General features: G+C 40.2%; 1 protein-coding gene across 1 annotated transcript; it reads right to left on the minus strand.

Annotated features, from left to right (window-relative positions):
- Window positions 1-327: 327 nt before the first annotated feature.
- On the minus strand, window positions 328-35,889 carry LOC128664658 (complement C3-like). The gene is made up of 4 exons (XM_053719469.1): window positions 35,822-35,889; window positions 35,094-35,233; window positions 34,820-34,955; window positions 328-469 (listed from the first exon to the last, which is right to left on the minus strand). The coding sequence occupies exons 1-4, from the start codon at window positions 35,887-35,889 to the stop codon at window positions 328-330; spliced, it is 486 nt and encodes a 161-aa protein (XP_053575444.1).
- Between the last annotated feature and the right edge of the window lie 36,200 nt (window positions 35,890-72,089).

The following is a 72,089-nucleotide window of genomic DNA, read 5'->3' on the forward strand; positions in this document are numbered from 1 at the left end:
TGGCTCACATTCTGATCAACTACCATAATTTAGAAGATATAAACTCTGTAAGTTCAGTTTATTATTTTATTTGAACAATGTAATAACTTCCAGTTTATTACATAAACATTATACAGATCGTATAAAAAACATTCCTAAAAATAATTTCACTTTTTAAGAAAAAAATAATACTAATCCCCCACAATGCATTTTGAGATTATGCCGCTTTGTCTTTCTCTCCTTTTCATTCCTTCCCCTCTTCTAATACTGACGAAAGGAACATAGAGGTTGAAGGGCATATTGCATTTACTAGTGTATAAAACAGGACTACCATTCACAGTATAAGATTCAGTTAGGACAGCCCCCAAGCTCTAGGTTTTCAGCTACAACTGTAATGTCCTCACAAGCCTGTTGGTACTCAGCAGTCTGACATTCTTTCTCATTTGGCCACCGCTCAATCCATGTCTCTTTACCAATGATGTAGGAGTAGCTGTAAAAGGGCAGAAATAAAACATTAACATAACATTAAAGGGCCAGTCTGCTCCAGAATAGTTATTGCTTAAAAAGATAGATAATCCCTTTATTACCCATTCCCCAATTTTGCATAACCAACACGGTTATATTAATATACTTTTTACCTCTGTGATTACCTTGTATCTAAGTCTCTGCAGACTGCCCCTTATTTTAGTTCTTTTGACAGACATGCATTTTAGCCAATCAGTGCAGATTCCTATGTAACTCCACGTGTGTGAGCACAATGTTATCTATATGGCACACATGAACTAACACCCTCAAGCTGTGAAAAACTGTCAAAATGCCCAGGGATAAGAGGCGGCCTTCAAAGCCTTAGACATTAGCATATGAACCTACCAAGGCTTTCAACAAAGAATACCATTGAGAATAAAGCAAATTTAATAATAAAAGTAAATTGGAAAGTTGTTTAAAACTGCATGCCCTATTTGAATCATGAATGTTTAATTTTGACTAGACTGTCCCTTTAACTATATAAAAAGTTTCACAAAAACACAATTTGTGCTTACCTGATAAATTTATTTCTCTTGTGGTGTATCCAGTCCACGATCATCCATTACTTGTGGGATATTCTCATTCCCAACAGGAAGTTGCAAGAGGACACCCACAGCAGAGCTGTTATATAGCTCCTCCCCTAACTGCCATATCCAGTCATTCGACCGAAAACAAGCCGAGAAAGGAGAAACCATAGGGTGCAGTGGTGACTGTAGTTTAAATTTAAAAATTACCTGCCTTAAAATGACAGGGCGGGCCGTGGACTGGATACACCACAAGAGAAATAAATTTATCAGGTAAGAATAAATTGTGTTTTCTCTTGTAAGGTGTATCCAGTCCACGGATCATCCATTACTTGTGGGATACCAATACCAAAGCTAAAGTACACGGATGAAGGGAGGGACAAGGCAGGTACTTAAATGGAAGGCACCACTGCCTGCAACACCTTTCTCCCAAAAATAGCCTCCGAAGAAGTAAAAGTATCAAATTTGTAGAATTTTGAAAAGGTATGAAGCGAAGACCAAGTTGCCGCCTTGCAAATCTGTTCAACAGAAGCCTCATTTTTAAAGGCCCAAGTGGAAGCCACAGCTCTAGTAGAATGAGCTGTAATCCTTTCAGGAGGCTGCTGTCCAGCAGTCTCATAGGCTAAGCGGATTATGCTTCTTAGCCAAAAAGAAAGAGAGGTTGCGGAAGCCTTTTGACCTCTCCTCTGACCAGAGTAGACCACAAACAAAGCAGATGTTTGACGAAAATCCTTAGTAGCTTGTAAGTAAAACTTTAAAGCATGAACCACGTCCAGATTGTGTAATAGACGTTCCTTCTTTGAAGAAGGATTAGGACACAAGGATGGAACAACAATCTCTTGATTGATAATCTTGTTAGATACCACCTTAGGTAAAAACCCAGGTTTGGTACGCAGGACTACCTTATCCGAATTGAAAATCAGATAAGGAGAATCACATTGTAAGGCAGATAACTCGGAGACCCTACGAGCCGAGGAAATAGATACCAAAAAAAGAACTTTCCAAGATAAAAGTTTGATATCTATGGAATGAAGAGGTTCAAACGGAACTCCTTGAAGAACCTTAAGAACCAAATTTAAGCTCCATGGCGGAGCAACAGGTTTAAACACAGGCTTGATTTTAACTAAAGCCTGACAAAATGCCTGAACGTCTGGAACATCTGCCAGACGCTTGTGCAAAGGAATATACAGAGCAGAAATCTGTCCCTTTAAGGAACTAGCTGACAATCCTTTTTCCAAACCTTCTTGGAGAAAGGATAATATCCTGGGAATCCTGACCTTACTCTATGAGTAACCCTTGGATTCACATCAATAAAGATATTTACACCATATCTTATGATAAATTTTCCTGGTGACAGGCTTTCGTGCCTGTATTAAGGTATCAATGACTGACTCGGAGAAGCCACGCTTTGATAAAATCAAGCGTTCAATCTCTATGCAGTCAGTCTCAGAGAAATTAGATTTGGATGGTGGAAAGGACCCTGAAGTAGAAGGTCCTGTCTCAGAGGCAGAGTCCATGGGGGAAAGGATGACATGTCCACTAGATCTGCATACCAGGTCCTGCGTGGCTACACAGGCGCTATCAAAATCACTGATGCTCTCTCCTGCTTGATCTTGGCAATCAGTTGAGGGAGCAGAGGAAACGGTGGAAACACAAAAGCCAGGTTGAAAGACCAGGGCTCTGCTAGAGCATCTATCAGCGTCGCCTTGGGATCCCTGGACCTGGATCCGTAACAAGGAAGCTTGGCGTTCTGGCGAGACGCCATGAGATCCAGTTCTGGTTTGCCCCAACGATGAATCAATTGTGCAAACACCTCCGGATGGAGTTCCCACTCCCCCGGATGAAAAGTCTGACGACTTAGAAAATCCGCCTCCCAGTTCTCTACACCTGGGATATGGATAGCTGATAGGTGGCCAGAGTGAATCTCTGCCCAGCGAATTATCTTTGAGACTTCTAACATCGCTAGGGAACTCCTTGTTCCCCCTTGATGGTTGATGTAAGCCACAGTCGTGATGTTGTCCGACTGAAATCTGATGAACCTCATTGTTGCTAGCTGAGGCCAAGCCTGAAGAGTATTGAATATCGCTCTCAGTTCCAGAATATTTATTGGAAGGAGTGTCTCCTCCTGAGTCCACGATTTACAATTTTTTCTAGAATTGGAAATGCTAGAAAATGCTGCTGATACCGGATTAATGTAAGTTAAGCCTGAATACAGTGATTTAATAGCGACTGGTATCATGCTTACTCTCAGGGGTAATACCCTTATAAAAATGCAATATAAAACATTTGCTGGCATGTTTAATCGTTTTTATATATGCTTTGGTGATAAAACTTTATTGGGGCCTAGTTTTTTCCACATGGCTGGCTTTATTTTTGCCTAGAAACAGTTTCCTGAGGCTTTCCACTGTTGTAGTATGAGTGGGAGGGGCCTATTTTAGCGCTTTTTTGCACAGTTAAAATTACAGACTGAGACATCCAGCTTTCCCCAGAAGTCCCCTGAATGCTATAGGACATCTCTAAAGGGCTCAGTGTCGTTTATTGGGGAAGGTAGGGCCACAGCAGAGCTGTGGCAGTTTGTTGTGACTGTTAAAAAACGTCTATATCGTTTTTTTTATCCGTTTTTTGAACTAAGGGGTTAATCATCCATTTGCAAGTGGGTGCAATGCTCTGTTAGCTTATTACATACACTGTAAAAATTTCGTTTGATTTACTGACTTTTTTCACAGTTTTTCAAAAAAAAAATTTTTTTTTTTTTTTTAAATCAAAGTTTTTTTATTAAGGTATTTGGTGATACATAGCGTAAAAGTCAGCAATAATAATAAAAAAAATAAAATTAAAAAAAAAGGGGCAGCATGGTTATGTTTGAAGAGATGAGACTCCATAGACCTGATAGCTCTCCTCCTGTAATTGTGACCGAACCCTTAGGCAAGCTAGGAGATCTAATCAGGTACAAGAGAGCATGGTAATCATTACCAAACGTCCAGAACTATCCCACACCTACTCTTGCATGACAATTAAGAAATGGGTAGCACACATCTCGTGATTGTATACTTCTGGCTGTATAGTCCCCGGTGTTAGACATGGCGGACCTAAACCGCAGCTGCTCATTCAGCAGATCCTCCAAGCTGTCGCTCCCCCGTGTGCTGCTAGCCTTGATCTTCCACACTTCTGAGTGCCTGGTAAGTGTGAAGCCCTCCCGACCCCGGCGGGGACCGGCCGCATCCCCTCCCGGGAGTCCCAAGGACGACAGTGATAGATTTGCGTGCTGCTCAGCAGGTACTTGAAACTGAGGCTTTAAGTGAGGGTCTTGCGACACTGCATATAGAGACGGTCCAGTCCGTGGATCCAATCCGCAGATTCCTCAATCCAAGCTGTGTCCTCCTTCATAATGTCTCTATGTATAGTAAGAGGTGAGGTTACCGGATTTAACTCTTGGCAAAGGATTTTCAGATCTGTAAATCTGTATTCAATTAGCCGATCCAAGGCTTGCAGTTTAACTTGTAATACAGCATGAAAGTCCTCCATGTTGTCAGCTTTGTGTGATATTCTGGCTTGTGAAATCGTAGCAGATTACTACTGCTTTACTCGAGTGATTTAAGAACTCGAGGGGGGTAGTGAATGTATGTAATGAAGTTGCGGCCTACCATCCAGATTCTATCTGTGCAATCCCAACAGAAAATAACGGATACATTGAGGTATCATTCAGCTCTCTTTCTTCTCCTAAACCGACTTAACAACTTATAGTGCGAAATGTCAGAATTGAGAGGAGATATTTGATATAAATGGTAATTCACTGAAGGAGCCCCATGAAATGCTGCTGATCATCAGTTTTTCAAATTTTGACAAAAACATAATTTATGCTTACCTGATAAATTCCTTTCTTCTGTTGTGTGATCAGTCCACGGGTCATCATTACTTCTGGGATATAACTCCTCCCCAACAGGAAATGCAAGAGGATTCACCCAGCAGAGCTGCATATAGCTCCTCCCCTCTACGTCACTCCCAGTCATTCGACCAAGAATCAACGAGAAAGGAAAAACCAAGGGTGAAGTGGTGACTGGAGTATAATTTAGAAGATATTTACCTGCCTTAAAACAGGGCGGGCCGTGGACTGATCACACAACAGAAGAAAGGAATTTATCAGGTAAGCATAAATTATGTTTTCTTCTGTTATGTGTGATCAGTCCACGGGTCATCATTACTTCTGGGATACCAATACCAAAGCAAAAGTACACGGATGACGGGAGGGATAGGCAGGCTCATTATACAGAAGGAACCACTGCCTGAAGAACCTTTCTCCCAAAAATAGCCTCCGAAGAAGCAAAAGTGTCAAATTTGTAAAATTTGGAAAAAGTATGAAGCGAAGACCAAGTTGCAGCCTTGCAAATCTGTTCAACAGAGGCCTCATTCTTAAAGGCCCAAGTGGAAGCCACAGCTCTAGTGGAATGAGCTGTAATTCTTTCAGGAGGCTGCTGTCCAGCAGTCTCATAGGCTAAACGTATTATGCTACGAAGCCAAAAAGAGAGACAGGTAGCAGAAGCTTTTTGACCTCTCCTCTGTCCAGAATAAACGACAAACAGGGAAGAAGTTTGGCGAAAATCTTTAGTTGCCTGCAAGTAGAACTTGAGGGCACGAACTACATCCAGATTGTGTAGAAGACGTTCCTTCTTTGAAGAAGGATTTGGACACAAGGATGGAACAACAATCTCTTGATTGATATTCCTGTTAGTGACTACCTTAGGTAAGAACCCAGGTTTAGTACGCAGAACTACCTTGTCTGAGTGAAAAATCAGATAAGGAGAATCACAATGTAAGGCTGATAACTCAGAGACTCTTCGAGCCGAGGAAATAGCCATTAAAAACAGAACTTTCCAAGATAACAATTTTATATCAATGGAATGAAGGGGTTCAAACGGAACTCCCTGTAAAACATTAAGAACTAAGTTTAAACTCCATGGTGGAGCAACAGTTTTAAACACAGGCTTGATCCTAGCTAAAGCCTGACAAAAGGCCTGGACGTCTGGATTTTCTGACAGACGCCTGTGTAACAAGATGGACAGAGCTGAAATCTGTCCCTTTAATGAGCTAGCCGATAAACCCTTTTCTAAACCTTCTTGTAGAAAGGACAGTATCCTAGGAATCCTAACCTTACTCCAGGAGTAACCTTTGGATTCGCACCAATATAGGTATTTACGCCATATCTTATGGTAAATCCTTCTGGTAACAGGTTTCCTAGCCTGTATCAGGGTATTAATAACCGACTCAGAAAAACCACGTTTTGATAAGATCAAGCGTTCAATTTCCAAGCAGTCAGCTTCAGAGAAGTTAGATTTTGATGTTTGAATGGACCCTGTATCAGAAGGTCCTGTCTTAGAGGTAGAGACCAAGGCGGACAGGATGACATGTCCACTAGATCTGCATACCAAGTCCTGCGCGGCCACGCAGGCGCTATTAGAATCACTGATGCTCTTTCCTGTTTGATTTTGGCAATCAATCGAGGAAGCAGCGGGAAGGGTGGAAACACATAAGCCATCCCGAAGTTCCAAGGTGCTGTCAAAGCATCTATCAGAACCGCTCCCGGATCCCTGGATCTGGACCCGTAGCGAGGAAGTTTGGCATTCTGGCGAGACGCCATGAGATCTACCTCTGGTTTGCCCCAACGTCGAAGTATTTGGGCAAAGACCTCCGGATGAAGTTCCCACTCCCCCGGATGAAAAGTCTGGCGACTCAAGAAATCCGCCTCCCAGTTCTCCACTCCCGGGATGTGGATTGCTGACAGGTGGCAAGAGTGAGACTCTGCCCAGCGAATTATTTTTGATACTTCCATCATTGCTAGGGAGCTTCTTGTCCCTCCTTGATGGTTGATGTAAGCTACAGTCGTGATGTTGTCCGACTGAAACCTGATGAACCCCCGAGTTTTTAACTGGGGCCAAGCCAGAAGGGCATGGAGAACTGCTCTCAATTCCAGAATGTTTATTGGCAGGAGACTTTCCTCCTGATTCCATTGTCCCTGAGCCTTCAGAGAATTCCAGACAGCGCCCCAACCTAGAAGGCTGGCGTCTGTTGTTACAATTGTCCAGTCCGGCCTGCTGAACGGCATCCCCCTGGACAGATGTGGCCGAGAAAGCCACCATAGAAGAGAGTTTCTGGTCTCTTGATCCAGATTCAGAGTAGGGGACAAGTCTGAGTAATCCCCATTCCACTGACTCAGCATGCACAATTGCAGCGGTCTGAGATGTAGGCGTGCAAAGGGAACTATGTCCATTGCTGCTACCATTAAGCCGATCACCTCCATGCATTGAGCTACTGACGGGAGTTGAATGGAATGGAGGACACGGCATGCATTTAGAAGCTTTGTTAACCTGTTTTCTGTCAGGTAAATCTTCATTTCTACAGAATCTATAAGAGTCCCCAAGAATGGAACTCTTGTGAGAGGAAAAAGAGAACTCTTCTTTTCGTTCACTTTCCATCCATGCGACCTTAGAAATGCCAGAACTAACTCTGTATGAGACTTGGCAGTTTGAAAGCTTGAAGCTTGTATCAGAATGTCGTCTAGGTACGGAGCTACCGAAATTCCTCGCGGTCTTAGTACCGACAGAAGGGCACCCAGAACCTTTGTGAAGATTCTTGGAGCCGTAGCCAGTCCGAATGGAAGAGCTACAAACTGGTAATGCCTGTCTAAGAAGGCAAACCTTAGATACCGGTAATGATCTTTGTGAATCGGTATGTGAAGGTAAGCATCCTTTAAATCCACTGTGGTCATGTACTGACCCTTTTGGATCATGGGTAAGATTGTCCGAATAGTTTCCATTTTGAACGATGGAACTCTTAGGAATTTGTTTAGGATCTTTAAATCCAAGATTGGCCTGAAAGTTCCCTCTTTTTTGGGAACCACAAACAGGTTTGAGTAAAACCCTTGTCCTTGTTCCGACCGCGGAACCGGATGGATCACTCCCATTAATAACAGATCTTGTACACAGCGTAGAAACGCGTCTTTCTTTATCTGGTTGGTTGATAACCTTGACAGATGAAATCTCCCTCTTGGGGGAGAGAATTTGAAGTCTAGAAGGTATCCCTGAGATATGATCTCTAGCGCCCAGGGATCCTGGACATCTCTTGCCCAAGCCTGGGCGAAGAGAGAGAGTCTGCCCCCCACTAGATCCGGTCCCGGATCGGGGGCCCTCGGTTCATGCTGTCTTTGGGGCAGCAGCAGGTTTCCTGGCCTGCTTGCCCTTGTTCCAGGACTGGTTAGGTTTCCAGCCTTGTCTGTAACGAGCAACAGCTCCTTCCTGTTTTGGTGCAGTGGAAGTTGATGCTGCTCCTGCTTTGAAATTCCGAAAGGCTCCCCTCGCTGTTTGGTGAAATTTGTTCAATTTGTACAGATTGGCTTTTATTTAAAGTAGCATCAATACAGTTAGTACATAAATTTCTATTGGGCTCCACCTTGGCATTGGAACAAATGACACAGGTATCTTCCTCTGAATCAGACATGTTTAACACACTAGCAATAAACATGCAACTTGGTTACAATCTTATTAACAAAAACGTACTGTGCCTCAAAGAAGCACTAAACGATTAAATGACAGTTGAAATAATGAACTGAAAAACAGTTATAGCATCAATCTTTAAAACAACACAACTTTTAGCAAAGGTTTGTTCCCATTAGTAAAGTAACACTAATTAAATTTGAAACACAAAAATTACAGAGCAACGTTTTTAATCACAGTCACTATATAAGTCTCACAGCTCTGCTGAGAGAATCTACCTCCCTCCAAAGAAGTTTGAAGACCCCTGAGTTCTGTTAGAGATGAACCGGATCATGCAGAAAATACAAGAGTAACTGACTGGAAATTTTTGATGCGTAGCAAAGAGCGCCAAAAACGGCCCCTCCCCCTCACACACAGCAGTGAGAGAGAAACGAAACTGTCATAATTAAAACAAGCAACTGCCAAGTGGAAAAATAATGCCCAAATATTTATTCACTCAGTACCTCAGAAATGCAAACGATTCTACATTCCAGCAAAAACGTTTAACATGAAAAATACCTATTAAAAGGTTTAATGTACTTTTAAAAGAGTAATTCCGGTGAAATACCATCCCCAGAATACTGAAGTGTAGAGTATACATACATGTCATTATAACGGTATGGCAGGATTTTCTCATCAATTCCATTCAGAAAATAAAAACTGCTACATACCTCAATGCAGATTCAACTGCCCGCTGTCCCCTGATCTGAAGCTTTTACCTCCCTCAGATGGCCGAGAAACAGCAATATGATCTTAACTACTCCGGTTAAAATCATAGTAAAAACTCTGGTAGATTCTTCTTCAAACTCTGCCAGAGAGGTAATAACACGCTCCGGTGCTATTGTAAAATAACAAACTTTTGATTGAAGTTATAAAAACTAAGTATAATCACCATAGTCCTCTCACACATCCTATCTAGTTGTTGGGTGCAAGAGAATGACTGGGAGTGACGTAGAGGGGAGGAGCTATATGCAGCTCTGCTGGGTGAATCCTCTTGCATTTCCTGTTGGGGAGGAGTTATATCCCAGAAGTAATGATGACCCGTGGACTGATCACACATAACAGAAGAAATTTGTTTCACTTAAAGGCACAGTATCGTTTTTTATATTTGCTTGTTAACTTGATTTAAAGTGTTTTCCAAGCATACTAGTCTCATTGCTAGTCTGTACAAACATGTCTGACATAGAGGAAACTCCTTGTTCATTATGTTTAAAAGCCATGGTGGAACCCCCTCTTAGAATGTGTACCAAATGTACTGATTTCACTTTAAGCAATAAAGATCATATTCTGTCTTTAAAAAATTTATCACCAGAGGAATCTGACGAGGGGGAAGTTATGCCGACTAACTCTCCCCATGTGTCAGATCCTTTGACTCCCGCTCAAGGGACTCAAGTACATTTAGGGCGCCCATAGTGATTACTTTACAAGACATGGCGGCAGTCATGGATAATACACTGTCAGCGATATTAGCCAGACTACCTGAATTTAGAGGTAAGCGAGATAGCTCTGGGGTTAGACGAAATACAGAGCATACTGATGCTTTAAGAACCATGTATGATACTGCCTCACAATATGCAGAAGCTGAGGAAGGCGAGCTTCAGTCTGTGGGTGATGTTTCTGACTCAGGAAAGATACCTGATTCTGATATTTCTACATTTAAATTTAAGCTTGAACACCTCCGCGTATTGCTCAGGGAGGTTTTAGCTGCTCTGAATGACTGTGATACAATTGCAGTGCCAGAGAAATTGTGTAGACTGGATAAATACTATGCAGTGCCGGTGTGTACTGATGTTTTTCCAATACCTAAAAGGTTTACAGAAATTATTACTAAGGAATGGGATAGACCAGGTGTGCCGTTCTCTCCCCCTCCTATTTTTAGAAAAATGTTTCCAATAGACGCCACCACACGGGACTTATGGCAGACAGTCCCTAAGGTGGAGGGAGCAGTTTCTACTCTAGCAAAGCGTACTACTATCCCTGTCGAGGACAGTTGTGCTTTTTCAGATCCAATGGATAAAAAATTAGAAGGTTACCTTAAGAAAATGTTTATTCAACAAGGTTTTATCCTACAGCCCCTTGCATGCATTGCTCCTGTCACTGCTGCTGCGGCGTTCTGGTTTGAGTCTCTGGAAGAGGCTTTACAGGTAGAGACTCCATTGGATGACATACTTGGCAAACTTAGAGCACTTAAGCTAGCCAATTCTTTTGTTTCTGATGCCATTGTTCATTTGACTAAACTAACGGCTAAGAATTCTGGTTTTGCTATACAGGTGCGCAGGGCGCTATGGCTTAAATCATGGTCAGCTGACGTGACTTCAAAATCTAAGCTGCTTAACATTCCGTTCAATGGGCAGACCCTATTCGGGCCTGGTTTGAAGGAGATTATTGCTGATATCACTGGAGGAAAAGGTCATGCCCTTCCTCAGGACAGGTCCAAATCAAGGGCCAAACAGTCTAATTTTCGTGCCTTTCGAAACTTCAAGGCAGGTGCGGCATCAACTTCCTCTAATGCAAAACAAGAGGGAACTTTTGCTCAGTCCAAGACGGTCTGGAGACCAAACCAGACCTGGAACAAAGGTAAGCAGGCCAAAAAGCCTGCTGCTGCCTCTAAGACAGCATGAAGGAATGGCCCCCTATCCAGTAACGGATCTAGTAGGGGGCAGACTTTCACTCTTCGCCCAGGCGTGGGCAAGAGATGTCCAGGATCCCTGGGCATTGGAAATTATATCCCAGGGATATCTTCTGGACTTCAAAGCTTCCCCCTCAAAAGGGAGATTTCACCTTTCACAATTATCTGCAAACCAGATAAAGAGAGAGGCATTCTTACACTGTGTACGAGACCTCCTAGTTATGGGAGTGATCCATCCAGTTCCAAAGGAGGAACAGGGACAGGGTTTTTACTCAAATCTGTTTGTGGTTCCCAAAAAAGAGGGAACCTTCAGACCAATTTTGGATCTAAAGATCTTAAACAAATTCCTCAGAGTTCCATCATTCAAGATGGAAACTATTCGTACCATCCTACCTATGATCCAGGAAGGTCAATATATGACTACAGTGGATCTAAAGGATGCTTATCTTCACATTCCGATACACAAAGATCATCATCGGTTTCTCAGGTTTGCCTTTCTAGACAGGCATTACCACTTTGTAGCTCTTCCCTTTGGATTAGCTACAGCCCCAAGAATCTTTACTAAGGTTCTAGGGTCGCTTCTGGCGGTCCTAAGGCCGCGGGGCATAGCAGTGGCCCCTTATTTAGACGACATCCTGATATAGGCGTCAAACTTCCAAATTGCCAAGTCTCATACGGACATAGTTCTGGCATTTCTGAGGTCGCATGGGTGGAAAGTGAACGAGGAAAAGAGTTCTCTATCCCCACTCACAAGAGTTTCCTAACTAGGGACTCTGATAGATTCTGTAGAAATGAAAATTTACCTGACGGAGTCCAGGTTATCAAAGCTATAAAATTCCTGCCGTGTTCTTCATTCCATTCCGCGCCCTTCGGTGGCTCAGTGTATGGAAGTAATCGGCTTAATGGTAGCGGCAATGGACATAGTGTCGTTTGCACGCTTACATCTCAGACCGCTGCAACTATGCATGCTCAGTCAGTGGAACGGGGATTACACAGACTTGTCCCCTCTACTAAATCTGGATCAAGAGACCAGGGATTCTCTTCTCTGGTGGCTATCTCGGGTCTATCTGTCCAAAGGTATGACCTTTCGCAGGCCAGATTGGACAATTGTAACAACAGATGCCAGCCTTCTAGGTTGGGGTGCAGTCTGGAACTCCCTGAAGGCTCAGGTACCTCATAGCAGAGTAAACTGCACGCCATTCTCCCGCTGAAGTTACCTCTCTCCTCAGACATATGTGAGAACAGCAATGGATCTTAGTTACAACCTGCTAAGATCATAGAAAACTCAGGCAGATTCTTCTTCTATTTACTGCCTGGGATAAAATAGTACAACTCCGGTACCATTTAAAAATAACAATCTTTTGATTGAAGAAAATAAACTAACTATATTTCACCACTCTCTCTTACTACCTCCATGCTTGTTGAGAGTTGCAAGAGAATGACTGGATATGGCAGTTAGGGGAGGAGCTATATAACAGCTCTGCTGTGGGTGTCCTCTTGCAACTTCCTGTTGGGAATGAGAATATCCCACAAGTAATGGATGATCCGTGGACTTGATTCACCTTACAAGAGAAATATCATTTTACTGTATATCTGAATACAATTCTAAAGTTGTGGGAAATGCTCTAACATCCTGCTGCTGGAAGAAAGCTGAATGTTTTATTTTATAAAAGAAAATACCATCAAACAGTGGAGGCCACGCTCTTTGTTTTAAATGTTTTTCCATCCCATATTTTTTATATATTTTAATACAAATTAATCATTTAAAAGACTTCATGAAACAGCACTAACACTTGTTTATGTAACCTCCTGTTATAGCTAGGGTGGGAAATCCCACTTTTACTGGGGAATTCTGGGAATTATAGTCATTCTAACACATGATGTCCCACAGTGCTATTTTTTCTTTAAGTAGGCAGTGCTAGCAGGAGATAGGGTTGCCAGTGTTCAGTATTCAACCAGACTTCTAATATTTTAGAAGGCTGTCCAGCAAAACCTTCATAAAAATACTGAACACTTACATTTTCATTCTTTTTTTTAATGTCTATGGGGTATATTTAACATAGCGCGAGTGGACATGATACGATCTAGCGTATCATGTCCGCTGCACATCGATAAATGCCAACAGCATACGCCGTTGACATTTATCATTGCACCAGCAGTTCTGGTGAACTGCTGGTGCAATGCCGCCCTCTGCAGATTCACGGCCAATCGGCCGCTAGCAGGGGGTGTCAATCAACCCAAACGTATTCGATCGGGTTGATTTCTGTCAGTGGCCTCAGAGCAGGCGGACAAGTTATGGAGCAACGGTCTTTAGACTGCTGCTTCATAACTTCTGTTTCTGGCAAGTCTGAAGGCTCGCACAGAAACAGGGGCATCAAGCTCCATACAGAGCTTGATAAATTGGCACCAAAGAGTGTTAGCTAAATGCAAAAGGTGTCCTATGCCTCAACATATTATAATTATGGAGCAGAAAGATGCGAGGGATAGTCAAGGGGGTCAAATCACTTATGTTTACTTGTTACTCTCAGCGAAAACAGCTACAATTATTTGTATTTTACTGACAGCCAAGTGGTAAAATGACTGCTCAGTTGTGAAAAAACAGAATTTATGCTTACCTGATAAATTACTTTCTTTTACGGTGTATCCAGTCCACGAATTCATCCTTACTTGTGGGATATTCTCAATCCCTACAGGAAGTGGCAAAGAGAGCACACAGCAAAGCTGTCCATATAGCTCCCCTCAGGCTCCGCCCCCCCCAGTCATTCGACCGACGGTTAGGAGAAAAAGGAGAACCATAGGGTGCAGTGGTGACTGTAGTTTCTTTAAAAAATTTAATTTGAACCTGACTTAATTGTCAGGGCGGGCCGTGGACTGGATACACCGTAAGAGAAAGTAATTTATCAGGTAAGCATAAATTCTGTTTTCTCTTACCTGGTGTATCCAGTCCACGGATTCATCCTTACTTGTGGGATACCAATACCAAAGCTTTAGGACACGGATGAAGGGAGGGAACAAGTCAGGTAACCTAAACGGAAGGCACCACTGCTTGCAAAACCTTTCTCCCAAAAATAGCCTCCGAAGAAGCAAAAGTATCGAATTTGTAAAATTTGGCAAATGTATGCAGTGAAGACCAAGTCGCCGCCCTACAAATCTGTTCAACAGAAGCCTCATTCTTGAAAGCCCATGTGGAAGCCACAGCTCTAGTGGAATGAGCTGTAATACGTTCAGGAGGCTGCTGTCCAGCAGTCTCGTAAGCCAATTGGATGATGCTTTTCAGCCAGAAGGAAAGAGAGGTAGCAGTCGCTTTCTGACCTCTCCTTTTACCAGAATAGACAACAAACAAGGATGATGTTTGTCTGAAATCTTTAGTTGCTTTTAAGTAGAATTTTAAAGCACGAACCACATCAAGATTGTGTAATAGTCGTTCCTTCTTAGAAACTGGATTAGGACACAGAGAAGGAACAATGATTTCCTGGTTAATATTCTTATTAGAAACCACTTTTGGAAGAAAACCAGGTTTGGTACGTAAAACAACCTTATCTGCATGGAACACCAGATAGGGTGAATTACACTGCAAAGCAGACAATTTAGAAACTCTTTGAGCAGAAGAAATAGCTACTAAAAACAAAACTTTCCAAGATAACAACTTAATATCTATGGAATGCAAAGGTTCAAATGGAACCCCTTGAAGAACTGAAAGAACTAAATTTAGACTCCATGGAGGAGCCACAGGTTTGTAAACAGGCTTAATTCTAACTAGGGCCTGTGCAAACACCTGAACGTCTGGTACAGCTGCCAGAAGCTTATGCAACAGGATAGACAGAGCAGATATCTGTCCCTTTAAGGAACTAGCTGACAAACCTTTCTCCAATCCTTCTTGGAGAAAAGACAATATCCTTGGAATCCTAACCTTACTCCACGAGTAACCCTTGGATTCACCCCTTGGATTCACACCAACTAAGATATTTCCGCCATATCTTATGGTAAATTTTCCTGGTGACAGGCTTTCTGGCCTGTATCAGAGTATCTATAACTGATTCCGAGAACCCATGCTTAGCTAGAATTAAGCGTTCAATGTCCAAGCAGTCAGTTGCAGAGAAACTAGATTTGGATGCTTGAAAGGACCTTGAATTAGAAGATCCTGCCTTGATGGCAGTTTCCATGGTGGGTCCGATGACATGTCCACTAGGTCTGCATACCAAGTCCTGCGTGGCCACGCAGGCGCTATCAGAATTACCGAAGCCTTCTCCTGTTTGATTCTGGCTACTAGCCGAGGGAGAAGAGGAAACGGTGGAAAGACATAAGCTAGACTGAATGACCAAGGCGCTACTAAGGCATCTATCAAAGCCGCCTTGGGATCCCTGGACCTTGATCCGTAAAGGGGAAGTTTGGTGTTCTGACGGGACGCCACCAGATCCAACTCTGGAATGCCCCATAGCTGGGTCTGCTGAGCAAAAACCTCCGGGTGGAGTTCCCACTCCCCCGGATGGAAAGTCTGACGACTCAGAAAATCCGCCTCCCAGTTGTCTACCCCTGAGATGTGAATAGCAGATAGATGGCAGGAGTGATTCTCCGCCCATTTGATGATCTTGGATACCTCCTTCATCGCTAGGGAACTCTTTGTTCCTCCCTGATGATTGATGTACGCTACAGTCGTGATGTTGCCCGACTGAAATCTGATGAACTTTGCCTCCGCTAGTTGAGGCCATGCCTGGAGCGTATTGAATATCGCTCTCAGTTCCAAAATGTTTATCGGGAGAAGGGATTCTTCCCGAGACCATAGACCCTGAGCTTTCAGGGAGTTCCAGACCGCACCCGAGCCTAACAGACTGGCGTCGGTCGTGACAATGATCCACTCCGGTCTGCGGAAACTCATTCCCTGAGACAGGTGATCCTGAGACAACCACCAGAGAAGAGAGCCTTTGGTGCCCTGGTCCATTTGTATTTGAGGAGATAAATCTGCATAATCCCCATTCCACTGTTTGAGCATGCACAGTTGCAGTGGTCTTAGATGAATTCGGGCAAAAGGGACCACGTCCATTGCCACGACCATCAAACCTATTACCTCCATGCACTGAGTGACGGAAGGCCACGGAATGGAATGAAGAACTCGGCAAGTATTCAACAGTTTTGACTTCCTGACCTCTGTCAGAAAGATTTTCATTTCTACCGAGTCTATTAGTGTTCCCAGGAAGGGAACCCTTGTGAGCGGGGACAGAGAACTTTTTTCTACGTTCACCTTCCAACCGTGAGCCCTTAGAAAGGCCAGAACAATGTCCGTATGAGCCTTGGCTCTGTGAAAAGACGACACCTGTATTAAGATGTCGTCTAGGTAAGGTGCTACTGGAATGCCCCGCGGTCTTAGTACCGCTAGAAGGGACCCTAGTACCTTTGTGAAAATTCTGGGAGCGGTGGCCAACCCGAAAGGAAGGGAAACAAACTGGTAATGTTTGTCCAGAAAGGCGATCCTTAGGAACTGATGGTGATCTTTGTGGATAGGAATATGTAGGTACGCATCCTTTAGATCCACGGTAGTCATATATTGACCTTCCTGGATCATCGGCAAGATTGTCCGAATGGTTTCTATTTTGAAAGATGGAACTCTGAGGAATTTGTTTAGAATTTTTAGATCCAGGATTGGCCTGAAAGTTCCTTCCTTTTTGGGAACTACGGACAGGTTTGAGTAAAAGCCCAGTCCTTGTTCTACAATTGGAACTGGGTGTATCACTCCCATTTTTAGAAGATCTTCTACACAGCGTAAGAACGCCTGTTTCTTTGTTTGGTCTGAAGACAAACGAGAAATGTGGAACCTTCCCCTTGGGGGAGAGTCCTTGAATTCTAGAAGATACCCCTGAGGAACCATTTCTAATGCCCAGGGATCTGGAACATCTCTTGCCCAAGCCTGAGCAAAGAGAGAGAGTCTACCCCCTACTAGATCCGATCCCGGATCGGGGGCTACCCCTTCATGCTGTCTTGGTAGCAGGAGCAGGCTTCTTGGCCTGTTTACCCTTATTCCAGCCCTGCAAGGGTTTCCATGTTGCTTTGGGCTGTGAAGCGTTATCTTGCTTTGCGGCAGCAGAGGTTGCAGCAGGTCCGCTCCTGAAGTTGCGAAAGGAACGAAAATTAGCCTTGTTTTTGGCCTTAAACGGCCTATCTTGTGGAAGGGCATCGCCCTTTCCCCCAGTGATATCCGAAATAATTTCTTTCAGCTCTGGGCTGAATAGGGTTTTCCCCTTGAAAGGAATATTTAACAGTTTCATTTTGGACGACACATCCGCCGACCACGATTTGAGCCAAAGTACTCTTCGCGCCATGATGGCAAAACCTGAGTTTTTCGCCGCTAACTTAGCTAATTGGAAAGCGGCATCAGTGATAAAAGAATTAGCCAGCTTTAAAGCATTAATTCTATCCATGACCTCGTCGTATGAAGTCTCCCTCTGGAGCGACTCCTCCAGAGCCTCAAACCAAAAAGCCGCTGCAGTAGTTACCGGAATAATGAAGGCAATTGGTTGAAGAAGAAAACCTTGCTGAACAAAAATTTTCTTCAGCAAACCTTCCAATGTTTTATCCATAGGATCTTTGAAAGCACAACTGTCCTCTATTGGTATAGTTGTACGCTTAGCAAGTGTTGAAACAGCTCCCTCTACCTTAGGGACCGTCTGCCACGCGTCCCGCCTGGGGTCGTTTATGGGGAACATTTTCTTAAAGATAGGAGGGGGAACAAAGGGTACACCTGGTCTCTCCCACTCCCTAGTCACAATATCCGCCACCCTCTTTGGGATCGGAAATGCCTCAGTGTATACAGGGACCTCTAAAAACCTGTCCATTTTACAAAAATTTTCTGGGACCACCATGGGGTCACAATCATCCAGTGTAGCTAAAACCTCCTTAAGCAAGACGCGGAGGTGTTCCAGCTTAAATTTAAACGCTAAGGAATCTGACTCTGCCCGCTGAGAAACTTTTCCTGTGTCAGAAATTTCTCCCTCAGACAGTCCGCCCCTCACTGCCACATCAGAGTGTTGTGAGGGTACTACAGATAAATCATCCAAAGCTTCTGATTGCTCATCCTCTGTATTTAAAACTGAGCTATCGCGCTTTTTTGGAAAAACTGGCAGTTTGGATAAAAATGCTGCAAGGGAATTATCCATTACTGCTGCTAATTGTTGTACGGTATTAGGGGCCAATGCGCTAGAGGTACTAGGCATCGCTTGCGCGGGCGTAACTGGTGTCGACACATGGGGAGAGGAAGAAGGACTATCCTCGTTACCTTCCGTTAAAGAATCATCTTGGGCTACATTTTTAAGTGTCACTGCATGGTCTTTAAAATGCTTAGATGTTTTAGCACACTTCAAACACAAATGCAATGGGGGTACCGCCATGGCTTTTAAACATAAAGAACAAGGTCTATCTGAAGACTCAGACATGTTTGACAGACTTAGATAGCACTACAATACAGTAAAAAAATACTTTTTGAAAAAACGTTACTGTGCCTTTAAATAATAAAAAGCACACACTTTTTTACCAAATCACCAAAAAACATCCGATCTTTATGAAATTTTCACCACATGATCCTAATGCTTTGAAATGATTGCACACAAATTTTCAAATCAATTAACCCCTTATTGCCCAAACCGGAGCAAATTGAAGCAGGCTACCGGTTTAACACACTACAGCACGGTGCCACAGTCTTTGCTGTGGCCCTACCTTCCTTTGGGATTATTTGTAGACGAAAATAAGCCTCCCTGGAGTCCTCACTCTCTGGACTCTACACATGAAGCTGCATGAAGCTGCCTTGCAAAACAACTGCGCAACTGAGGCGCGAAAATGAGGCCCCCTCCCTCTTCATTCCGGAGTTGTGGGGCCTTCCTGAGACAGATAGGTGTCTTACAATATGCCAGGCGTAATAAAACCCCATAAAGTGTTCCAAACTTCTAAAACACTTGAACAAATATGAGATTACACTAATAAAGTAATCGATTTAGCCCATAACAGTGTCTACCAGTATTTAAGCCCTTAACCAAAGCTATCCTTCTATACTGAGTCTCAGAAAATGGCTTACCTTCCCACATGGGGATTTCTGTCAGTCTTCTAGCATTACCAGGTCTTGTTAGAAAAAAATGACTGAGCATACCTTAAGCAGTTAAGCCTGCAAACTGTTCTCCCCAACTGAAGTTCTCCGGTACTCAACAGTCCTGCGTGGGAACAGCAATGGATTTTAGTTACAACATGCTAAAATCTTTTTCCTCTCAGCAGAAATCTTCATCACTTTCTGCCTCAGAGTAAATAGTACAAACCGGCACTATTTTAAAATAAACTCTTGATTGAAGAAATAAAAACTACAAATCTAACACCACATACTCTTTACCCTCCCGTGGAGATGCTACTTGTTAGAGCGGCAAAGAGAATGACTGGGGGGGCGGAGCCTGAGGGGAGCTATATGGACAGCTTTGCTGTGTGCTCTCTTTGCCACTTCCTGTAGGGATTGAGAATATCCCACAAGTAAGGATGAATCCGTGGACTGGATACACCAAGTAAGAGAAATATGCATTGTAGGATTAAGGGTATTATGTGACCACCACAGATCACCATGCTCAGTCACAGATTGCCCAGTATTTTTGTGGAGGACAGATGGAACAGTATCAGGAGACCATGTGAAACAACTAGTAAACATGCTGGGTAGCAGTGAGAAAAGGAAGCAGTTAGTAAACATACAGGGAAGTGCTAGTTTTCCTATTTTTTTTACAAAATTTATGATCAGTTTTTGAGAAAGACCTCCCTGCATTGTACATTGTCAGAATATGTACAGCTATAAAAGCATGGATTGTGAGATGATAGAGATTGCAAGATAGGAAAGGACAGTGAGAGACAAATGGGGATTATAGAGAAATAAAAGGGGGAGGAAAGAGTGAGAGAAACGAACATTGATGTTTAATAGTTACTCCCCTGTGAATAAATGCTACATTATAAGAGGTCTTGTTTATTGTACACTCTCTCCCACCCTCTCTTTTTGTCTGGCTAAGGGCCAAAGGGGTGGAGTTTATAGAGTTTTAGAACATAGGTGCTCAGCATCAGCAATGCCCCATATCAAGTGCAAGCTGTAGGGCTCTGTAAGCCACCTTCTCCTATAATCATCCAACAGAAGGCAGCAGCACTTGCTCTTTAAATTGGATGCATTACATCCTATAGGCATGAGTAAAGAAATTAATTGGTCTCCATACTTCTGATTGCTTTGCATTTAACTGGGACAATTTTTGTTATTATATATTCTTACATATATTCATGAGTTTGCACTATGTCTATTTAGGAATAGAGAGATATATGCATATGTTTGTTGTTTTTATTTTGCATAAACATCAGGGGTGCTGTTTATGGATATGTGATGTAAGATAAAGAGTTAACTACCTGTGCAATTAAGTAAACCCCTCCTCTAAGGTGTATAAAAGGTGCATAATGCACTTGTGTAACATACAACATGATTAAGATCGGGTTGACAGAAACGGTTTTTCATTTCATTTTCAGTTCTAATAAAGGAGTTTATAGAGTTATCAGGGGGGAGGTTTTATGCCCCGCTAAACTTGAAAATCACCAGCCGTCACTACAATTTTGTGCTAGTTATAATTGACCTAATTTAATTCAACATTTCAATTCAGTCTGTGGGTGTTTAAATACATTATACAACACAACACATCATCAATACAGGAATATCCATTATATAAAAAGAAAAAAGAAAACAAATACAACATTTTAACAAAACACTCTTTTAGATGTAACAAAAAATATTTTTTCTCTGTGGGACTGTAGTTTATATGTTATTTATTTTATTAAGAGTTCCTGTTCTCTAATCTTTATAGGAGAAATAACAGGAAAGACAGGAAAAAGGTTAATGAGCACAAAAAAAATGTGTGGGACAAGCTCCGGTTTCGTGTCATTTCATTGAGGTAGGCATAATGCGCGCAAGCTAAGATGGCAGATAATAGATCAGGTAGGAGGTGAGGATAGATTTAAGTCCAATAGGACTATTTTTGCTTTAACATAATGTCCTAGGACCTCTGCAGCCTAATTTTTCTTTTATGATTCAGATAGAGCATGCAATTTGAAACAACTTTCTGATTGACTTCTATTATCAATTTTTCTTCCTTTTCTTGGTATCTTTTGTTGAAAGTTGGCATGTAAGTTTAGGAGCTGGCCCATTTTTTGAGCACTATATGGCAGCAGTTATACATTTGCACTAGATGCCAGGACTATTTCTTGTCATGCAGTGCTCCAGATGCCTACTTAGGTATCTCTTCACACAAAATATCATCAGAATTAATAAAAAATTGATAATTGGAGTGAATTAGAATTTTATTTAAATCTTATGCTGTCCAAATCACAAAACGCATGTTTGGGGTTTCTTATCCCTTTAAATATAAAATTAAAAATGTCAGTTTTCTTATAAAAATCTTTACAATGATTTCATATTCTTGAAATTGGACTTCTGTATTGATGTTATTTTAATATGGAGAGGTTAAAACTAATCTGTAGAAAAATTGAGGAATAACATTCTCTAATCATGGGAGAGCACAGGTAAAAAGAAATGAAAAGAAAAAAAGAAGGATGTAATTGGTTTGTGTCCACTAGGTGGCAGTATAATGTTTTTAAAAATTGTTTTGCAATTTTACATCTCTGGGGGGTAGTTATCAAGCCGTCTACTTTTCTGGCTTCGCCGGCCCAATACGTCCGCCTAAGCTCGCCTACCTTCGCCGCCGCGGACCTTAAAAAATACGCCTAAGTTATCAAATAAAGCTGTCAAAAAGCCGCGGGGCGATGAGAAGCGGACTGTGAGAGTTATCACTCATCCGATCTCGCTGCCCTTTGGCTTTTTCCCAGCTTTATTGCTAGCCTGTCACTAAGCACTCACACTAAACTGCACTGTTCTACCCCCTATACCGGCGCCCCGGAGCCTCCCGCAACTAAATAAAGTTACTAACCCCTAAACCGCCGCTCCTAGACCCCGCCGCAACTCTTATAAATGTATTAACCCCTAAACCGCCGCTCCTAGACCCTGCCGCAACTCTTATAAATGTATTAACCCCTAAACCGCCGCTCCTAGACCCTGCCGCAAGTCTTATAAATGTATTAACCCCTAAACCGCCGCTCCCGGACACCGCTGCCACCTACATTATACCTAGTAACCCCTATCCTGCCCCCCCTATACCGTCGCCCTCTATTATAAAATTATTAACCCCTATCCTGCTGATCCCGCACCTCTCCGCAACTAAATAAATAGTTTAACCCCTAAACCGCCGCTCCATGAACCCGCCGCAACCTATATTAAACCTATTAACCCCTATCCTGCCCCCCCTACACCGTCGCCACCTATAATAAATTTATTAACCCCTAATCTGCCCCCCTACACCGTCGCCACCTATAATAAATTTATTAACCCCTATCCTGCCCCCCACTACGCCGCCGCCACTGTAATAAAATGATTAACCTCTAAACCTAAGTCTAACCCTAACCCTAACGCCCCCCTAACTTAAATATTAATTAAATAAATCTAAATAAATTAACTCTTATTAACTAAAGGAATCCTATTTAAAACTAAATACTTACCTTTAAAATAAACCCTAAGATAGCTACAATATAATTAATAATTATATTATAGCTATCTTAGGATTTATATTTATTTTACAGGTAACTTTCAATTTATTTTAACCATGTACAATAACTATTAAATAGTTATTAACTATTTAATAGCTTACCTAGCTAAAATAAAGAGAAATGTACCTGTGAAATAAATCCTAACCTAAGTTACAATTACACCTAACACTACACTATACTTTAATAAATTATTCCTATTTAAAAATAAATACTTACCTGTAAAATAAACCCTAAGATAGCTACAATATAATTAATAATTATATTATAGCTATCTTAGGATTTATATTTATTTTACAGGTAACTTTGTATTTATTTTAGCTAGTTAGAATAGTTATTAAATAGTTATTAACTATTTAATAACTACCTAGCTAAAAGAAATACAAAATTACCTGTAAAATAAATCCTAACCTAAGTTACAATTAAACCTAATACTACACTATCATTAAATTAACTAAATAAACTACCTACAAATAACTACAATTAAATACAATTACATAAACTAACTAAAGTACAAAAAATAAAAAAAGCTAAGTTACAAAAAATAAAAAAGTAAGTTACAAACATGTTAAAAATATTACAACAATTTTAAGCTACTTACACCTAATCTAAGCCCCCTAATAAAATAACAAACACCCCCAAAATAAAAAAAATCCCTACCCTATTCTAAATTAAATAAATTTCAAAGCTCTTTTACCTTACCAGCCCTTAAAAGGGCCATTTGTGGGGGCATGCCCCAAAAAGTTCAGCTCTTTTGCCTGTAAAAGAAAAATACAACCCCCCCAACATTAAAACCCACCACCCACATACCCCTAATCTAACCCAAACCCCCCTTACAAAAACCTAACACTAATCCCCTGAAGATCATCCTACCTTGAGTCGTCTTCACTCAGCCGAGCCACCAATGGAACTGAAGAGGACATCCGGAGCGGAAGAAGTTAATCCTCCAAGCGGCGCTGAAGAAATCTTCCATCCGATGAAGTCATCATCCAGGCGGCGCTGAAGAAGTCTTCGATCCGGCCGATGTCATCTTCAAAGAGGCGCTGAAGAGGTCTTCTATCCGGGCGAAGTCATCTTCCAAGCCGGGTCTTGAATCTTCCTTCCGCCGACGCGGAACCACCTTCTTCACCGACGGACTACGACGAATGACGGCTCCTTTAAGGGACGTCATCCAAGATGGCGTCCCCTCAATTCCGATTGGCTGATAGGATTCTATCAGCCAATCGGAATTAAGGTAGGAAAATCTGATTGGCTGATGGAATCAGCCAATCAGATTCAAGTTCAATCCGATTGGCTGATCCAATCAGCCAATCAGATTGAGCTCGCATTCTATTGGCTGATCGGAACATTTTTCCTACCTTAATTCCGATTGGCTGATAGAATCCTATCAGCCAATCGGAATTGAGGGGACGCCATCTTGGATGACGTCCCTTAAAGGAGCCGTCATTCGTCATAGTCCGTCGGTGAAGAAGGTGGTTCCGCGTCGGCGGAAGGAAGATTCAAGACCCGGCTTGGAAGATGACTTCGCCCGGATAGAAGACCTCTTCAGCGCCTCTTTGAAGATGACATCGGCCGGATCGAAGACTTCTTCAGCGCCGCCTGGATGATGACTTCATCGGATGGAAGATTTCTTCAGCGCCGCTTGGAGGATTAACTTCTTCCGCTCCGGATGTCCTCTTCAGTTCCATCGGTGGCTCGGCTGAGTGAAGACGACTCAAGGTAGGATGATCTTCAGGGGATTAGTGTTAGGTTTTTGTGAAGGGGGTTTGGGTTAGATTAGGGGTATGTGGGTGGTGGGTTTTAATGTTGGGGGGGGTTGTATTTTTCTTTTACAGGCAAAAGAGCTGAACTTTTTGGGGCATGCCCCCACAAATGGCCCTTTTAAGGGCTGGTAAGGTAAAAGAGCTTTGAAATTTATTTAATTTAGAATAGGGTAGGGATTTTTTTTATTTTGGGGGGGTTTGTTATTTTATTAGGGGGCTTAGATTAGGTGTAAGTAGCTTAAAATTGTTGTAATATTTTTAACATGTTTGTAACTTACTTTTTTATTTTTTGTAACTTAGCTTTTTTTATTTTTTGTACTTTAGTTAGTTTATGTAATTGTATTTAATTGTAGTTATTTGTAGGTAGTTTATTTAGTTAATTTAATGATAGTGTAGTATTAGGTTTAATTGTAACTTAGGTTAGGATTTATTTTACAGGTAATTTTGTATTTCTTTTAGCTAGGTAGTTATTAAATAGTTAATAACTATTTAATAACTATTCTAACTAGCTAAAATAAATACAAAGTTACCTGTAAAATAAATATAAATCCTAAGATAGCTGGAGGCGGGGCTGACTGCTGAGCTGTGAGGACGTGTGTGTGCAGAGCTCCCGAACTTAAGCATATATTTCTTGTAAATACTTTAGTTTATTTTTATTTTTTTATCATATAGAACAACTTAAGTAGCTGGCTAAAAGCTGATTAATCTCGGGAGCAACTTCTCCTGCACTTTTCATCAAAGCTAACGGCTCCGATAACAAGCACTGTCACAGCGGCTTGCGACTAGAGGAGGTTTTGGCAAGCCCTAAAACGGACCACATACTCCCTTCCAGCACCACTGCCACACCACTCCGGAGGGTCGGGGCTCCGCTCCGGAGGGCTACACAGGCCGGCAACAGACTGAAGGAAAGAGGAGACAAGCGACTCAGCTCACTGCATGTACCCGCAGGTACTGAGCTGCACAGACCCGTTCGCTGACATCGGGGGAAACCCCTTACCACAACCCCTTGTCGTGAGACTTTCTGAGGACCCGACCACGCCGAACATCAGAGTGGACACCCCAAGCAACAGGGACAGATCGTTTCCCATAGAGAACCAGCTAAGTGCAGTGGCGCGAAACTCCGCCATCTTGGCCGCAGCACTTTTAGGCCTACGGGCCTTCCAGATCCTACACACCTAAGAGACTAACAACCGAAGAAAACAGGGTAAGCAATATACACAAGCTATACACACAAGAACCCTGCCTACCATTCTGGGCCTCCGATGGGTGAAATATAGGCCAGACCCTTATAGAAATTTACTACTATACTAACCAGGCCTCAATAACCACGTGGCTGGTCGGACCCCCATCCACTAAAACGGCTTATGGCCGAACAACAAGGGGGATAGTTGTTTCCTACATAACCTACATACATTAGCAGAGAAAAGATTAATCACTCTACAGACTTTCTAACTACACCAAAGGTGTCTTTTTCGTTTTGGTCGCTGACTGCTATGCACACCATCTAGATCTATATCAATGTGCTGAGGCACCTACTGAGCCGGTCAGTTCCTTACTAAATTATCCCTGCAAGAAACAACACAAATACCTCCTAAGCCTAAGGGGGCAGAACTAGAGACTGCACTTTGGGATCCACTTTAGGAGTGTTTTCAGGGACGGACAAGTAGTCACCAGACTAAGGAACTACAACGGGCCTATTACTACTAGACCATACACACCCTGCCTCGCAAGTTTTATGATTCACCCACAACTGTTACAATGCATACACAGTGATTGAAATGAGGTGAGGGTGAAGGGGTTCAACTTGCTCTTTCCTTCCTTTAGCAAGCACAGACCTAGAGTCATGCTTTAAACTTTGACACAGTAACATCTCCCACATCATTTAACCCCTGAGTCGAATACTAAACCAAAGTGTCACTACTTACTTACATACTCTTTTTGTTTTCCCTTCCTCTGGACCCCTACTGCATCACATGATGAAGAATAAAACACAAACAGTTAAAGAATGCCTATTAAAGTCCCAACTGAAACACAAACAGGGGAATAAAAGCCCCCCTACCCAAGGAGACTCATTGAATACCAGCCTAGTAGAAATGGCAGCACCTCTCCCATCAGAAATTCAGAACAAAGAGTTGCTTTCTCAAATTAAATCCGTGTTCCAGGAAGAGCTTAAATCAGCTTTGTCGGATCTCAGACAGGATATCAAGGAAATTGGTACCCGCACTGCTGAACTGGAGGAAAAAACAGATGCAATAGCAGATGAAATACCTCACATACAAAAATCTATTTCAGAACATGCAGAATATATAAATAAACTAGAGGATCAAATAGAAGACCTTGAAAACAGATCCCGCAGATCCAACCTAAGAATCAGAGATCTACCGGAAACATATAAAAATCTGGATGAGACCGTGACCTCTCTATTTCATCAACTGGCCCCAGATATAGAACCAGATAAGCTCTTAATGGACAGGGTACACAGAGCCCTTACCAAACCCCAACAGTCCTCTGCAAGAGACATAGTCCTCAAACTTCACTACTACCATGTGAAAGAACTAATCCTCAAAGCGGCCAGACAATTGCCAACAATAAATTTTGAGGGCCACCCCATCCAAATTTATGCAGACGTAGCACCAATCACATTACGGAAGAGAAGGGATCTTAAACCTATTACACAAGCCCTCTCGAGGGCCCAAGTCAAATACCGATGGCTGTTTCCCTTCAAATTGGCCTTTTCATATAATAATATCTATTATGCTTGCTCGGACTTGAATGAGGGACTATCGACTCTCCGAAGATTGGAGATCCCCTTTGATCCCCCTCAAACACCCCTCAACAAGAACCCCCAGAAAAAACACATTCAAAGGGAGTGGACCCCAGTAGGCCAAACGAAAAAGCATAGGAAAAATAAGACTGTCTCAAATACCCATTCAGAAGACGAGTCACCCTCTGAAGAGGAATCCTCCCCGACCTGACAAAACTGAAGGTCTAGGAGGATCCTAATTCTTAAGTTTCTGAAGCTTTGGTTAATTGCTAGCAGCCCTGAGGCTAATAGACCTTAATAACATAAAATAACAGCTAAAACGGCCTGCAGGTCCGAGAACTTTGTACTAGTCAAGTCTGCACATCACATTTTTGTTTTTCTTTTTTTTGTGTATTGTTATTTTTGCAGACCTGGTTATTTTTTGACCTCACTCAGGGGTTATTATTATTATTATTATTGTTATAGTTATTGTAGTTGAAATTAATGATGTTAATATAGTTGATATAACTCATAGTACAGCTATAGAATGTTCTGTACACCAAAACTGTTACTAGTATCATTTATAAGTCTGTTTGCACTATTTCTTTTCTCCTTCTCTCCTCTCCTTATCCCCCCCTATTATTAAACCCAGACATACACCACTCCCCCTATACATTATCTCTCTTGCCCTCTCTCTCGCACATTTCACATTTACGCATCCCTAACCCCCTCTTTTCCTAACACTTCTGGACACGACATAAGACACATAACTTGTATTTCCAGCCACACCACACTACCACTGACATCCAACACTCACTCTTCCCTCCCATCCCCCCCTAATCTTCCCTAACCCTCTCATAGGAAGGCTTATCCTAGGCACCTGCTAAAGTGCCCTTCACCCGCCTCATTAAAATGTTACTCCCTGACAAGGGAAACCATTGTAAAGTTTAAGTTTAATTTTGCTCATTATAATTTGTGTTTTGTTCGTTCAGGCATGTCATCAGATGATTCTGATCCCTTCAAATATATCACCTCATGTATATTTGTGCTTCCCACGATGTGGGATGGAAATCGGTACCCCTCCATGGTTTGGCCGTCAGGTAGGTCCCGGCTCTCTCACTCTCAGAAATACTCAATATGTTGGATCACACCCAAATCCTTAAACAGCTTGCAGTTTTCTACCCACTTGCAAATCCTTCCTAGGGATTCAATAGATGCTAATACACCTTTCACCCCAATATGTCTATAAAAATCCTCTCCCATAATGTCAGAGGGCTTAACTCCGACATGAAAAGAAAGAAAGCTATTACTACATATAAAGCACTACACGCCCACATAGTATTATTACAGGAGACTCACTTCACCAAAGATTTCACTCCCAAGTATTGGGATAAAGTTTTCCCAACACAATATCACGCAATAAGCGGGAAAAAGAAATGCGGGGTCACCATTTTAATTCATTCTTCCCTAAATTTCAAAGAGGAAGAAATTATTAGAGATAAAGAAGGTCGTTTTTTGTTGGTTAGAGGCTTAATTCACAATTCTCCTGTTCTGATCGTCAATGTTTATGCCCCAAATGAGCGCCAGGGCCCCTTTATTACTAAATTAAGCAAATTATTGACCCAATGGAAAAAACATAAGATTATCATGGGGGGCGACTTTAACTTAGCTCTGGACCAAGATCTAGACAGAACTTCTACTAAATCCCTAAAGGCCAGACCCCCTAGCTCAACCACACACATCCTGAAAGATTTTACCTTAGATCACAATCTAATAGACAGTTGGAGGGCTCTTCATAATAGGGCCAGGGACTACACCTATTTTTCCCCAATGCACCTCACCCAATCCAGACTAGACTACATTTTTCTCAGCCAAATCTTGGTCCCTCTGCTAACAAGCGCTAAAATAAATAACTGCCCTTGGTCAGACCATTCTATTGTAGAAACCACGTTAGCAGGACTCATCAACCCCGCCAGGACCAAATCCTGGACCCTTAACGCTAACCTATTACAGGACGCTTTAGTCTCTCAGAAAACAAGGGAACACATTATAGAATTCATTAGGCTAAATATAGATAGTACACCTAACCCCATTTTTGTCTGGGGAGCGCTCAAAGCCTATGTAAGAGGCAACCTGATCACTGAATCAAATCACAGAAACAGAATACATAAAAACAAAATGACACAACTACAAGCTAGGGCTAATGAGTTAAGATCCCAATGTACAGCTAATACCACTAAACAAAAGAGACTAGAACTGAAAAACATAAATGAAGAAATAAATCAATTACTTAACAAAGAAGCAGCTAGATCTATTAAACAGATTGACTCACATTACTACATATATGGAAATAAGCCCGACAGAATGCTAGCCAACAAACTCAAGGAAATAACTAGATGCACTACAGTCCCCCAAATACAACTATCAGATCATAAGAACACCAATGACCCCCTCCAAATTGCGAACACCTTTGCTGACTTTTATCACAATCTCTACAATCTCCCTATACACCAAGGTAGGGTTGATAGATCCGCAAACTTAGATACTTTTTTAACTGCAAACCCCCTCCCAACAATCACTGAGGAAGAGAAATCTAGTCTAAACGCCCCGATCTCCGAGACAGAGATAAAATATACCATCAAAAACTTAAAGACTTCTAAGACTCCTGGTCCGGATGGTTACTCCGGAATTTTCTACAAATTATTTTCAGATGAACTAGCCCCTCTGTTGGCCCAGGTATTTAACTCCATAATGCAAAAAAAGGAAATTCCCAATGAGATGCTAACGGCTAGAATAGCAGTCATCCCTAAGCCGGGTAAAAACAAGCTTCATTGCCAGAATTACAGACCTATATCGCTAATAAATCAAGATTTGAAGATATTTACAAAAATTCTGGCAAACAGACTAAACCCTATCCTTGAAAGAGTAATCCATCCGGACCAAGTAGGTTTTATCAGAGGTAGGGAAGCACCGGACAACACTCGTAAAATAATTGACTTGATCAATTTTGCCACTACTGAAAAGACGCCTTCTCTGTTCCTCTCCTTGGATGCAGAGAAGGCGTTCGACAGAATTAACTGGGAGTATATGTTCGCAGTATTAGAGAAAACAGGCATCTCGGGTGCCTTCCTCGATGCCCTGACCACACTCTACTCTCACCCGTCAGCTTTTGTAAAACTGTCAGGATATCAATCCAGAACGATACCAATTAGGAACGGAACGAGACAAGGGTGCCCCTTATCCCCTTTATTATTCGCCCTCTGTATTGAACCATTAGCCATTCAAATTAGAAAAGACCCGAATATATCTGGACTTCAAATAGGGGGCAAGGAATATAAGATTTCATTATTTGCGGATGATATCATACTATCACTAACAAAACCCCTCCTATCTCTCCCCCCCTTATACTCGATGCTCCAACAATATGGTATTTTATCCGGTTATAAAATAAATAGGGATAAATGCGAAGCTCTCGGAATAAATCTACCCCGACACACTAAAAAACTATTAGAAATTAACTTCTCCTTCACTTGGGCCCATAAGAAGCTTAAATATCTAGGTATTAATCTTACAACTGACATTTTTTCGCTATACCAAGCGAACTATCTTCCAATGTTTGCCCATATAAGACATTTAATATCGAAATGGTTGAAACTTAAAATTTCTTTTTATGGTAGAATCATATCCACAAAAATGACTTTACTACCAAAGCTACTATATTTATTTAGGTCCCTACCAATTTCCATCCCCATAGCCGAGCTCAATGCACTCCAAAGAGATATTCTGCGCTTTGTTTGGCAGGGAAAACACCCTAGGATAAACAAAAAAATCATGAGTACACACAGGAAGGATGGAGGGCTAGGCCTCCCACATTTAGTATCTTACTATTACTCAGCTCGGATGGCCCAAACCATACATTGGTTTAGCAATACGAAACAACCCCTGTGGAAACAGATAGAATCACAGATAGCCAACACTGACCAGATATATAGACTACTTTGGTTTCCCAAAAAAAATAGCCATCCTTTACTAAATAAATATGTAGCGCTGTCCCACACTATTTTCCTTTGGAACAAACTAACCGCCAAATTCCCCTTACTACAAGACAAATCAAAACTTACACCTCTAGTATTACCACAAACCACAATAGATTCCCACATACAGACCAAATGGGCTAACAAAGGACTGTATAGAATTGCAGACGTATATGTTGAGGGAGGTTTTCTCTCTTTTGAACAATATAGAGATATTGACCCAACTGACAAAAATATATGGTACCATTACTTACAATTAAAATCAAGAACTCATGCAGTAACTGAACTTTCCAAACTACCATTGAATACAACTTTCGAATCTCTATGCCTAGCTAAAGACCCGGTGCACAGAACAATCTCGACACTATATCTTATATTCAACGGTAAATCTAGAGAGACGAAACCCTCGCAAATTCTAAAATGGGAACAAGACCTTAATAAGACCTGGTCCTTGGAGACTTGGCTAACTAATTTAGACAGAGGCCTCTCCTTCTCATACAATGCTATGTTGAAAGAGAATTTTCTCAAGGTAGCATTTAAATGGTATATATATCCTACTAGGTTCGGTGGATCAGAAGGACCTTCCCTGAATCTCTGCTACAGAGGATGTAATGTAAGGGGGACGTACATACATATGTGGTGGGAATGTGACAGAGCGAAAGAAATTTGGGAACACACCTCAACATTTCTTAGCGATCTCTTCCATAAACATATACAACTGACCCCAGAACAGGCCCTACTACACTTCCCGATTCCCAATATCTTAAGACAACACCAAAAACTAGTTATGACCATTTGCACGGTGGTTAGAGTTTGCATAGCACAATATTGGAAATCGACCCCACCTAACTTCACTTTCATCACTAAAAAAATAATACACCATTATGAAATGGCTAGCTTAGCTGCTGAGAACCTACACACCAAAGACAAATTTATCATACAGTGGGAGCCATTCATTATGTACCACGAAGCTAGAACACAGAGAAACATAGAGAATCAATGAATTCTACCAATGCACTGTATCACACTTTAGAGAGAGCCGGGACCAGCCGCCCATCCGATCAATCGGCCGAGTGGTGACGGATGACTTTAGACTACCCTCCTGTGGGTAGATCTCGATTCTGTTGATCCTGTTAATATTTAACATGTATTTAAAAATTTCAGATCCTTTTACGAAATAAGATGTTACATATTGGTATATTAAGCTAGACAATGATCTCAAATCAACATGGGTAAGAGATTGATGCCATTAATATCTTGCTGAATGTTTACTTTATGTCTAAGTAATCTGATTGTACATGCCGAAATTTGTTATGCATAACCTGTTATGAAAAACCTAATAAAACTTTTTTCAAAATAAATCCTAAGATAGCTATAATATAATTATTAATTATATTGTAGCTATCTTAGGGTTTATTTTACAGGTAAGTATTTATTTTTAAATAGGAATAATTTATTAAAGTATAGTGTAGTGTTAGGTGTAATTGTAACTTAGGTTAGGATTTATTTCACAGGTACATTTCTCTTTATTTTAGCTAGGTAAGCTATTAAATAGTTAATAACTATTTAATAGTTATTGTACATGGTTAAAATAAATTGAAAGTTACCTGTAAAATAAATATAAATCCTAAGATAGCTATAATATAATTATTATTTATATTGTAGCTATCTTAGGGTTTATTTTAAAGGTAAGTATTTAGTTTTAAATAGGATTCATTTAGTTAATAAGAGTTAATTTATTTAGATTTATTTAATTAATATTTAAGTTAGGGGGGCGTTAGGGTTAGGGTTAGACTTAGGTTTAGGGGTTAATAATTTTATTACAGTGGCGGCGGCGTAGTGGGGGGCAGGATAGGGGATAATAAATTTATTATAGGTGGCGACGGTGTAGGGGGGGCAGATTAGGGGTTAATAAATTTATTATAGGTGGCGACGGTGTAGGGGGGGCAGGATAGGGGTTAATACATTTAATATAGGTTGCGGCGGGTTCAGGGAGCGGCGGTTTAGGGGTTAATACATTTATTATAGTTGCGGTGGGCTCCGGGAGCGGCGGTTTAGGGGTTAATATGTATAGAGTAGCTTGCGGTGGGCTCCAGGAGCGGCGGTTTAGGGGGTAATAACTTTATTTAGTTGCGGCGGTGTAGGGGGGGGCAGATTAGGGGTGTTTAGACTCGGGGTACATGTTAGGGTGTTAGGTGTAGACAGCTCCCATAGGAATCAATGGGATGTCTGTCAGCAGCGAACTTGTACTTTCGCTATGGTCAGACTCCCATTGATTCCTATGGGATCTGCCACCTCCAGGGGTGGCGGTTTGAAAACCAGGTACGCTGGGCCGTAAAAGTGCCGAGCGTACCTGCTAGTTTTTTGATAACTAGCAAAAGTAGTGAGATTGTGCCGCACTTGTGTGCGGAACATCTGGAGTGACGTAAGAATCGATCTGTGTCGGACTGAGTCCGGCAGATCGAAGTTTACGTCACAAAATTCTACTTTTGCCGGTCTCAAGCCTTTGATAACTAAGGCGAATCAGCCTCGCCACAAATACGCTGCGGAATTCCAGCGTATTTGAGGTTGACGGCTTGATAACTAGGCCCCATTGACTCACCTGTTAATCATCATTGTAATAGTTTTTGCTTTATAAAGAAGCATGTAATGATTTCAAGGCTTAAATGTTGCTTTGTTTGTAGTACTTAGATGTAATAAAGTGGGTTTTTATATTGCTGCTGTGGAATAAACCTTTGCTGGTCTAAATAAAAAAGTGACACATTCATGCATAGTCACTTCTTATGGGAGTTATATTTAAAAAAATATAAAGACATAGCAGCTTCTTAGTGAATATTTAAGTGTCCAGTTTTTAGTATACTGGATAGCTAGTTGTAATACCTAACTGTTGTTACACTAAATGCACTTGACAACCATTTAGATTTCTAATTCCTATTGCTAAGATAGCCATATCTATAACATTAACTGCAACTGCAATATAACTTATTCTAACACTAATACAAACCACTCTCATTCCTTAAAGGAATAGTCTAGTCAAAATTAAACTTTCATGATTCAGATAGAGCATGCAATTGTAAGCAACTTTCCAATTTACTCCTATTATCAATTTTTCTTCGTTCTCTAGGTATCTTTATTTGAATGTAAGCTTAGTAGCCGGCCCATTTTTGGTTCAGAACCTAGGTAGCGCTATCTGATTGGTGGCTACATTTAGATAATAATCAGAAAGTGCTACCCAGGTGCTGAACAAAAAATGGCTCCTATGCTTACATTCTTGCTTTTTCAAATAAAGATAACAAGAGAACAAAGAAACATTGATAGTAGGAGCAAATTAGAAAGATGCTTACAATTGCATGCTCTATCTTAATCATGATAGTTTAATTTTGACTAGACTATTCCTTTAAAAACACATGTATTGCTTATTTGTTTAAATGGCAATGTATAAGCCAATGCACTTACCTAGATGGCTGTTCCCAAAGATCTGTGGTTGTGCCCCATACCAAATAACTTTGGCCAACCTCCAATTTCAAGGACTTCCGGCATTTTGCATGACTTATAAAATTATGTGTATTACCCCGAGGGTTCTCATCAGTACCTGGAGATAAAACAAGGTGGGAGTTATCAATTCTTTCTCACTGTCCATAATTATACAGTATATCATATTAGAAATTAAACTTTTTCCCCTATAAATTATCGCTGATTATATATAGTGGCTTTCTGAAAATTCAGTTACCTTCTTTAATAACGTCCTCAATCTTCATTACATATATATCATAGTCATCCCTGAGGTCTATCACAGTGACTGTAGCTTTGTATACTGTGGAGAAACAGTTGATCAGTATTGCAGTACATTTATAAACATGGTCAATTAATCTGTTTAAAGGGGTATGAATATCAAAATTAAAAACGCTAAGGATTCAAATAGAGCAAGTCATTTTAAACACTTAGTTACACTTCTATTATGAAATGTATTTCGTTCACTTTGTATCCTTTGCTGAAAAGCATATTTATATATTCTCAGCAGCAACAATGCACTACTGAGAGCTAGATGGTGATTGGTGGCTTCACGCATTTGTCTATTGTCATTGGTTCACCAATCTATGCATCTAACTTCCAGTAGTGTATGCCTGCTCTAAAGATGACTTTAACCATGTGTTTAATCCCTTGGCAGGGGACGATTATAATTCTTTGGTGCAGACCTTCAAAGAGAGTTAAAAAACCCACTGTACAGAATGAAGTTTCTCTTTGCTGCATTTCTAAAACTGTAAAAAGATTGCGCTTTAAAAAATTCAAGACTGGGGGGCGGAGCCAGCAGCCGAAGCAGCAAGAAATGCCATTTCAGAGCCCCTGCCATCTGCTTAATAAATCTCATATTTTTGGCACTTTGAACATCCTTATACTACGAGACCTGGTTCTCAATGAGTCTAGGAATACAAAATAAAGGATATGAGACAATAATACATAATAGCTGACAAAATAAACAGTACAAAGGCCTTCCAGTTTGTCTGCCGCATGTAGCAAGCCGCCATATTACAAGACTTTTTCACATCATCTCTTTCCCTAGAGATACATCTCTAACACTTTACCTCCTTGAGAGGATACTCAGCACCTCCCCTGGGATACCAGGCACGAAGAGACCGCAAGCAATTATCTTAACCTCTATGTTAAAGCATGGAGAAGGTTTCTTATTCTACAATACTAGCTCTATTTGCTGAATCTGGGCGGCAAATACACCGCAGATTGATCGCCTTATGAAACTGATTGAGACCCCTCTGACACAACCCTGCAGGCTTACTATGGTGGAGGGGACAATTCCAAGCAATTTGACATGTGGCCTACGGCCACGGGATGTAAATACATTTACCAGAGCTTTTGGCTTGGGAGAGAGGCAGCGGTATGCTGGCCCTGGAGAAGCCAGGCCGAGAGACGCCAAAAACCTGGGAACTCCAGAAGGAATGGGCCCTCCTATGCTAGACACAGCTTTGAAGGCAGCGGTTGTCGATACCGCGCAAGAACAGGCAGAGGCTCAGGACGGTTGCCGCGATAGATGCACCCAGATGGCTGCCGTTTACCTGGTCATATGGGGGAGACCGGCCGGCTCCCCTGTGGAAGGCGATGCAGAGGATCGTTGGATGTCGGTGGCCTGCTATTCTTTTGCTGCTCTGGCTCTCTCCAGCGGCTGCGGCCTAGGGCTGTGGAGCACGACGGAGTGCACATCGGATCTGGTTCCCACAGTGCCAGGAGGCCTTCTGGACCTTGATGTGGTCGCAAGAGTTGGGGTTGGGTAAAGTTGCAGACATTAAGACAGCCTGTGGCCTGCTAGGCCTGACCTAACCCCACCCCAGAACTACTCTCACTCTGAAGACTGTTACCTCATAAGACATAGGGAATGTGGGCTTGTTGAAGCGGATCAGCACAAGCTCCAGCTCATTATTTGTAACTTAGATAATGACATTTATTAGAAAGTTGGACTGTATTGAGGTTAGACCTTATGCCCTTCTGCACGCTGTACTACCCCCCCTCCTCTAAAATTCACTTGCTAGCCTCACCAACTATGATGCCTGCTATCCCAATCAGTGCGCCTTACATGCCGCCAGCTAGACCCATGAGCGCGCCAACCCGTCCGCCGGCCCGACCAACCCCCTCTTTGATGCTACACCCATGGAGCCCTTAACACTTCCTGGTCTGCCCCTGGCCCGGCAGTTCCACCTTTTGCCCCCTACTGCCTACTGGCACCATCCTCTCAGGCCGGCCCGGTCACTCCCAGCGCAAGGCTTAAGCCCCCGGAGCCCCCCCCTCCCACTCTTACCTGCTCCTCCCGACTGTGACCGGTGACCTCCGCTGCTCTCCCCTCTAGTCCTAAGGCCTGGTTGCGACCGCCGGGCCGTGACATCATCCGGAAGCGCTGGTGTAGGCCGCAAGCCTGTAACCCGGCCTGGCCGTCGCCTCCGGTCCCGATGCTGCCCGCTCTCCATCCTGCAGGTCCCTGGATCTCCTGCCACTCCTCCGCAGCTGAGGCCCTGACTGCGCCTGCCGGGCCGTCCTCTCTCCAGAATCAGCCGTACGAGGCCGCAAGCCTGCCCTGGGCCTGGCCGTGCTCACAGGTCCCGCCTCTTGCTGAGTCTCTTCTAGCGATCCTCCTGAGGCCCCACCGGCTCCTCTGCACGCCCTCCCTCTTACCGCCTCAGGGCTCAAGCGCTCAGGCGGTCTGGATCTCCTCGTAGGCCTCCCACTCCTCCTGGGCCCAGCCACACTAGGACCTGGTCTCTCCTCCTCTCCTCCTCCAGCTGCTTCCTCTGCTGCGCCCAAGTGCTCCTTGATCCAGCCTGCTCCCTTCTCTCTGGCCACCTTCATCAGCTCAGCCAGTAAAGCCTCCATTACAGGTAAGCAAAGACAGTTGTGCTAATTTTCCCACCGTGCTGCTCCTGCTACCAGTGCTTGTTTTCTTTCAAATGGTTGTTGCTACTTCCTGTCAGCACCTTATCAACCCTTTGCTTAGCCCACCCCCTTGTCCTTTCTCTCACCCCATGCCCTGCTTCCTAGTGGGGTCACATAACCCTCTCTTCAATTTCTTTCTACAGGGTTATTCCTTTAGTTTTGTTGGCTTTCAGCACTTAGCATTGCGTTCGGGGAAGTATTGTTTCAAGAAATCTGTGTTTGGGCCTGGCCAAAAAAATATAATGGCCAAAAAGGCCTAAAACTTGGGTGGTGGGGTGCCTAGGGCGGCACAAACCTAAATAGGCAGCTGGCTGTAATGCAAGATATATTAAAAATCAATAAATAATGTAATGCAGTATAAACATTCTTTTCTAAAGCACAGCACACTCACCAGTGCAATACTTCAATTATTTACAAAAAATGTCTCTTCATATAAAAAAATAATAAAAAAAAAATTGAACTTTAGTCTATGAATTTGGTCAGAAAAAGCAATGAGTGTTAAAATGCTGCTACTGCTACTACTAATAATAATGAATGTGCAGGCAGTTATAATTTTCTCCCTGTTCAATTAGGCCCTCATGTAAAACGTGTTTTTGTCCTTATAATTCTATTTGAAAATTTAGTTTAAGTTTACATAATATTTCAAGGTTAGACACAACCTTTTCAAATGGTTTTTAACTTTTTAATGGATGAACAAATTTGGCTAAAATTTTGATTTATTTTTTTTATAATAGAGATCAATTAAAATTTCTAAAATATTATGTAAATTGGTTCAATATCTTAAAAGCTATTAATATATTATACATAATTAATATATATAACATAACATGTATAGTATATATTTTTTAATATTATGCCATTCTGTAATTACATCAGTTTTGGTAATTACTAGGGAATTGAATATCTAGTGATTTTTAAGTGAAGTGTTTCACTGATGTAAACAACCAGACAGACCACACTTGAGTAAAAATAAGCATAGCTTGCTTATGTGGCCTTTAAAAGCGTATCGCATTATGTTAGAGCGTAACACTAACACAAACCTTTGAACATTAAAATATTGATTGCAGAAATGTGAGAGTTAAAAGAAATAAATGAACAATTAAATGTAATTTTCTGTATATCTTAAACACACATTTCTATAAATGATACTTTCTATAGAGAGCTTGTTTTTTAACACATTTTAGTTGCATCTGTAATAGACTTGGGAGCCGATTTATTAAAGTATGAGCAGACATGATCCGCATTGATAAATGCCGACAGCATACGTTGTCCGCATTTATCATTGCAGAAGCATTTCACTAGAAATGCTTGTGCAATGCCATCCCCTGCACATTTGCGGCCAATCTGGTGCTAGCAGGGGTGTCAATAAACCGATCGTATCCGATCGGGCTGATTGCTATCCGACGCCTCAGAGGTAGCGGTAGCAGACGAGTTAAGTAGCAGTGGTCTTAAGACCGCTGCTTCTTAACTCCTGTTTCCTGCGAGCCTGAAGCCTATTATGTATAAATCGTCTATGTTTGTATGTGATGTCTTATAACATGGAAAACTCAAAAACTGTCAGGTTAGCCCTAGGGCTGGTTTTAGATTTACAACTGGGGTTTAACCCTTTTGATTGTAGAGAGAAATGTAATAATTGTTTTTGTTTGTTTTTATAGCTTTTTTGCTTGTTTATTTTTTGCCGTTTGATTGTGATTTACCTCATAGATTTTATTATTTATGTTATAGGTTATTGAGTTATAAGATTTGTAAGGGAATTTTATTTTTTATTTCTCCTTAGTTATTTAATGTGGTATACCAGACTTACCAGACTGAAAAACATAAAGTGTTCTATTAAATTATTCAGAAAACAGAAATGAGTAACCCTCAGTGTTCATGTCTGATAACAATACAATTGTATGAACAAAACATTTAACTAATTGAATAATATGATTGTGTGCTGTACTTTATACCACATGTCTCAGACTTGTCTCAGCTTCTGCCCCCTCACTACCAGCATAAACTGGTAAAATAAGTTGTTTGCATGCCCCATATATTGAGTTTGCACGCAGTATAGAAGGATCATCTTTTCTGAGAATTAATTAAATTAAAGCTGATATGTTTTGAAAATACACAAAGCAAACATGGATCCAATGACAAATTGCATATGCTAATTTAGATGATAAATAAAGATTATATGTGAATATTGATTATTGCAATTTAGAGAATAAAGATTTAACAAACAGCATTTACAGAAGAAAAACAGAAGCACACAGAATGCCATCGGTTATAAATTACACTTTTGTGTGTGTATTTATGTATGTATATACTGTATATATATATATATATATATATATATATATATATATATACACATACAGTATATATATATATATATATATACACATTTATATATATATATATGTATACTGTATATATATATATATACACTGTATATATACATATATATATATACTGTATATATCTATATCTATCTATCTATCTATCTATCTATCAATCTATATATATATATATATATATATATATATATATAAACAACAGTGTCTGCACTCCCAATGCTGTGTGGTCATCCACCAGGGTGCAAAGTCAATCAAGTACACAGTCTATATCCAATAAGGGACTGCACTCGCTGGGTTTGGTTTAAGAAACGTTTATATCTTTATTGTGGTAACGTTTCGGGGTTCACAGACCCCTTCCGTTATCTGGTCTGAGGAAGGGTTCTGTGAACTCCAAAACGTTACCACAATAAAGATATAAACGTTTCTTAAACCAAACCCAGCGAGTGCAGTCCCTTATTGGATATAGACTATATATATATATATATATATATATATATATATATATATATATATATATATATATATATATAATATATATATATATATATATATATATAGTCAAAGAAAACGAAGGGATGCAGAAGGCTATTTTCCAAATACAACTCGACTTTATTTAGTTAAAAAGTCAGTGAATACACAATCACAAACAGGTCACAAAGGTAGCAATGACTGAAAATCTGCTGCTTACATGTTTTGCCTGTGAAGGCGTAATCATAGCTACAGTTAAAACACCTGCTAACGTATTTAAGGCTGCTGAAAATAAAATAGGATTTTTTCTACCTTAATTCCGATTGGCTGATAGAATTCTATCAGCCAATCGGAATTGAAGGGACACCATCTTGGATGACGTCACTTAAAGGTACCTTCATTCTGTGTTAGCCGTCGATTGAAGAGGATGCTCCGCGTCGGATGTCTTCAAGATGGACCCGCTCCGCGCCGGATGGATGAAGATAGAAGATGCTGTCTGGATGAAGACTTCTGCCCGTCTGGAGGACCACTTCGCCCAGCTTGGATGAAGACTTCTCCCGGCTTAGTTGAAGACTTCGGCCCGGTTGGGTGAAGACTTCTCCCGGTAAGGTGATCTTCAAGAGGTTAGTGTTAGGTTTTTTTAAGGGGGGTATTGGGTGGGTTTTAGAGTAGTATTGGTTGTGTGGGTGGTGGGTTTTAATTTTGGGGGGCATTTGTAATTTTTTTTACAGGTAAGAGAGCTGTTTACTTTGGGGCAATGCCCCGCAAAAGGCCCTTTTAAGGGCTATTTGTAATTTAGTGTAGGGTAGGGCTTTTTTATTTTGGGGGGGCTTTTTTATTTTGTTAGGGGGATTAGATTAGGTGTAATTAGTTTAAAAATCTTGTAATTTGTTTATTATTTTCTGTAATTTAGTGTTTGTTTGTTTTTGTACTTTAGATAATTTTATTTAATTGTATTTAATTGTATTTAATTTAGTTAATGTATTTAATTATAGTGTAGTGTTAGTTTTAATTGTAACTTAGGTTAGGTTTTATTTTACAGGTCAATTTGTATTTATTTTAGCTAGGTAGTTATTAAATAGTTAATAACTATTTAGTAACTATTCTACCTAGTTAAAATAAATACAAACTTGCCTGTAAAATAAAAATAAACCCTAAGCTAGATACAATTTAACTATTAGTTATATTGTAGCTAGCTTAGGGTTTATTTTACAGGTAAGTATTTAGTTTTAAATAGGAATAATTTAGTTAATTATAGTAATTTTATTTAGATTTCTTTTAATTAAATTTAAGTTAGGGGGTGTTAGGTTTACGGTTAGACTTAGGTTTAGGGGTTAATAACTTTAATATAGTGACGGCGACGTTGGGGGCGGCAGATTAGGGGTTAATAAATGTAGGTAGGTGGCGTTAATGTTAGGGCCGGCAGATTAGGGGTTAATAATATTTAACTAATGTTTGTGAGGCGGGAGTGCGGCTGTTTAGGGGTTAATATGTTTATTATAGTGGCGGCGACATTGGGGGCACAGATTAGGGGTTAATAAATGTAGGTAGGTGGTGGTGACATAGGGGGTGGCAGATTAGGGGTTAATAAATATAATGTAGGTGTCGGCGATGTTGGGGGCAGCAGATTAGGGGTTCATAAGTATAATGTAGGTGGCAGCGGTGTCTGGAGCGGCAGTTTAGGGGTTAATAATATAATGTAGGTTGCGGCGATATCGGGGGCCGCAGATTAGTGGTTAATAAGTGTAAGATTAGGGGTGTTTAGACTCGGGGTTCATGTTAGGTGTAAACATAACTTTTATTTCCCCTTAGGAATCAATGGGGCGGCGTTAAGGAGCTTTACGCTGCTTTTTGGCAGGTGTTAGACTTTTTTTCAGCCGGCTCTCCCCGTTGATTGCTATGGGAAAATCGTGCACGAGCACGTTACACCAGCTTACCGCTAACGTAAGCAGCGCTGGTATTGGAGTGCGGTAATGAGCAAAATTTTGAGCATAAACTGCTCGTTAGCACCGTATAGCAAAACTCGTAATCTAGGTGATGGGTTGAAGTGCACTTCAAACAACTGTTAGTCGGAAAAGTATCTCCAGTCACTTCTGATTTAAAAATGTTAGATACCATGTTATTCTCACAAACTAGACACTTCTGTCTGCATTTAAACAGGCCCTTGTGTATAAGCCAAGAACTAGTTGGTTTATTTAGATCTGGCAGTGATGAAGGTGACAGCACATTTGCAAGAGTTTTAGCTCTTGTATGAACAACGTAAACCGTTGCTGACACACCTTTCTAATTTGTCATCAGCCGAGAGAAAGTTAAAATGTTTTCTAACAATTTTACATATCTCAGTGTATTGAGAGCTAAATTCAGTAACAAAAGTTACACCTTGGAAAGCTGTGTCAGAGGAGGAGCGTTCCTGTAACAAAGTAGTTCTGTTAATTCTCTGTACTTGTTGTTCTGCTTTCAGAACAATCTGTTTGGAATAGCCTCTTTTTTTCAATCTGTTACTACGTTCCATAGATTGTTCACGACAACTTTGATTCAGGGTACAATTTTGTTTTACCCTGACAAACTGTCCCTTTGCAACTGCAAATGGAACATGTCGAGGGTGGCAGATGTTGGCATGCAACAGTGCATTGCCAGCCGTAGGTTTCCTATAGATCTTACTGATGATCTTTCCCTGTTTTGTTCCTTTCAAAGAGATATCTAAAAAAATCTATGGTATTCTGTTGTAATAGATAGCATTACTATTTATATAATCAATAAATTCCAAGAATTCTGAGTCGCCGCCCAACCAAATAAAGAGAAGGTCATCAATATAGCGTCTGTAATATTGGACCAAATGTCTATGGGAGTTACTATCTCCATAGATGTGGGACAGCTCCCACCAACCCATGAAAAGTTTGGCATAGGAGGGGGCAAACTTTGCCCCATAGCTGTCCCACATCTCTGGAGATAAACACCCCCCCTCAAACGTAAAATAATTGTGGGTCAGCAGAAACCCAAGAATCCTCAGAATGTATTTTTGAAAATCATTATTGAAATCTGAATGGTATTTCAGAAAAAAGGCCACAGCTTCCAAACCCTCTTTATGCAGGATGGAAGAGTATAGCGCAACCACATCAATGGTGGCCCATTAGTATAAGCCAAAATTCCATTTTACACCTTCAAGTATATCTATTGGCACAAGGAACAGAAGAAGAGGCAGAGGAGAGGTAGGAGGAAACATAGGCAACACAGGAGACAGCAGTTATCAAATTTCCACGAGGCAGAACAGGAGGTAACCACTGAGAGTTTAGTGGTTAACATTTCAGATACTGATATTTCGGATGACAATTTTTTTACAAAAAGGATTGTCCTTTGTTCCAACTACTCTCCCGGATTTTTTTTAAATTGAATGTGACCTACATAGATTCTTTAGAAATCTCAGGCTAAAAAGTTTTTTTGCAAATAAAAAGATAATGAATAAAAATGAAACAAGTGGTCCCTTCCAGTTTCATTTAGAAAAAATCAAACCTAAAAGTACTTTTAATCCTCCTCATACCAATGCCTCTGTAGAAGCTTACATAACATTAGTCAAGAAAGACTATGAGAAAATGAGAAAACACTTTAAAGTAAAAGCCAGGTTCAATATGTCCAGACAGGAGAAAAAACTTCTTGGGGAAATTCAAAATCATAATGATCTGATTTTGAAACCTGCCAACAAGGGCGGAGCTCTTGTGATTATGAGCAAAACAAAATATAAATCAGAACTCTTAAGACAACTCCATGATCAAGAGAATTATATTAAAGTTACAGGTGATCCTACTATGAAAATTGCGAACAAAATACAGAGAGTAGTAGAGGAAGCCTTGGCTTCTGACTTAATAACGACCAAACAAGCTAAATTTCTGATTAAGGATAAACCCATCACACCAGTCTTCTATGTATTGCCCAAAATACATAAAAGGCTGTTTGATCCGCCCGGTCGGCCCATCGTGGCAGGCACGGATTCCATCTTCCAACCTATTGCCATAATCTTAGACCAATTGATTAGGCCATTGCTGGGGTATTTGGACTCTTATCTACAGGATACCACAGACTTTTTATGCAAAATTGCATCTAAGACTGTCCCCTATAATAGTCAATTGGTGACTATGGATATAGCCAGCCTATATACATCGATCCCCCATGATCTAGGTATCGAGAGTATATTCTATTTTTTAAATAAAGATAATTTATACTCACCTAGTGAAAGAAGACTGATTAAAGATCTATTTGAGATTATTCTCTTTGAGAACTTTTTTCTATTTGAGGACACCTTTTTCGTGCAGAAGAAAGGCACGGCAATGGGCTCAAATGTAGCCCCAACTTATGCGAACTTGTTTGTTGGTAAATTCGAGGACGATGTAGTATTCAAAGATCAAGGGTATAAAGATCATGTACAAGGCTGGTATCGTTATATAGACGATATTTTTTTCATTTGGACAGGGAGTGATGAGGATTTATCCAGTTTTGTTCAGAGGCTCAACTCAGCGCATGTATCATTACAATTTACTATGGAAGCAAGCAAAATTAAAGTTAGTTTTTTGGATACAATGATATCTGTTGTGGACCATCGTTTGAGAAGTGATTTATTCACTAAAGAAACAGATAGGAACAACACCTTACTTTATGAGAGCTTCCATCCACCTTCTTTGATTAAGAATCTCCCATTGGGCCAACTATTAAGAACTAAAAGAATAGTTGATGACCCGGAAATCTGTTTGAAGAGATTAGAGGAGATGTCTAAAAAATTATTGAACTGAGGCTATCCCATTGAAATTGTGAACCAGAACATGAACAAAGTTCTGGAGATTGATAGGATTAGTTTATTATCTAGAAAGATTCCAGACCCCAAGAAATTTTCTGTTCCGTTTGTGAGCCACTTTGGGTTTCACAGCAGAGATCTTAAATGGTCAATACTTCATCATTGGCATCTACTTAAAGATGATGCACAAGTGGGAACAGTATTCACTGATACCCCATTATTCTCATATAGTAGAAATAGAAACCTCAGAGACAAATTGATTTATGCTGATTGGGGTTCACAAAAGAAATCAGTTGAAATGGTTAAAAAAGGTTCATTTTCTTGTATGAACTGTGCCCTATGCCATTCGATGCAACAAGGTGATAGTATCACTCATCCACTTTCTGGTAAAAGGATTCCTATTCGTGGTCAATTCTCATGTGCTTCCAAGTACATGATATACGTCATTAAATGTCCGTGTGGCCTTGCCTATGTAGGCGAGACCACCCAAATGGCCAGAGATAGGATACGCCAACATAAGGCAGCGATAGGCAATAATGATGAGGATGCCCCAGTAGCACATCATTTCACTAGATTTGGACACAACAAAAGCCAATTGCGGTTTCAAATTGTTGATGGGGTACCGCCCCTATGTAGAGGTAGGGATAGACAGCAATTATTATTCAGAAAAGAAGCTCAGTGGATCAGAAAATTGGATACTATGGTACCCAAAGGTTTAAATAGGGATATTTCTTGGGGCAACTTTATTTAACTCTATTTCACATCATGTAACTTGATACATACAATACATAAGCTTGCTGTTTGTTTTAATTTTTTTGGACATATGACAAAATGAGGTGCATCTCTTAAATTCATCATATGTAGAAATCTCTAATGGTTGCATATGGGTTATTCATCATTATTGATGATAGTATTCAGGATCTATAGTTTCTCTCTATCCAGTGTAGAGGTGTATTTGACATTGTGAGTTACGATACATCACAATTCGACATTGTGGGTAGGCCTATTGGATCATCCATTATCGACATTTAAACTATGGTCAGCATATACACCACATTTCATATTGATTGGATTTAATATAAAATGATTTTCAAATATAAAATTATTTTCATATATAGCGTTTTTTACGTATATATATTTGCAGGTATTTATATTATATTAGCCATTATTCTAGTTAGATTCTAGTTTTAGAGTCTAGTACAAATACTATATTGAACATAGATCAGTAAAAATCACTGCGTTCCGTTTGATTATTTAAATATTTTTATATTCAATATTTTTCGTTTAAAATTCTATGGGCTAGTATTTATATTTCCTGGGTATTTGCATATACTTACTTATTTTTTAGAATTACTTTGTTGAAATTCGGAGAAGGTCTTAGCAGATTTAGCGTATATGGACATTTCTTTTGGTACGCAATAAGTGTATAATTTCTTTTTGTTTTCTCTGTATCTTTTTTAGTATGCTTATATTTAATAAAGTGTGTGTGTGTGGTATATTTGTGAGTGTGATTCATATCCGTATGCCATCTTAAGTATATATTAAAATTGTAAATACAGGTATAGTGTGACGCTTTGGAGGTGTGTGCAGTGAATAACCAATAGGCAATCTTATGAATGTGTTCAAATACCACGTTACAATTTTGGCTGGATATTCCTTGACAAAGGGGAGTAGTCCCCAAAACGCGCGTCGGAACCAGCAGAGACACAACCACCTGAACTTACCTGTACTGCTGTAGCCACATTGCACGCTAATTCCCGTTAATGGTTGGCCTGTTGGAAGGAGCGAGATGGGATAACAGTAATTCCCTTTCCACACCGAAGATCACGCCGGGGAAAAGTCTCACGGTATTGGTACATCCGCCAGCATACAGACGATACAGGTAATATCGTGTAATACAATTAGCTCTTCAGCTTCACTGGAATAACGGTTACCTGTACAGAGACTCTGATGCTAATACTTACTGTTATGTTCTGACACAGTTTGGGAGCATTTCGATTTTATATGCTATATTACAACCATACCATGAGTGAATATAACTTAAAGGGTGTGAGTTTGGAATTACCATAAGAGCATACCTCGCTATAGCACGGCAACCTATATTACAAGATTGTGGCTATACACTTGTCAGTACATTGAGAGGGACACCTATCAGCAGTAGTTTATCTTTTCGAAGTCTAATTTCATACGTATACTACTGCTAATTTGCAATAGTGCTTGCTACACAATAATAAAAAAGACATTTCAACATGTGTCAACTTCACTTATCAAGCCCAATACATTTATGCCTACAGGATCTGGGATACAAGGGCTAGTACATACAATTACTTTGCAATTCACAATACTTTGAATTTTGCACAAGAACTTTGTTTTTCCTGTTTCAGGCTGGATACAACTCAGGACTATTATAGGCATTTCATAATACTCTGTTTGTTGCACAAGAAATTTATTTTCACTTTTTCCGTTTGGATACAATCTATGCAACATGGACTTTGATTTTCTGGGTATTATTGATACATTATAAGGACATTAAAGATCGTGTAGTTTTGTGCCTAATTATCTTTGGCAACATTTAAAGCTGTACTAACAATCATTCTGGTGTGATTGGTGGAGTGTGTCTTCACTCCCTGGGGACGCCCGGGGGGGGGGGGGGGTTATCTTATTTAGATTAATAGCTTATTTTTCTTCTTAGGATTGTTTAGATTTCATTTGTGTGTTTCACAGGATATATAGTTTTTTTTTAATATATTTTTGGGGTACGGATATGTTTGGTGGATGGGGTAGGTGTGGATGTGAGTAAGCTCTCATCTAATTTTGTCCTTCTTTTTGGAATATATACAGGATATACATTTATTAAAAACATTATTTGCATATCATTCTAAGGCTCCTTGGCTGGGACTATTTTGATTATATTTGTATTGGGTCTAGGGCCAGACTCTATCCCGTGCCGGAGCACAATATACTATACTAGGTGGTGCAGTCACTATTTGAGTATTTTATATATCTATTACATGTTTGGTGTCAGTTAGCTGTAAAGCGATAATACAAGTAGTTGTAAGATGCTGTCTATCCATTGTGACACATGTTCGGTCAGGGATCTAATCCCACTAACTATAGGGCATCCCCTCACCTCACTAAGGGACTTGTGTATTTTAGGAAGATGGTGGAAGATGGGAACTATAGGGTGGTCAACACAGAGAAACTCAAAAGTTTTAACATCAAAGTGCCCACCCTCCAAACCATCATCCAGAATACCCAGTAGTTCACGCCTATAAATATTAGTGGGGTCAACAGAGAGGAGGGTATAGTTTTCAGCATTGTTTAGTGGTAAGCTTCTTGAACATAATCTGTTCTATTTAGGATCACAATAGGACCACCTTTATCTGCTGAGCGAATAAGTATGTCCTCCATATTCCTTAATTCATTAAGGGCCAGTTTCTCCTGTCTTGTTAAATTTGGTTTAACCTGATTACCATTACTCTTTAGTTTGGACAAATTACATTCAACCCTCTTAAAGAAAGTTTCTAATACCTGTCCTATATTTTGAATGGGATAGAATTCTAATGGATTTCTAAAACCACTAAATGAGTTAACGGTGTTAGATTTGGTGTTTTGTGTACCTTCTCTGCAAAAAATGTTCAAGTGTCAAACTGTTGCATGCCTCACTAAATGTTAATTGTGTTGCTTTAAATGGGGACGGTGCTTCTGTTGTAGAAGGTGCAATGTTAGTAACTAAAGAGTCAGGTTCCCCTTGATAGTATTTCTTCAAAGTAATGTTTCTTATTAATTTGTTGACATCCAGTAGTGTTTTAAAAATGTCAAAATTACTCGTTGGTGAAAAATGTAAACCATAGCCAAGTACAGATAATTGGGCAGATGTAAGTATGTGTTTTGACAAATTAACAACATTCCCAATCATTTGTATTTTTGTTTCCCCCTGTTCCCTCTGTTGGCTGTCAGTTGGTATCATTCTCATTAAATAGCCTTAACAAGCCCACTTTTTTTAGCATACAGATCTGAATGATGGAATTTTTCACTTAAAGGGACATTGTACACTAGATTTTTATTTGCAGAAATGTTTTGTAGATGATCCTTTTATATAGCCCATCTTGTACTGTTTTTGTAAAAATGTATAGTTTTGCTTATTTTGGTAAAAAAATTGTGCTGATTTTCAGATTCCTAACCAAGCCCCACAGTGTCAGATGTATACACGTGTTTACAGACTCCTGCTGGCTCCTGTGTGTGTTATCTGTCTTTTCATATGCTGGGAGGGGAGGGGGGGGGGGGGGGGGGGGAATCTGCTCATCTGTTTTTTCCAGCCCCTTTCAGTGGGTGTCCCAGACTAACCTAATCAACAGTGCTACACTGGGAGCTTCTAAGTACATTTTTTAAAAGGTTTTATACTGGATGTTTAGATCCGTATCTGTGCATACTCTTCTTTATAGTAATGTATATTACATGCAGTTTTATGAAAATTGGTGTATACTGTCCCTTTAACCAATAATAGGCTAGATTACAAGTGGCAAGCTGTTTAGCGCTTCCACTCAAGCGTTAAAAAGCTAGCTTTTTGCACCGAGTAGCATCGGGTAGCGTTAATATTACAAGTTGAATGTAAAAAAGTTTGCAAAAGCCCAACACCCGCAAAGAGTTGGACAGATATTACATCCGCTTTAAACATATTCTCCCCATAGACTTCAATAGAGCACGGAAACTGAAAAAACCTATACTCATGGGCTAACTCGAACTGAGCATTTAATATTGTACATTCCAATGTTTTTTACAAACACGAAAATGTTCTATTTATTTTTAAATTTGCATATATATTTAATGTATATATATATATATTATTATTATTATTATTATGTAAAGTATATATATAAGTAAATATATACAGGTAAAAGTATATGCATATATAAAGAAATTTATATTTAAAAATACATAGAACATATACCCTATGTGAAGGACATTGGAATGTAAAATATTTACACAGTTAAACATATTAAATATTAAAAATGAATAAACACAATGTTTTATGTTTTTAATGGTATTTGACTGCAACCCCAATTCCAAAAAAGTTGGGACGGTATGGAAAATGCAAAAACACAAACAAAACAAGTAATTTTAATATTTAATTCACCCTGTACTATATTGAAAACACATTATTAACACATTATTTGATGTTTTACTTTGTGAATTTAATGTATTTTTAAAAATATACACTCATTTCAAATCTGATGACTACAACACATTCCAAAAAAGTTGGGACAGAAACAATTTAGGACTAATGGCGATATAAATTGAAATAAGAAGGTGATGTAAAACAGGTGAGGCAATTGTGTAATCATAGTATATAAGGAACCTCCAAAAAAGGCCTAGTCCTTCAAGAACAAGGATGGGTCAATCTGCCAACAGATGCATCAGCGAATAATCCAACACTTTGAGAACAACATTCCCCAAAGACAAATCTGTAGAAGTTTGGCCATTTCACCTTCTACAGTGCACAATATAATTAAAAGATTCAAAGAATCTGGTCAAATTTCAGTGCGTAAAGGGCAAGGCCAAAAACCACTTCTGAATGTGCGTGATCTCTGATCCCACAGACGTCACTGTCTCAAAAACCGTCATGAGTCATTAATAGATATCCTGACAGGGGCCTGGAAATACTTTGGTAAATCTTTGTCAGGCAACATCATTCGCCGCTGCATCCAGAGGTGCAGGTTAAGGCTTTACTATGCAAAGCAGAAGCCATACAACAACGTTGTCCAGAAGTGCCACCAAATTCTCTGGGCTCAGTCTCATCTGAGAGGGACAGTAGCACAGTAGAATTGTGTTTTGTGGTCTGACAAGTCAAAATTTCAAATAGTTTTTTAAAAAAAAAAACAAAAACAAAAAACAATCAACCTGTTCTCCTAGCCAAAGAGGAAAAGGACCATCCAAGCTTTTATCACCATCAGGTCAAAAAAGCCAGTGCCTATCATGGTATGGGATGTGTTAGTGCCAATGGCATGGGTAACTTGCACATCTGTGAGGGCACCATGAATGCAGAAAGATATGTATACATTTTGGAGCAACATATGCTGCCATGCAGACATCGTCTTTTCCAGGGACATCTCTGCATTTTCCAGCAGAACAACGCCAAACTACATTCTGCCTGGATTACAAGTGCATGGTTGTGTAAGCAGTGAGTGCAGGTGCTAGCATGGCCTGCCTTCAGTCCTGATCAGCCTTCGATTGAGAATGTGTGGCGCATTATGAAGCACAAAATAAGGCAACAAACGCCCAGTACAGTTGCAGCTGAAGACATGCATAATGGATGAATGGGGAAAATTCTGCTTGCTAAACTTAACCACCTGGTATCTTCAGTACCCAAATGCTTTATAAATGTTATTGAAAGAAAAGGTGATGTTACACAGTGGTAAACAGTCGACTGTCCCAACTTTTTTGGAGTGTGTTGCAGTCATCAGATTTGAAATGATTGTATATTTTAAAAAATACATTACATTCACAAAGTAAAACATCAGATTATGTGTTAATAATCGGCTAGATTACGAGTTGTGCGTTAGGCTTAAAAAGAAGCGTTGGCCGAGTCCTGCAGGTACAGGTGTACTGCAAATCCACTTACGTAAATTGCGTATCCTCTTTTTTCAATGGGACTTGCATAGCGCCGGTATTACGAGTCTGACAAAAAGTGAGCGGTAGACCCTCTCCCGTCAAGACTGGTACTGCATTTAAAAGTCAGTAGTTAAGAGTTTTACACTACAACGTCGTAGCATAAAACTCTTAACTAAAGTGCTAAAAAGTGCACTAACACCCATAAACTACCTATTAACCCCTAAACCGAGGCCCTCCCACATCACAAACACTATAATACAATTTTTAACCCCTAATCTGCAGAACTGGACATCGCCGCCACTATAATAAATATATTAACCCCTAAACCGCTGCACTCCTGCCTCGCAAACACTAGTTAAATTTTATTAACCTCTAATCTTCCGTTCCTAACATCGCCGTAACATACCTACATTTATTAACCCCTAATCTGCCGCCCCCAACGTCGCCGCCACTATATTAAAGTTATTAACCCCTAAATCTAAGTCTAACCCTAACACCCCCTAACAAATATAATTTAAATAAATCTAAATAAAATTACTATTATTACCTAAATTGTTCCTATTTAAAAATAAATACTTACCTATAAAATAAACCCTAAGCTAGCTACAATATAACTAATAGTTACATTGCATCCTGCTTATGGTTTATTTTTATTTTACAGGCAAGTTTGTATTTATTTTAACTAGGTAGAATAGTTATTAAATAGTTATTAACTATTTAATAACTACCTAGTTAAAATAAATACAAAAGTACCTGTAAAATAAAACCTAACCTAAGTTACAATTACACCTAACACTACACTATAATTCAATAAATTAAATACAATTAAATACAATTAAATTCAATTATCTAAAGTACAAAAACAAACAAACACTAAATTACAGAAAATAATAAACAAATTACACGATTTTTAAACTAATTACACCTAATCTAATCCCCCTGACAAAATAAAAAAGTTCCCCTAAAATAAAAAAAGCCCTACCCTACACTAAATTACAAATAGCCTTTAAAAGGGCCTTTTGCGGGGCATTGCCCCAAAGTAATCAGCTCTTTTACCTGTAAAAAAAAGTACAAATCCCCCCCCCCCCAACATTAAAACCCACCACCCACACAACCAACCCTACTCTAAAACCCACCCAATACCCCCTTAAAAAAACCTAACACTAACCCCTTGAAGATCACCTTACCGGGAGAAGTCTTCACCCAACCGGGCCGAAGTCCTCAATGAAGCCGGGAGAAGTCTTCATCCAAGCCGGGCGAAGTGGTCCTCCAGACGGGCAGAAGTCTCATCCAGACGGCATCTTCTATCTTCATCCATCCGGCGTGGAGCGGGTCCATCTTCAAGACATCCAGCACGGAGCATCCTCTTCCATCGAAGTCTTCTTACTAAATGACGGTTCCTTTAAGTGACGTCATCCAAGATGGCGTCCCTTCAATTCCGATTGGCTGATAGAATTCTATCAGCTAATGTGACATACTGAGCGACATTTATCAATGTCTGTAGTGGATAAAGTCCGCCAGACATCGCTGAATGCCGACAGCATACGCTGTTGGCATTTAACATTGCACAAGCAGTTCTGGTAAACTGCTTGTGCAATGCCGCCCCATGCAGATTTGAGGCCAATCGGGCGTACACGATCGGGCGGATTGCTGTCCGCCGCCTAAGAGCTGGCGGACGAGTGCAGGAGCAGCGGTCTTAAGACAGCTGCTTCTTAATTCCTGATTCCTGAATTAGAAGCATTGGGGCCGATGGACCGCTTGGTAAATCGACCCATGGAGGATATAGAAGGCATTTTTTATGATTAACATTTGATAAATCAGTTGTCAACGAGATGATGAACATTTTTTTGAATGGATTTAAATGGAAAAAAAGTAAAAACTATGCTATTAAATTATCGTTTTTATATGGCGTTTTTATTTAAAAATATCTGTGCTTTGTAATGTTTGACAGTGAACTTGCAAATAAATATATGTATGAGCATGTGAGGTGTGTGTTTGTGTGTAGTATTGATTGAATATACTGGCAATGCTCAGTTTATTATTCAAAAGTTATGTGTAATTTTAAACTGTGAATTTTAATTATCAAAACTCAAAAATAGACACCAGATTAGAGTATTAATTATGAAAAATAGTGGTGGGTCATCTCTAATCTTGTTAACACCTTTACAATTCATTCATCTACCCTACCTCTTCGTAAAACTGTGGAAAACAAACTTATTCCCAACTAGACAACCAGCTACTCTGTTAACAGAACAGAAAATTGTGAGGCACAATAAAGCATTAGCTCTAAAAGATATAAGTGTAGTATTTGGTTAACTAGAAAGTGTAAGGCCTAAATAAAAACAATCCAGCTAAAACATGTACCTTGCACAGAATAAATCCTCATCTCTCATTAAATCCTAGACGTTGTGGCTGAAGGACTAGGATCTTTTAGATTTGCAAGGTACAAGTGGGGTCGTTGTCTCACTCTGGGGCTTGCTTAAGAAACCTGATTCGTGGGCATGCAACAACATTCATAATCACCATATTGATACCGCTGCAACAGTGCAACTCTCGGCAGGACCCTCTACTCATTTGATCCCTGTAATCGTTTTTTATATACCACCCATGTTCATAGTGCTGCGGAACCTGTTGGCGCTCTACAAATACCTGATAATAATAATAATAAAAAGAAAAATACCGCTGACTAATCTACAACCCTACATTTATACAAACATGCATAATGGTGCATTGTCTTTTAAGGATGGACAAGGGTATTCTCATGGGGAGGTTCATTTTCATGGCACACTAACATCTATGCTGTGCATGCACCTTGGCATACAATTGTACTATAAATTACACATGTTGCTTGGATAGTGTGGCAGTTCTGTCGCTGCCTTGCCTTTATAAGTGGACTATGTTTCTTTCTTTGATGCCTGCCTGTGATACCTGATATTTATACAGGCTTCCTGATCTCTGACTTGGCACCTGCCACTTCTGTTCCATCCCTGGTTGTGACACCTGACACAAATAGCAACCTCCTGACCTCTGGCATGGCACCTTGCTACACTTCTGTCTCATCCCTGGTTGTGACACCTGACACAAATAGCAACCTCCTGACCTCTGGCATGGCACCTTGCTACACTTCTGTCTCATCCCTGGTTGTGACACCTGACACAAATAGCAACCTCCTGACCTCTGGCATGGCACCTTGCTACACTTCTGTCTCATCCCTGGTTGTGACACCTGACACAAATAGCAACCTCCTGACCTCTGGCATGGCACCTTGCTACACTTCTGTCTCATCCCTGGTTGTGACACCTGACACAAATAGCAACCTCCTGACCTCTAGAATGTCTCCTGTCTCTGCTTATCTGTTTTCCCTATTAGCCCCAGTGCCTACATTTATAATCAGAGAGTCTGTGTCACTTCTAACTCTTCTCTATGAGCAGTATCCAAATGGGTGAGCACTTTCATGCCGCTAGGTCAGCGATTCCCAAAAATACGTAATTTTAATTTCTAGCATTTTGTGAAATAGAAAAAATATATTAAAGGGACAGTCAACACTAAAATTATTATTGTTTAAAAAGATAGATAATGCCTTTGCCACCCATTCCCCATCTTTGCACAACCAACATTGATATATTAATATACTTTATAACTTTGAAACCTCTAAATGTCTGCCTGTTTCTAAGCCATTAAAGACAGCATCTTATCACATGCTCTGTTATTAGTTTTTCATAACAGAGGAGTGCTAGTTCATGTGAGCCATATAGATAACATTGTGATCACGCCCGTGGCTTGTTGCAGACACTGTACCAATTAGCTTAGATGCAAGTCAATAGATAATAACTAAAAAGTCATGTGATCAGGGGGCTGTCAGAAGATGCTTAGATAAAAGGTAATCACAGAGGTAAACATGTATATTAATTTAATTGTGTTGGTTATGCAAAACTGGGGAATGGGTAATAAAGGGATTATCTATCTTTTAAAACAATAAAACTTCTGGTGTAGACTGTCCCTTTAATTCAACATGAAATTAACATCTATGTTATCATGTATACTACATTTGCAAAGAGTTACTATAACAATATGAATGCAGATATAATTTTTCAGAGGTTGATTCCCTCTCCTGTTGTACTCTGCAAACCTATATTTATGTAAAGTGCTCAAAGTGACATTAAACACATAATACATTTTGGGCAAAATTATAAGTTGAGCACTATCATTTGCGCACAAGCGATATCGGGTTTTCGCTTTTGTTTGCACGCAAATTAAATTGTGCTCGTATTACAAGTTGAAAGTAAATGAGAACATGTGAGCGCAATCATGATTTACACTACAATGATTAATCCCGCGACCTCAGAGCTCTAGTTAACTGTTTTGCAAAACAAAAACGTGTCACAAAACAAATAAAAAATACTGGTATACCCCGCTCATACAGTGGGTTAGCGACCGGAGCCCCTCTGTAAAGTGAAAACCGCCTTAAAGTGAAATAAGGTAGTTTAAGCTTTCTTTTTACTTGCCATTGTGTTTAAAGACTTAAAACATGTTTGAACTAACATATATTAGGGGTGCAATAGTGCTACTTATAGTTTAACACTAGCACAGTATTCAGTTAGTATTCAATCAAAACTGTAGCTGTAAAATAGTGACAATTACCGTAGTACAATTTGCCAGACTATAGCACTGAGACACAGATTGCACTGGAATGATGTAAACAGAGTGAACTGCGCGTAACAAAATGGCGCCAGTCACTTTTCTAGCAATCTCACGATGATTACAGCACTGTTTGAAAAACTTTTAGGTTGAACTTCAGCTCCACAAAGCGCTGTATTAGCGAAGCGCTGTAAAGGGAGGCAGACATCCCAACCTGCAAAAACTCATTTCAGGGAGGTGGCTTCACCCGCTACTGCGCCGACACCCCCTTTCCATCCCAGTTATATATTGGACACCTTGAAACCATAAATAAGATAGAGACTTATCATTAAAGTAGCTTCCCACTAAAGGCACATAAAAAAGTAGCTTTATTGCACAACCAAATACAACAAACCTATTTTTCAGTGATCGTACGCTTGTTGAATGCCTAAATATGTTAGAATACGAAGTTTAATTACATGCAGTAAATAAGGTAGTATTTGTGTTTTATTTTATTAAAATCAGTGGGGGCTTTTTTGTTACTGATGCTTTAAGGGTTCTATAACAACCCAGCAACTAAAGGCATTCCTTAAAGAAACACTTTTCCGGATTTGGGCCACATTGGATCATGGTACTTGGAGTTTCAGGGAGATTGCATTCCATTTGATGGCATCAGGGAGCCGCTATTACAATCAGGGAGACTCCCTGAACTTCAGGGAGACTTGGGATGTCTGGGGAGGTATACCTGTAGTTACAAAGTACAGTTACACTCATAATAACACCATATCATAAAAAGGATTAAAAAAAAAATATTGCACACAAAAGTTATAAAGGCTAAAAGGGACATAATACTCATATGCTAAATCACTTGAAACTGATGCAGTATAACTGTAAAAAGCTGACAGGAAAATATCACCTGAGCATCTCTATGTAAAAAAGGAAGATATTTTACCTCACAATCTCCTCAGCTCAGCAGAGTAAGTTCTGTGTAAAAAGTTATACTCAGCTGCTCCTAGCTGCAGGTAAAAAAAAAAGAAATAATGAAGAAATGAACAGCAGCCAATCAGCATCAGCAGTGCTGAGGTCATGAAATCTTACTGTGATCTCATGAGATTTGACTTAACTCTCATGAGATTTCATTGTTACACTGAATAGGGAAATAACATGAGAGAGTGCACAAGGCTCATCCTTTCAGCTGTACATACTAATATGCTGCTTAGAAATCCTTTACAATGGGAGGTGGCTACTGAGGAACTTTTGAGGTAAAATATCTTTCTTTTTTACATAGAGATGTTCAGGAGATATTTTCTAGTCAGCTTTTTACAGCTATGCTGCATCACTTTCAAGTGTTTAAACATTTGGGTATTCTGGCCCTTTGGATTTGAGGTGTTAGGAAATAAATAGCTGAAAAGGGTAGAGATACATACATATACATGTCTAAATATGTAAATATGTGTGTGTGTGTGTGTGTGTGTGTGTGTGTATATATATATATATATATATATATATATATATATATATATATATATATATACATACATACATATATATGTATTTATGTACTCATATGTATATAAATATATATGTATTTACAGACAGATATGTGTATCAATATGTATGGAACCAAAAAAGATAGTGTTTGGTTCCAGGGGGGAAGTTTAATATATGTTACACTGCAGTTCAGCAGGAAATAGTTGATGAGTAAGGCAGTCACAGAGACATTAACTGTAACAAGAGCTGAAGTTTATGCATTCTGTTATAAGATGTTCTTTTAATAAATTTGTTAAAACTGCAACTGGAGTCTGAGAGCCTCTCTTATAAACAGCAGCTTTATACATGGTGGCAGCGGATGTTATTTGAGAAATACACCAAAAAGAGGATATGGAAGGTTTAAAACCACCAGGTCTGCTGGATTTTCAGGCAAGGAATCTGTCTCAGGCATGGAAGAGATGGAAAGAAGACATTCTTTTATACACAGACCTAATCATGGCTGACAAACCAGAGGAGATGAAGGTAAAGTTGTTTCTGTACTTAATTGGAGAAAAAGGCAGAGAGGTAAAAGACACCCTTCTCCCAGAAGCAGCAGCTCCCACACTAGCTCTGCTAATTAAAGCATTTGATGATTATTGTGAGCCAAAGCAAAATGAGACTGTGGAAAGATATAATTTTTTTTCAAGATGTCAGAGGGAAGATGAAGGAATAGATGCTTATGTCACAGATCTGCGTACACTGGCAGCCACTTGCAACTTTGGTAATATAAGAGAATCATTAATCAGGGACAGGATTGTATGTGGCACAGGAGACTCTAAACTTAGGGAATGCCTACTGAGAGAAGTGGATTTAACACTGGAAAAATGTATTCAAATAGGTAGAGCTGCTGAGCTGTCTAAAGAGAAGGCGAAGATCATTGAGAGTTCCAGCACCAGTGCAGTGTCAGTCCATAGGATGGACACAAGTTACAACCTTAGGAAGGGTCATAACAGAATGACAATGACTCCAGACAAGACAATACAGTGTATCTATTGTGGAAAGCATCACGAGAAACTGAAAGAAAAATGCCCAGCATTTGGAAAGCAATGTAAAGGGTGTAGTAAAGCAAATAATTTTATTAGCCAGTGCCGTGCCAATGCACAACAAAGAAAGCCAACAGTACAAGCTGTCTATAGAGAGACTGAAGACTTAGAGGAATATGAAGACATTCTGGGTCTGACCTTGGAACCAGCTTTTCATATTTGTACATTTAATAAAACAGTAAGCAGATTTCCATCAGCTTTGTTTGCTACTATGCTAATTGACCAACAAGCTGTTAGATTCCAAATGGATTGTGGAGCAGACTGTAATGTTATTCCAGCAAGGTTGGTGAAAGACAAATCTAAAATTTTACATTGTGATAAAATGCTAAGGATGTATAATAAGAGCACACTGAAACCAATAGGGATATGTAAGCTCAAAATAAGAAACCCATGCAACCAAAAGTTATATCAGGCTGAGTTTGTTGTAATTGACACAGAGGTGTGTAATCCTATACTAGGAAGTAGAGCTATACAAGCTATGGATCTGATCTCAGTGCAACACCAAAATATCCTAAACGTTGAACAAGACGGCAACCACCCAGATGCCACTGTGTGGGGCTGGTCAGCCATCAATAAAGAGTATGCAGATATTTTTCAAGGAGTAGGCTGTCTAGAAGGAAAACTAAAATTGGAAGTGGATGCTCTTGTACAGCCTGTTAGACTTCCAAAAAGAAAGGTTCCTGTGTCATTACTCAAACCCCTTAGAGAGGAGCTTACCAGTTTAGAAAAACAGGGCATTATAACTCCTGTAGAGAGAAGTACAGACTGGATTAGTAGTATGGTGGTAGTGAAAAACCCATCAGGGAAGTTAAGAATTTGCATTGACCCTAAGCCTCTGAATAGGGCTTTGAAAAGAAGCCACTATCCTTTGCCAACAATTGATTATATTCTCCCTGACCTAGCAAAAGCAAGGATTTTTTCAGTATGCGATGTCAAGAGTGGATTTTGGCATATTGAATTAGAGGAAGAATCCAGCTATTTGACCACTTTCTCTACTCCTTTTGGCCGATACCGCTGGGTTCGAATGCCTATGGGTATTAGCCCAGCCCCAGAAGTGTTCCAGCGAAAACTAAATCATGCACTGGAAGGGCTACCAGGTATCAGGATCATTGCAGATGATATTCTGATTGTAGGAGAAGGCGATACCAATGTGGAAGCTATTCAAGACCACGATCAAAAGTTGAAGAAATTACTAAATCGTTGTAGAGAAAGACACATCAAATTAAATCCAGAAAAATTTCAGCTAAGAAAAACAGAAGTGCCATATATTGGTCACTTTTTATCAGCCCAGGGACTTCAAGCAGATCCAAATAAAGTAAAAGCCATCACGGAAATGCCCAGACCCTCAGATGTTAAAGGAGTACAGAGATTTTTGGGGATGGTGAACTATCTTTCTAGGTTTTGTGAAAACCTCTCTAATGCAGGTGAACCACTGCGACAACTAACCCAGAAAGGTACAGTGTGGGAATAGACAGAGGTGCAGGAAGAGGCATTTCAGCAGATGAAATAAAAAATCAGCAGTGCACCAGTGCTTAAATATTATAACCCAGACGAACCTTTAGAACTTCAATGTGATGCATCAGAGAAAGGTCTGGGAGCAGCACTGATGCAAGGTAAACAACCAATCGCTTTTGCAAGCAGAGCAATGACAGAGACAGAGCAAGGTTATGCACAAATAGAGAAGGAGCTATTAGCCGTCCTATTTGGAATGGAAAAATTTCACCAATTCACATTTGGACAGACAGTAGCTGTACAATCAGACCATAAGCCCCTTGAAAGCATCATAAAAAAACCCTTACTTAAAGCACCAAGACGTCTTCAGCGTATGATGTTACGGCTCCAGATGTATGATGCATGTATCAGATACTGTCCGGGGAAGTCTCTGGCGGTGGCAGACACATTAAGTAGGGCTTATTTAGAAGAAGGTTCCATGGAGGGTTCTGTGGAGCACCAGATTGAAACTATAAACATGCTCCAATATCTACCCATCTCAAACAGGAGACTTGTTGCTATACAACAGAGCACAGAAAAAGACAAGACTTTACAAGCAGTAAAGCGAATTGTGATGAGTGGCTGGCCTCATGCTAAGGAACAGGTACCCCTAGAGGCTTCACCATTCTACCACATACGTGATGAATTGAGTGTACAGGATGGTGTTCTATTCAAAGGTGAGCGAGAAGTTATTCCATCTGATCTCCGATCAGATATTATGTCTCGAATACATTCTTCACATTTTGGTGTGGAAGGATGTCTACGCAGAGCCAGGGAAAGTATTTACTGGCCAGGAATGAATACACAGCTAAAAGAATATATCGACCAATGTGACATATGCCGTTCATTTGATACTAAACAACAAAAAGAGACATTTGTTCCTCATGAGATCCCAACGAGACCGTGGGAAAAGCTTGGCATTGATTTGTTCACATTCCAAGGAAAGGAGTATTTAATAACAGTGGACTATGACTCTAATTTCTGGGAGATAGACCATCTTCAGGATACAAGATCTACTGCAGTAATAAGAAAATTAAAGGCCCATTTTGCCAGATATGGAATTCCAGACACGGTATGTTCTGATAATGGACCACAGTTTATTTCAATGGAGTTTAAAGGCTTCAGTATGGGTTGGGACTTTGACCACATTACCTCATCACCAGGATACCCTCAAAGCAATGGAAAAGTAGAGTCGGCAGTAAAGACAGCCAAAAGACTACTGCAAAAAGCTGTGACTTCTCAAAATGATCCTTATCTAGCATTTTTGGATCATCGCAACACACCAACACAAGGCATGGAGTGCAGTCCTGCTCAAAGACTGATGGGTCGAAGGACCAAATCGTTACTTCCAATGAGAGGGAGTCTGTTAATACAGGATCAGGTGATGAATGACAGGCACCAAATCCTGTGCAGGAAGCAGCAATCATTGCAAGCTGCTCAATATAACAAGGGAGCCAAAGACCTGCGGCCTCTAAATGTTGGTGAACAGGTGTGGGTACAACCGCAAACAAACCAAGGAAAAGAGTGGCGGAAGGCTTGCCTAAGAGCTCCTGTAGGAATTAGGTCATATGAAGTGGTGACAGAGTCAGGACAGGTCCTGAGGAGAAATAGGAGGCATCTGAGAGGCACTGGACGCTACAGGCCTCCAGCAAGGACCCAAACTAGCACCCAAGAGGAATCTCACATTGAGAATACAAACCAGCCATTAATGACAAATAACACTGAAGAAGAAGGACAAGAAGAAATAAACAGTGAAATATCAGACACGGAAAGATTGCAGGATGACAACAGAGTCCTGTCAGAACAACCACAGGGATCCAGAAACACCCAGACTAGAAGTGGGAGATGTATCCGAAAACCAGAATATCTAAATGACTATGTGGACTAATATTTAGCTATGGATGCACCGAAATTTCGGCCGCAGAAAGTTTCGGCCGAAAATAGCATTTTTTGTTATTTCGGTTTTCGTTTTTTTTGCCTTTTATTTTCGGCAAAATTATTGTGTAGCATATTTTAAATTTGATGCCAGCCTAGAGCTGCTGTTTGAGTTCATTACTTGAATTACTGTTTTGCATATAATAATAGTTTTCTAGGACTATACTTTATTTTGATAATTGGTAACAAAACAAAAACGGTTAAATCTGATTTTGTTACACAGAACTAAATAAAGAATAATACTAGCGATGCACCAAAATTTGGGCCGCCGAAAATGTGCAATTCCAATTTCGGCCCAAAGAGGACCAAAATGGCTAAAAATGTACAGCCCTCCCCTGTTCTATTGAGTTACATGTCTATCCTTAGCATAAGGTGAGCAGCACAGCACTGGCATGGTACACAGAGCACACACATAAGTACCATTACATGATGATATTTGAAACCAGGAGAGAAGGAAACCAAAGTTCTGAATAGTGAATACAAATATCAAAGGAGGATAAGTAACATGTTTATAAACACTTGATATTATCAGACACAGCCCTAAGCACACACAGTGAATATCTTTAAGCCTTATATACAGTGCTCATACATCAACCTCTTGTGCATAGACATTCTATTCGCCTGAGGCAAATATGCGTGCACACTTTATAAGCATAAGCCCCAAGCTCGCACACAGTTGGTACAAATTAGCACCCACCAGACAGTGTATACATAAAAGCACAGTAACTTTCTATAACCACCTTGCACGTAAGGTTGTAGCTAAGTCCAGTGGTCCTGGTGATAGGTGACAGATAGACTCCATTTGGGGCTCTGGACATATAATCTGACGGGTCAGTGTGAGACCCGAACCAGGAACTAGGCGGAGATATGATGAGAGACGATCAGGTGCAGCCACGCTCATCGCACGGATAACTACACCCAAAAGCAAAACACATGTCCACCTCGTCTTGTTGTCTGGCTATAACCACGCTCTCCCTTATAGAGCTCCAGTTTCACTGCAGATCACGCCCTACTGTACAAGTGACCATGTCCATTTGTTGGAGCTTTCCCGCCTACAAGCTCTCTCAGCTACACACACACACACACACTTTAGTTAAAAAAAGAAATAAACGGGGGCGTGTCCTAACAGCGACTGTGGACGGTCGCATCTTCTCAGTGCTCCTGTAGATCACCCAACAATCCGCCTGTGGAGGGTACTTTTTACAGAGATACAATAAACAAAAGATCCAGTAATGCTGGTTCTGTGAGTGAACAGGAATAATCTGCACTAATATCTGTATTTTTGACGCCGGAACACGAGAGTGGACAATAGAGGCCTGGAGAGGCGGCTCTGGACAGGCAGCGCTACCCCCCTTGGTTTTACAGAGGGTACTTGTCAGGACTGGTATTAAGAAACATAAAATTCTCATACTTATTCAGCTTCTTGGTACTAAAAGAATCTCCCCAGTACTAGACTACCTAAGAACACTAACTATCGCTGCGCAACAAATATGGCTGCCGTAATGGAAAAGACATTCATAACCCGCATTGATGCTTTTATGGAGCGAATGGAACAACGCTTCATGGACCTATTGCAAAGAGCTCCCTGGGACCTTTTGACACAACCATGCATGAAGCTCAGCAACTCAGAGTGTGGAGTGGAAGACAAAGCGGTGGCAGTTGTGGATACGGGAGCCGAGGATAAGAGCGCTCCCGCGGCTTCCCCTCCACGAGACAAAAGAGAAATTAAAGTTGGCGCAGGGCCACCGCTCCAGTCTTCATCCCGAAAGCAGCTGCTCAAGCAAACTGACAAACCTCAAACGATAGATAAGGAGCAGAGGAGCCCTGTCTCTTTCAAGAATCCACTCAACACGGCTCCTTCATTTAAACATAGAAATGGCGCCAGAGCTAACGGCACAACGGCCTCCAGTCGCAAAAAGAAGTTCAGCACTTCCCTTCAAACAGACCCACAGTTCAGCGGTTACGACACTGAAGCACCCGGCGAACAGGGAGACAAGGGAGACTTACGCCTTGGGATATATAAAGATAACACCCCAGTCTCACTGGAAACGGCTATACCTAAGCCGCTGGATATACTCCGCTATCTCGGCAGCATGGTTTCTAACAGACTGTTCTCAAAGCTACACTGTCGGGACCCACTAAAGCCAGAGGAAGGGAACTCAAATAAACACTCTAACATGGATCCTTGCTGGGACTTCCTAAAACCAGCCAATGCTTGATACTGTTATAAATATTTCATCACTGTTATCTTAAGTATGGTAATTGTTTTTGTTCGTGTTTTAATAGGTCCTCTTCTTATATAGAGCCTGTACGTTTAAAAGATTAGTTAGTATTCCTCTACATGTATAATGTCCTTGAGCGCCTAGTTTCAAGCCCTCCTGTTATTGCATTAAATAGAGTGTAGATAAGCTTTTGAACTACACGCACACGGATATCTTAAAAGGGGCACAGACATAGCATCAATACCCTTTTATAATTTTATATGTTTCCTGCGGGGTTTAGGGGGGGCTCCTAGGGGGACACAATCTTACATTTGAAAAAGGGAAATTTATTATGCACCTAGCCTCTGTTCTTGAAAGAAAGTAGATAGTAAAGTGGGCCGCCCGTGCGTGGTCTGCGGCCGGGACCGGGGATGGGAAGCCCAGTATATTCCATAGAGAGGCAATACCAAGAACTTAACTTTAGAGGGGGGTTTTTGATTGGATGCTGTGGGCTTTACATATCAGGGTTTGTACCGTATTTTTACGACCAAGAGAGGGAAGTATAACAACATATTAAGAGTATATGTTTACAGCTGCCTAAGACATCTAAAGAAACAAAAAAAACAAAAAAAAGAAAGACAAAAATCAAAAGAGAAAACAAAAAACACGTTTATCCGCTTTACCAAGTTGTACAAGTTTATAAATGATAGTGGCTTGCCTTTGTGAGAGCTGTACTAATATAGAAACCAGTCCTGACTCCTGCATCCATTTTGTACTTATTAGAAACTAGTAGTTTCTTCATATTTTGCTTATACTTTCATGTGATGCAGTTAATTCCTATCTAAACTTTTATTTTTGTTTTATGCTGAACATTAACCCCTTTGGTTTTTCTTAAGCTCCAGAACAGATCCAAGAGTGATCTGCACCACTGTGTTTGGGGACTAAAAAAGGAGGATTTTCAATATTGATGCATAACTATAATCAGATTTGTAATGTTTAACGGTTCTATTGCATTTATTATATAAAGTGTATGTATCCTATTTCCTCAACAAAAATATTAAAAAAAAAAAAGAAATAAACAATTTCGGTTTTCGGCCAATATCATCCTGAATTTTCGGTATCGGTTTCGGTCCAGAATTTTCATTTCGGTGCATCCCTATATTTAGCACAATGAAAGACTGCATCTCAGGATCCATATTCCTACAATAATTAAAAGAGATAGCTTTTGCCATTTCCCCAAAAAGGGAAAAGATGTATCAATATGTATGGAACCAAAAAAGATAGTGTTTGGTTCCAGGGGGGAAGTTTAATATATGTTACACTGCAGTTCAGCAGGAAATAGTTAGTTGATAAGTAAGGCAGTCACAGTCAGGGAGGGCTGGCAGCCTTAGGCCTGGGGGGCAAATCCAGTCAAGTGGCCCATTGCACCAACAAATCAGCTCACAGCCACAGGACCCACAGCACGCCACAGCCAGTAGGACCCACCACAGGACCCATAGCCAGCAGGACCCACCAGGAATAAGCTTTACTGAAGCCAACTGGGATTAGATAGTGCATGATCACTTCCAATTCTTGGAATTGGAAAAAAAAAACTTTGTTTTCAAAGTGTAATTGCAGAAAATGGTGCAAAATAATGAAAGTTTATTGCAAAGGTGTTTTACTAGACTTTATTTAACCCCTTAATGACCACAATGCACCCTGTATGTCACTGGTCGTTAAGGGTTTTTTCAGGACATAATAGCACAAATCTAGCAAGAACACGCTATTAATGCCCTCCCTCCAGCAGGCTTTGTGAAATAGAGAAGTCTCAACGCTGGTGGCAAGACCGCGCTATAAAACAATCAAGTCCCCAAAAAAGGCCAGTGACATACAGGGTACGTCGCTGGTCCTTAAGGGGTTAAAATGTTGTATTCTCAAAGTGTTTACATTCCTTAAAAAATGTGGGCTGGTGGAATGTGCCAGCCATGGGGATTTTTTTCCAGGGGTTAAAGGAAAGCTTTTGAGCAGTTTTTTCTGCAATGACTTTAAACCACTGATTTTTTTTTAAATGTTTTTTTTAGCACATTCATTGCCTCTTTAAAAATATGGTGACCATGTAGGCTGGTAGAATTGTAGGTGTGTACACACCATATTAACAACTAAATAAGAAAACATCTAAAATTTATTCTAAACTAAATAAGCTACAGTTAGAGCGATCACACATTGGGGCCTAGTTATCAAGCCGTCAACCTCAAATACGTTGGAATTCCGCAGCGTATTTGTGGCGAGGCTGATTCGCCTTAGTTATCAAAGGCTCGAGACCGGCAAAAGTAGAATTTTGTGACGTAAGCATCGATCCGCCGGACTCAGTCCGACACAGATCGATTCTTACGTCACTCCAGATGTTCCGCACACAAGTGCGGCACAATCTCACTACTTTTGCTAGTTATCAAAAAACTAGCAGGTACGCTCGGCACTTTTACGGCCCAGCGTACCTGGTTTTCAAACCGCCACCCCTGGAGGTGGCAGATCCCATAGGAATCAATGGGAGTCTGACCATAGCGAAAGTACAAGTTCGCTGCTGACAGACATCCCATTGATTCCTATGGGAGCTGTCTACACCTAACACCCTAACATGTACCCCGAGTCTAAACACCCCTAATCTGCCCCCCCTACACCGCCGCAACTAAATAAAGTTATTACCCCCTAAACCGCCGCTCCTGGAGCCCACCGCAAGCTACTCTATACATATTAACCCCTAAACCGCCGCTCCCGGAGCCCACCGCAACTATAATAAATGTATTAACCCCTAAACCGCCGCTCCCTGAACCCGCCGCAACCTATATTAAATGTATTAACCCCTATCCTGCCCCCCCTACACCGTCGCCACCTATAATAAATTTATTAACCCCTAATCTGCCCCCCCTACACCGTCGCCACCTATAATAAATTTATTATCCCCTATCCTGCCCCCCACTACGCCGCCGCCACTGTAATAAAATTATTAACCCCTAAACCTAAGTCTAACCCTAACTTAAATATTAATTAAATAAATCTAAATAAATTAACTCTTATTAACTAAATGAATCCTATTTAAAACTAAATACTTACCTTTAAAATAAACCCTAAGATAGCTACAATATAAATAATAATTATATTATAGCTATCTTAGGATTTATATTTATTTTACAGGTAACTTTGTTATAGATATGGCTATCTTAGCAATAGGAATTAGAAATCTAAATGGTTGTCAAGTGCATTTAGTGTAACAACAGTTAGGTATTACAACTAGCTATCCAGTATACTAAAAACTGGACACTTAAATATTCACTAAGAAGCTGCTATGTCTTTATATTTTTTTAAATATAACTCCCATAAGAAGTGACTATGCATGAATGTGTCACTTTTTTATTTAGACCAGCAAAGGTTTATTCCACAGCAGCAATATAAAAACCCACTTTATTACATCTAAGTACTACAAACAAAGCAACATTTAAGCCTTGAAATCATTACATGCTTCTTTATAAAGCAAAAACTATTACAATGATGATTAACAGGTGAGTCAATGGGGCCTAGTTATCAAGCCGTCAACCTCAAATACGCTGGAATTCCGCAGCGTATTTGTGGCGAGGCTGATTCGCCTTAGTTATCAAAGGCTTGAGACCGGCAAAAGTAGAATTTTGTGACGTAAACTTCGATCTGCCGGACTCAGTCCGACACAGATCGATTCTTACGTCACTCCAGATGTTCCGCACACAAGTGCGGCACATTCTCACTACTTTTGCTAGCTATCAAAAAACTAGCAGGTACGCTCGGCACTTTTACGGCCCAGCGTACTTGGTTTTCAATCCGCCACCCCTGGAGGCGGCGGATCCTATAGGAATCAATGGGAGTCTGACCATAGCGAAAGTACAAGTTCGCTGCTGACAGACATCCCATTGATTTCTATGGGAGCTGTCTACACCTAACACCCTAACATGTACCCCGAGTCTAAACACCACTAATCTGACCCCCCCTACACCGCCGCAACTAAATAAAGTTATTACCCCCTAAACCGCCGCTCCCGGAGCCCACCGCAAGCTACTCTATACATATTAACCCCTAAACCGCCGCTCCCGGAGCCCACCGCAACTATAATAAATGTATTAACCCCTAAACCGCCGCTCCCTGAACCCGCCGCAACCTATATTAAATGTATTAACCCCTATCCTGCCCCCCCTACACCGTCGCCACCTATAATAAATTTATTAACCCCTAATCTGCCCCCCCTACACCGTTGCCACCTATAATAAATTTATTAACCCCTATCCTGCCCCCCACTACGCCGCCGCCACTGTAATAAAATTATTAACCCCTAAACCTAAGTCTAACCCTAACCCTAACGCCCCCCTAACTTAAATATTAATTAAATAAATCTAAATAAATTAACTCTTATTAAGTAAATGAATCCTATTTAAAACTGAATACTTACCTTTAAAATAAACCCTAATAGAGCTACAATATAAATAATAATTATATTCTAGCTATCTTAGGATTTATATTTATTTTACAGGTACCTTTCAATTTATTTTAACCATGTACAATAGCTATTAAATAGTTATTAACTATTTAATAGCTTACCTAGCTAAAATAAAGAGAAATGTACCTGTGAAATAAATCCTAACCTAAGTTAGGCGGAAGGAAGATTCAAGACCCGGCTTGGAAGATGACTTCATCAGATGGAAGATTTCTTCAGCGCCGCTTGGAGGATTAACTTCTTCCGCTCCGGATGTCCTCTTCAGTTCCATCGGTGGCTCGGCTGAGTGAAGACGACTCAAGGTAGGATGATCTTCAGGGGATTAGTGTTAGGTTTTTGTAAGGGGGGTTTGGGTTAGATTAGGGGTATGTGGGTGGTGGGTTTTAATGTTGGGGGGGGTTGTATTTTTCTTTTACAGGCAAAAGAGCTGTTTTCTTTGGGGCATGCCCCCACAAATGGCCCTTTTAAGGGCTGGTAAGGTAAAAGAGCTTTGAAATTTATTTAATTTAGAATAGGGTAGGGCATTTTTTTATTTTGGGGGGGTTTGTTATTTTATTAGGGGGCTTAGATTAGGTGTAAGTAGCTTAAAATTGTTTATTTTTGTAACATGTTTGTAACTTATTTTTTTATTTTTTGTAACTTAGCTTTTTTTATTTTTTGTACTTTAGTTAGTTTATGTAATTGTATTTAATTGTAGTTATTTGTAGGTAGTTTATTTAATTAATTTAATGATAGTGTAGTATTAGGTTTAATTGTAACTTAAGTTAGGATTTATTTTACAGGTAATTTTGTATTTCTTTTAGCTAGGTAGTTATTAAATAGTTAATAACTATTTAATAACTATTCTAACTAGCTAAAATAAATACAAAGTTACCTGTAAAATAAATATAAATCCTAAGATAGCTATAATATAATTATTAATTATATTGTAGCTATCTTAGGGTTTATTTTACAGGTAGGTATTTATTTTTAAATAGGAATAATTTATTAAAGTATAGTGTAGTGTTAGGTGTAATTGTAACTTAGGTTAGGATTTATTTCACAGGTACATTTCTCTTTATTTTAGATAGGTAAGCTATTAAATAGTTAATAACTATTTAATAGCTATTGTACATGGTTAAAATAAATTGAAAGGTACCTGTAAAATAAATATAAATCCTAAGATAGCTAGAATATAATTATTATTTATATTGTAGCTCTATTAGGGTTTATTTTAAAGGTAAGTATTCAGTTTTAAATAGGATTCATTTACTTAATAAGAGTTAATTTATTTAGATTTATTTAATTAATATTAAAGTTAGGGGGGCGTTAGGGTTATGGTTAGACTTAGGTTTAGGGGTTAATAATTTTATTACAGTGGCGGCGGCGTAGTGGGGGGCAGGATAGGGGTTAATAAATTTATTATAGGTGGCGACGGTGTAGGGGGGGCAGATTAGGGGTTAATAAATTTATTATAGGTGGCGACGGTGTAGGGGGGGCAGGATAGGGGTTAATAGGTTTAATATAGGTTGCGACGGGTTCATGGAGCGGCGGTTTAGGGGTTAAACTATTTATTTAGTTGCGGAGAGGTGTGGGATCAGCAGGATAGGGGTTAATAATTTTATAATAGAGGGCGACGGTGTAGGGGGGGCAGGATAGGGGTTACTAGGTATACTGTAGGTGGCAGCGGTGTCCGGGAGCGGCGGTTTAGGGGTTAATACCTTTATAAGAGTTGCGGCAGGGTCTAGGAGCGGCGGTTTAGGGGTTAATACATTTATCAGAGTTGCGGCGGGGTCTAGGAGCGGCGGTTTAGGGGTTAGTAACTTTATTGAGTTGCGGGGAGCTCCGGGGGCGCCGGTATAGGGATAGAACAGTGTAGTTTAGTGTGAGTGCTTAGTGACAGGCTAGCAATAAAGCTGGGAAAAAGCCGAAGGGCAGCGAGATCGGATGAGTGATAACTGTCACAGTCCGCTGCTCATCGCCCCGCGGCTTTTTGACAGCTTTATTTGATAACTTAGGCGTATTTTTTCAGGTCCGCGGCGGCGAAGGTAGGCGAGCTTAGGCGGGCGTATTGGGCCGGCGAAGCAAGAAAAGTAGACGGCTTGATAACTACCCCCCATTACCTATTATTTTTCATGCTGCATGGAGTGTGTGCAGCCCTCATGTACACCTAAAGCCATGTTGCTTTCCTATTTAAATTACTATATATATATATATATATCTCTATACATCTATCTCTCTCTCTCTCTCTCTCTCTATATATATATATATATATATATATATATATATATATATATATATATATATAATTTACATATAGTAAACAAGAGTCCTTTAGTTTAATCTTAATACACTGAAAGGGACATGAAACCCATTTTTTTTCTCACAATTCAGATAGAGTTTACAATTTTAAACAGCTTTGCAATTTACTTATATTGTCAAATTTGCTTTGTTTTCTTGGTATCCTTTATTATTATTATTTGTAGAGCGTCAACATATTCTGCAGCCCTATAAACATAGCTATAATATTCATTTTTACGAGACAAATGGGTAGGGGGCCTACCAAGAGTTGCACTGTTGCAATTCAGCTCTCATGAAGGTGATCTATAAAGCAGCTGGGCTTGTATGCTTATGTGCTTGTTCAGGCGCAGCAATGCACTACTGGGAGATAGCGGCTGATTGGTGGCTGTATATATGCTTCTTGTCATTGTCTCACCTAATGTGTTTATCTAGCTCCCAGTAGAGAAATGCTGCCCCTTCAAGAAAAGATACCAAGAAAATGAAGCAAATTTGATAAAAAA

Source organism: Bombina bombina, chromosome 6 (genome assembly GCF_027579735.1).
Source record: "Bombina bombina isolate aBomBom1 chromosome 6, aBomBom1.pri, whole genome shotgun sequence".
NCBI lineage: Eukaryota > Metazoa > Chordata > Amphibia > Anura > Bombinatoridae > Bombina > Bombina bombina.

Coding starts and splice junctions, on each gene's coding strand:
- LOC128664658 (XM_053719469.1), bottom strand. CDS start 35,889: ATGGCGGCTTGCTACATGCGGCAGACAAACTGGAAGGCCTTTGTACTG. Junction 35,234..35,821: donor TTTATTTTGTCAGCTATTAT/GTATTATTGTCT, acceptor CCCTTTAAACAG/ATTAATTGACCATGTTTATA. Junction 470..34,819: donor CTTTGGGAACAGCCATCTAG/GTAAGTGCATTG, acceptor GCCCTTTTACAG/CTACTCCTACATCATTGGTA.